The 72,089-nt window shown below is 41.2% G+C and overlaps 2 pseudogenes; one reads left to right on the top strand and one right to left on the bottom strand.

Moving 5' to 3' along the window:
* Positions 1 to 35,431: 35,431 nt before the first annotated feature.
* Positions 35,432 to 36,648, bottom strand: LOC100584404 (annotated as a pseudogene).
* Positions 36,649 to 42,287: 5,639 nt separating this feature from the next.
* Positions 42,288 to 54,365, top strand: LOC100587531 (annotated as a pseudogene).
* The last annotated feature ends 17,724 nt before the right edge of the window (positions 54,366 to 72,089 follow it).

Genomic DNA, 72,089 nt, shown 5'->3' with positions numbered 1-72,089 from the left:
CGTGGTGGCACGTGCCTGTAATTCCAGCTACTTGGGAGGCTGAGGCACAAGAATCACATGAACCTGGGAGGCAGAGGTTGCAGTGAGTCGATATTGTGCCATTGCACTCCAGCCTGGGCAACAGAGTAAGACTCTGTCTCAAAGAAAAAAAAAAAAAAAAAAAGACCAAACAATTAGCGCACAATAAAAGCTAACATATATAAAGTGTAATAGGACTTGGGCAGGGCGTGATTACTGTTGTAATCATAAAAAAAAAAAAAGAACTTCGTGGCTGGTAGACTATAACAGAATAGTATAGTATAGTATAGTATAGTATAGTATAGTATAGTATAGTATAGTATAGTTTAGTATAGTATAGTATAGTTTAGTATACAATAACAACATATTAGACAAGAAGGGAAGAAGGGTTGGCGAAGCACAGTGCTAGCCTTTATCCTCTTGTAAGGTTAAGAGGGCTGGTAGAAGGGGAGGAAATCAATATTGTGCAAGACTGTTAGATTTGGACAGTCATCCAAGCATACCCTAGCATCTGGACTGAATGTACTCTATTCTCTTTATTTTAGGGGCAGGGGCAGGGGCAGGGTCTTCCTCCATTGCCCAGGCTGTAGTTTTATTCTAGTCTCTAGTTTAGAGCAGTGGTTCTCAACCTTGGCTGCACATTAGAATCACTTGGTGAGTTTTAAAAAAAATCCAGATACCCAAGCTGAACCAGACTAACTGAATCAGAATCACTGGAAGCAAGACCCAGATATCATTATTTTTTAAAAAAACTCCCCAGATGATTCCACTGTGCAGCCAAGGTTGAGAACAAATGCCCTGGGGCAGTGCTTCTCAAATTTTAATGTGTATTTGAATCTTGTTTTAACAAGATTCAGACACAATAGGTCTGGAGTGAAGCCCAGAATTTAGAGTGTTAAATGTAGTTTAGGATGGTGGTGCTGGTGGTAGAAGGGTGTTCTTTCCAACTCATCCAGCCAGATTTCCCAGAAATAACCTTGGACAGCTAAGTGTGGTGAAAGATTGATGGACTGCATGATTATACCAGGTCTGACACAGGATATAGGGTGACAAACTGTCCTACTTTGCCTAGGACCCAGGGGTTTCCTGGGACACAGGGCTTTCTCTACTAAATCAGGAAAGTCCTGGGCAAACCAGCATAGTTGGTCACCCTATCCATCTCTGACCCTCAGTGAAGTTCTGATCACTGTTATAAAGCTTTTCCCACCAAACAGACACCATTGGTAAAGGGGGCAAATTGGACCTCAGAGGATGATTCTAGGAAAAGAGAAGGGAATCACTGGGTATAAAATTTTCCTTGAGGCCCTCAATAGATGGGCAAGAGAAGGAAAACAGGCTTTACCTGGCTCATAGGCACCTGTCAAAGAACAAAATTTCAGCAAATTGGGTTTTTAAAGATGAATTGGCTTTTATCAGTGATTCATGAACTGGGCAGCATCCAGTCTACAAAATAGAAAAAAGCTCTAATGAGCTGAGAAGAGTGGGTGGGCTTTATAGGCAGAAAAGTTTGAAGGAAACAGAAACAAGGGACAAAGAGAGTTGGTTATTTCAGTTACTTTCCTTATAGGGAATCATGTTGGCTTAGTGGGTTTGGGCTATCATCTTTCTCCTGATTCTTTGGAAGGTCAGATCTTACAAGTAAACAACTTAGGTTTCAGTTTGGTGATGTGGAACCTTAGCATGAGTGATTCCATTTTGAGTTGATATGTTGGAGCCTAGTGCAGGAGCTCAGTCCAAATCAATGGCCTCCCATAAATTTTATTTAACACACCTATGCAAAATAGGGCAGACCTGGGGACAGAATAGTCTTTGTTATGGACTAAATGTTTGTGTCCCCTCAGAATTCATATGTTGAAATCCTAACACCCAGTGTGATGGTATTAAGAGGTGGAACCTTTGGGAGATAATTAGGTTATGAGGACTCTGCCCCCATGAATGGGAATAGTACCCTTATAAAAGAGACCCCAGAGAGTTCACTTGCCACTCATGCCATGTGAGGACACAGCAAGCAGATAGCTGTCTAGGAACCAGAAAGCAGGCCCTCCCCAGACATTGATCTGCTGGCACTGTGATCTTGGACATCCACCCTCCAAAACTGTGAGAAATAAATTTCTGTTGATTATAAGTCACCTAGTCTGTGGTATTCTGTTATAACAACCCAAATGGACTATGAAAGTCTCTTGTCTTGGTTTTTTTTTTTTTTTAGATGGAGTCTTGCTCTGTTGCTCAGGCTGGAGTGCAGTGGCACAATCTCAGCTCACTGCAACCTCCACCTCCCGGGTTCAAGTGATTCTTGTGCCTCAGCCTCCCAAGTAGCTGGGATTACAGGCGCCCACCACCACGCCCAGATAATTTTTGTATTTTTAGTAGACACAGGGTTTCTCAATGTTGGCCAGGCTGGACTCCTGACCTCAAGTGATCTGGCTGCCTTGGCCTCCCAAAGTGCTGGGATTACAGGGGTGAGCCACCATGGCTGGCCAAGTTTTTTGTTTTAACATGGAGAAATTGAAGGCTTCTTACTAATAAGGAAGATTCAAACTAGAGTGTACAGGAGAATTACCTGGAGAGCACGTGAAAAATGAAAACTTGACCCCCCACCAAGAAATTATAATTTAAAAGGTTAAAGGGCTTTTTAAACTAGCATTCCAGGTGATTCCAGGCCACACTCTGAGAAACACTGAACTAAAGGGCATATCTGCTGGTGGTTTGGTCTGTTAAAAAAAGCTTTCCTGGTCAAGGCATGAGTTGACCCAAAGAGACTCAGCAGAACTGGTAGGTGATGGTAAAGTTTCACACAGCAGTTCCAGCAAACGTTTAAGGAATGGATAATTCTTTTTTTTTTTTTTGAGACGGAGTCTTGCTCTGTCCCCCAGGCTGGAGTGCAGTGGCGCGATCTCGGCTCACTGCAAGCTCCGCCTCCCGGGGTTCACGCCATTCTCCTGCCTCAGCCTCCCGAGTAGCTGGGACTACAGGCGCCCGCCAACACGCCCGGCTAATTTTTTGTATTTTTAGTAGAGACGGGGTTTCACTCTGTTAGCCAGGATGGTCTCGATCTCCTGACCTCGTGATCCGCCCGCCTCGGCCTCCCAAAGTGCTGGGATTACAGGCTTGAGCCACCGCGCCCGGCCTAAGGAATGGATAATTCTAATGCTTTTAGAGTTCCAGAGCATAGACAAAGAAGGAAATAGAATTCTATTAACCTATAATACTGAAATAAAATCTAGCAAAAATAACACAAAATAAAACTGCAAACAAATCTCACCCATTAATATCAATGTAAAAATCCTAAATAAAATATTTACAAACAAAATTCAGCAGCATATTAAAAAAAAATTATTTGGCCGGCCCCGGTGGCTCATGCCTGTAATCCCAGCATTTTGGGAGGCCAAGGCTGGCGGATCACCTGACATCAGGAGTTCGAGACCAGCCTGGCCAAACCCCGTCTCTACTGAAAACAAAAATTAGCCGGGCATGGTGGTGCGTGCCTGTAATCCTAGCTAGCTACTCAGGAGGCTGAGGCAGGAGAATCACTTGAACCAAGGAGGTAGAGGTTGCAGTGAGCCGAGATGGCACCACTGCACTCCAGCCTGGGTAACAGAGCAAAACTCTGTCTCAAAAATAAATAAATAAATAAATTGCTGTCGCCAAGTGGGGTTTATACTAAGAATGGAAGGATAGTTCAGTGTGCAGAAATTTATCACTATGATGTGATATTAATAAAGCAAAAAAATCACATGCTTATCTTTATAGATCATGTAACAGCATTCAATAAAATTTAGCATCTACTCTTACTGCTTTTGTAAAGGTCCGTTATGAGCTGGGTATTAAATGATCTACCAAGCCACAAGCTTGGACATACGTAGCATTTTCTCATTAAAAAACTGAAGTGGAATATATGAAACCAGGCAGAAGCATATTTATTGAGTTTTTCAATATTTAATTTTTGTGAGTACATAGTAGGTGTATATATTTATGGAGTACATAGATGTTTTGATACAGGCATGCAATGCATAATAGTCACATTATGGAAAATGAGATATCTATCCCTTCTAGCATTTATTCTTTGTGTTACAATCAAACTATATATTTTTATTTTTAAATGTACAATTAAATTATTATTGGCTATAGTCACTCCGTAGTGCTATCATATACTAGGACTTATTCATTCTTTCTATGTTTTATGTACCCATTAACCATCTCCACCTTCCCCCAACCCCTAACTACCCTTCTCAGCCTCTGGGAAGAGTATCTACTCTCTATCTACATGTGTTCAATTGTTCTGATTTGTAGCTCCCACTAATAAGTAAGAACATGTGATGTTTGTCTTTCTGTGCCTGGCTTATTTTACTTAGCATAATGACCTCCAGTTCCATCCATGTTGTTGCAAATGACAGGATCTCTTTTTTTTTTTTTTTTTGAGACGGAGTTTCACTCTTGTTGCCCAGGCTGGAGTGCAATGGCGCAATCTTGGCTCACCGCAACCTCTGCCTCCCGGATTCAAGCAATTCTCCTGCCTGAGTAGCTGGGATTACAGGCATGCGCCACCACACCTGGCCAATTTTTTTGTATTTTTTTTTAGTAGAGACGGGGTTTCTCCATGTTGGTCAGGCTGGTCTCAAACTCCCGACCTCAGGTGATCCACCAGCCTCGGCCTCCCAGAGTGCTGGGATTACAGGCATGAGCCACTGTGCCCAGTCAATCTCATTATTTTTTATGGCTGGATAATAGTCCACTGTGTATAAGTACCACATTTTCTTTATCCATTCATCTGTTGCTTCCAAATCTAAGTTATTGTGAAAAGTGCTGCAACAAGCATGGGAGTGCAGAGATATCACTTCAATGTACTGATTTCCTTTCTTTTAGGTATATAGCCAGCAGAGGGATTGCTGGATCATATGGTAGCTCTAGTTTTGGTTTTCTGAGGAGCCTTCAAACTGTTCTCTGTAGGGGTTGTACTAATTTATATTCTCACCAACAGTGTACAAGAGTTCCCTTTTCTCCACATCCTCATCAGCATTTGTTATTGCTTGTCTTTTGGATATAAATGATTTAAACTGGATATCCAGTTTTCCCAGCACCATTTATTGAAGACACTGTCTTTTCCTCCAGTATATGTTCTTGGTACCTTTGTCAAAAATTAGTTCCTTGTAGGTGTGTGGATTCGTTTCTGGGTTCTCTATTCTACTTCATCGGTCTATGTTTCTGTTTTAATGCCAGTATTGTACTGTTTTGGTTACTACAGCTCTGTAGTATAATTTGAAGTCAGGTAATATGATTCATCCAGTTTTGTTCTTTTTGCTTAGAATAGCTTTGGCTATTCTGGGTCTTTTGTTGTTCCATATAAGTTTTAGGATTGTTTTTCTATTTCTATGAAGAATGTCATTGGTATTTTGATGGGAATTGCTTTGAATCTGTAGATTGCTTTGGGTGGTATAAACATTTTAACAATATTGATTCTTCCAATCCGTGAACATGGAATATCTTTACTTTTTTGTGTGTCTTTAGTGTCTCTTTCAGTGATATGAAATTAAAACTATGAGGATTCACAGATACTGTGAGTGCTTATCTGATTTTTGGTTCATATGAAGGTGCTTTTTTTGTGTAGTTGTTAATTTGGTGTCCTTGCAAAGGGGGACAATTGATGCAGACTTCTATTCCACCATCTTGCTCCCTATGTGTATCCCAAGCATGTTTGGAAAGCAAGAGAAAACTACACTAGCAGGTGGCTCAGACTCCCATGGTATCTGCTCTTACCACTGTTGTGTCTCTCCTTCAGTCCACACTTCATGGCTTCCATTTCCTGTGACCTGTTATCAGAGGAGGAAAAGGCCTGGGTCTGTCTCCCCAGTGGATCTGTATATGTCTTAGTCTATTTTATGTTGCTTATAACAGAATACCTGAAACTGGGTAATTTATGAAAAAAGGGAATTTTTTTCTTACAGTTATGGGGCTGAGAAGTCCAAGGCCAAGGGGCCACATCTGGTGAAGACACTCCTGCTGGAGAAGACTCTCTGCAGGGTCCCAAGGCAGTGCAAGGTGTCATATGCTGAAGGGGCCAAGCATGCTAGTGAAGGTCTCTCTTTCTCTTCTTATAAAGCCATCAGTGCCCCCCACCAAAAGAAAAAGAAAAAGAAAAAAAAAAGCCAACAGTCCCACTCCTGTGATAATCCATTAATCCATTAATGGATTAATCCATTTATGAGGGCAGAGCCCTCATGACCTAATCACCTCTTAAAGTCCCCACTTCTCAATACTGCCACATTGGAGATTAAGTTTCAACATGAGCTTTAGAGGGGATAGTCATTCAAATCATAGCATTTTATTCCTGGCCCCCAAAACTCATGTCTTTCTCACATATAAATACATTTCTTCCATCCCCATGGCCCCAAAGTCTTAACTTATTCCAGCGCCAACTCAAAAATACAAAGGCTAGAGGCTCATCTATGAGCCTGTGAAATCAAAACAAGCTGACTACTTTCAAGACACATTGATGGTACAGACATAAAAGGGAGAATAGGCAAAAAGAAAGAAGTAACAGGCCCCAGGCAACTCTGAAACCCAGCAGGGCAGACATTAAATCTTAAAGCTGGGGAATAAACTCTTTTGATTCCACCTGTTACCTCCTGGACACACTGGGGCCTCAGGCAACCCCACCCCTATTGCTTTGCTAGGTACAGCCCCTGTGGCTGCTCCAGGTTGAGGTCTGGTGTCTGAAGCATTCCCAGGTGGACATTTTATGCTGCCAGTGACTCCACAGTTCTGGGGTCATCATGGGAGTCCTAGTCCCATGGCTTTACCAGACATGACCCTAGTGGGGACTCTCTGTGGTAGCCTCACTTCCACAGCTCCACTAGACATTGCCCTGATGAGGACTCTCTATTGGCAGCTCTGACCTCACACTTCTGCTCAGCATTGCTCTAGTGGGGGTTCTGTGCAGTGGCTCTGCCTCTGACAAGTAACTGCCTGGGCCCCCAGGCTTTCAGTGACATTCTTTCAAATCTGCATGGAGGCTGCCAAGCCTCCGCAGCTCTTGCTTTCTGAACGCCTGAAGAATTAGCACCTTGTGGATGCTGCCAAGGCTTAAAACTTGTATCTTTTTGGGTAGTGGGTCGATCTGCACCTGGGGCTGCTTGAGCCACGGCTGGGGGGGCCAAGAAGCACTGTGCCAGAGTGTGGGGAGCAGAGTCTTGAGGCAGCCCTGGGCGGCAAGCCCGTAGAGGGTGCCTCAGGCCCATCCCCTGAAGCCATTCTTCCTTCGCAGGCTTCTGGGCCTGTGATGGGAGGGGCAGCCTCAAAGTTCTCTGAAATGCCTCTGGGGGTCTTCCTTCCATTGTCTTGAGGAATAGCACCTGGCTCCCTTCTAGCTATGCTAATTTCTTTCGCAAACAGTCACTGGGCTACACTCTTGGTTTCCTCTGCTGAAAATGCTCTTCCATTCTCTACAACATGGCGAGGCTGAGAGTTTTCCAAATCTTTTCAATTTGCTTTCCTTTTTATTATAAATTCCATCTTTAAGTTATGTTTTCCCTCTTGTAGCTTAATGTAAGCAGTTAAAAGTAGCCATGCAGCAGCCTAAATGCTTTGCTGCTTCAATATTTCTTCTGCCAGATACCCTACGTCATTACTCTCCAGATCAGCCTTCCACAAAGCCCTTGGGGATAGATACAGTTCAGCCAACTTCTTTGTTCGTTTATAACAAAAACAGCCTTTACTCCAGGTTTCAATACCTTGTTTTTCAGTTCCATCTGAAACCTCATCAGAATGGCCTTTACTGACCATATCTTTATCAGTATTCTGGTCACGACCACTTAACCAATCCTAAGGAGTTCCCAACTTTCCCTAGTCTTCTTGTTTTCTAAGCCCTCACCAGAATTGCCCTTAATGCTCTGCTCACGGAAATACAGGCTTTTTCTAGCTTGCTCCTCCAAACTTTTCCAGCCTCTCCCCATTATCAGTTCCAAAGATGCTTCCCCATTTTTAGGTATCTATTAGCAACAACTCCACTTTCGGTACCAATTTTCTTAGTCCCTTTTTTCTGTTGCTTATAACAGAATGCCTGAAACTAGGTAAGTTATTTTTTAAATGAATGTATTTCTTACGGTTATGGAGGTGGAGAAGTTCAGGGTCAAGGGGCTGTATCTGGTGAGGGCCTTCTTGCTGGTGGAGACTCTCTGCAGAGTCCTGAGACAATGCAGGGCATTACGTGGTGAAGCAGCTGAGCGTGCCAGCTCAGGTCTCTTCTCCTCTTTTTATAAAGCCATCAGTCCTACTCTCATAACTCATAAATCCACTAACTCATTAATTTATTAATCCAGGGCAGAGCCCTCCTGATCCAATCACCTCCTAAAGGTCCCACCTCTCGATATTGCCACATTGGGAATTAAGTATCAAGATGAGTTTCAGAGAAGACAAACATTTAAAACATTGTAGCATTCTATGGTGGCATCAGCCAGAAGTGGACGTCTGTTGTACCACAGCCGTATTCTGAAGTGGCCCTGAAAGTGGTGATGAAGGAAAATCCTCCTAGGAGGCAGAACTTCCAGTGATTCATTTGGCTGTTCATTTTGTTGGGACTGAGAACAGCCAGATGACTGGATCCACACTGCCTCATAAGCAATGGCTGATGGGTTATCCAATTGGTCGGGGACTTGGAAAGAGCAAGACTGGAAAACTGGTGATAAGGAGGTATTGGGGCAGGTATATGGATGGACCTCTGGGACTAAGCCCAAAATATGAAAATATCCATGATCATGTAAATGCTGAGTAGAGGGCATCTACTGCAGAGGAGGCTGTCAAAAATTAGGTGGACTAGACAATCCATCCTTGGATGTCAGTCAGACTCTTCCCCCACTTATCCTGGTGTTTCCTTGATTATCTTATAAACTCAGTGTCAGAGCATCCACAATATAGGCTTCCCTTACAAAGCTCACTGCTGGATGCCTGACTGGCCAACAGCAGAGGCCAACTCTGAGTCTTTGATATAGTACCACTCCCAGAGGGGATCAGACACATGAAACAGACATGAATGGAACTTGAAGTCTGGAGTCAGCCTGGTCCAGCTGCACCCAGCCTAAATCAGCTGAATCACCACCAACCCACACACTTGTGGCCAAGAAATAAAATGTTTGCTCTATTAAGCCACTGAGGTTATGGTTCTGTTTGTTATGCAGCAGAAACCTAATATACTCCTTTTATTAATCCTAATTGAATTATCCTAATTTGATTGTACCATCTGTTTTCTTTTGAGATCCTGACTAAATCACTGCCTATTTGCAGATGTCTTAAGGGTATACAGTTGACCCTTGAACAATTCAGGCTTGAAATGAACAACGCAGGTCTATTTATACACAGATTTTCTTGTCTCTGTCACCCTTGAGACAGCAAGACCAACCTCTCCTCTTCCTCCTCTCCTCAGCCTACTCAATGTGAAGACAACAAAGACGGAGACTTTTATGATGATCCACTTCTACTTAATGAATAGTAAATATATTTCTCTTCCCTTTAATTTTTTAATATTTTCTTTTCTCTAGCTTACTTTATTGCAAGAATACCATATAATATATATAAAGATATATATATAAAGAGATATATATATATATCATACAAAATATGTGTTCATTGACTGTTTATGCTATTTGTGAGGCTTCAGGTCAACAGTAGGCTATGAGTAGCTGAGTTTTTCAGGAGTCATGGATTTTCTACTGTATAGGGGATTGATGTCCCTAACCTCCAAGTTGTTCAAGGGTCAAATGTATATAGATTTCCAGCTCAGACCTCTTCTCTCAGTCCCAGATCCAAATGTAGTCAGTGATCTGCTTGATATCACCTCTTGGATATCACAAAAGCACCCAAAACTCAACACTCAATCTTCTGTCACAAACCTGGTCCTATTTCACTTGATAGTACCAACAACTGAAGAAACCTGGGAACTCTCCTTGACTTCCACCTCCCTGTCACCCCTATATTTAAGCCATCACCAAGTCCTATTAATTTAACCTCCTAAATATCTCTCATATTTGTTATCTTCTTTTTTCCACCACTACCAGCCCCACCTCAGCCCAAGCCACCAGTATCTCTCACTTAAAATATCCTCCCAATTGGCCCCTTTCCAGTTTGTTCTCTACACAGAGGTCAAAGATATCTTTGTGAAAATTCAGTTTTGATTATGTCCCATCCCTCAGCTGAAGCTTCTCAATGGCTTCCCGTTACTTTTAGGATAAAGACCAGAATATTTAACATAGCCTTCAAGGTTCTAAGTGATATGGCCTCTGCTCCCCTGCTTCATCTCCCCATCTCTACTTTGGCCACGTGGCCTCTTTCTGCCCTTCAAATTTGCTGTGCTCCATCTTACCACTCACTGTTCCCTCTCCCCTAAAGCTCTTTCCCCCTTCTTTGCTGTGTTAATGCCTGCTCCTGCTTCACATGTCAGCCTAAGCCTTACCTCTTTGAGGTAGCCCTTCCTGACCTCCCTAAATCTGCCTCATAGCATTATGTATTTTACATTTGTTTGTGTGATTGCTTTTAATATTGGTCACCCCCTACTCCTACCCACTATAATATAATCTTCAAGAGGGCAGAGGCATGTCTGGTTTTGATCATCACTGTATTTGCAGTGCCCAGCCAAGAGTCTGGCACACTGTAGGCACTTGGCCCTTATTTGTTAAACTAATAACTTGATAAATCAGGTGTTGGGCTAGAACATCTCTAGGGTTCACGTTAGCGCTAACTTTCAGGGCTTCCTTTACAGATCCTTCCTGTAGATTAGAGGGGTGATGGGGAAAGCAGCCAACTGTGGTAAATTAACAGCTTCCACACAGTCAAAGCTGTTGGTTAGAACTCAAAGGAGCCCTTTTCCTACTTCAAAGATACTGCATGGCAGGCACCAGCACTGACCGGCCAGATAGTTTTCAAGGAATGCTTGATACAGGCCAGCAAACTAAGTGCCAGAAATCCTGGGACAGAGACTTTTGCCAGGAGATTCCCTGCTCTGGTGAGCTGAGCTGAGCTGAGAGATGGCTCTAAATGTCACTGATTAATCATGAAGGGTGGTTCTCAGCCATTCCAACACTCTGCTTTTGCTCCTTTTCAAGTCTTCACCCTTCGGCCCCTTCTAGAAAAACCCCAAGTAACTGCTGTCTAGAAATATCCTCAGATACTTGGCTTGGCCGATGCCCAGATGTCCCTTGCCTTATATGAAGGTGTTGGGGAAGGAGGCAGGGACAAGTTACTCTTCTAGCTCTTGCATTGTATGATTCTGTTATTCTATATTTTGAGAATTTTTTCCCTTTTAAAGAGTGAATTAATTATATTTTGACAGCATGACTTGGATCCCATCCAGGGAAAAGAGGTAGGAAGTTCCAGGGATGTGAGTCATCTATCCCCCGGGGCTGGAGGCAGTTCTTCTGTTCTTATCCCATGACAAGGACAAACTCTCTATCAAGGTCAGATCATGTTCTGAATCCATACTCACCAGGCAGCCTGCCATTTCCAATGGCAGCTTCTCCTGGGGCTCAGGAAGGAGGGCTTAGGTGAGGCACCTGGACAATTTGGTCCTTAGAAAAGGGTGTTCCTCTGATTGTGAGTTAAGAATCTAATATCCTGTATGAGGTGGGAAAAAGAAGTGAGTGCATGGCTGGGTCCTGAGTTTGGCTGGTAGAAAAGGTCTGTTTATAAGATGGAATATTATACAGCAGTATTGACATGGATGCCCTAGAGCCACATTAGCAACATGGACTAATTTTTTTAAGCTTTATTTTATTAATTGACACCAAAAACTCTACATATTTATGGGGTACAATGTGATATTTGAATACATACATACATTGTATAATGATCAAGTCAGGGCAATTAGCAAATCCATCACCTTAAACATTTATCATTTCTTTGTGGTGAGAACATTCAAAGTCCTCTTTTCTAGGAAATTTGAAATATACAAAATATTGTTAACTGTAGTCACCCTACTGTGCCGTAGAGCACCAGAACTTTTTCCTATCTAACTGTAACTTTGTCCCCATTGACCAACCTCTTTCCGTACCCCATCTCCCCACCCTCCCCAGCCTCTTGTAACCATCTACTTCTATGAGATCAACTTTTTTAGATTCTGCCTATGAATGAGATCATGCAGTATTTATCTTTCTGTGCCTGGCTCATTTAACATAATATCCTTTAGGTTCATCCATGTTGTTGCAAATGACAGAACTTTATTCTTTTTTACAGCTGAATAGTATTCCATTATGTACATATACAATATTTTCTTTATCCGTAGTATTCCATTGTATATATTTTATTTTTATTTATTTGAGACAAGAGTCTTGTTCTGTCATCCAGGTTGGAGTGCAGTGGTGCGATCTCAGCTCACTGCAACCTTTGCCTCCCAGGTTCAAGCAATTCTCCTGCCTCAGCCTACTGAGTAGCTGGGATTACAGATGCCCGCCACCATGCCCAGCTAATATATATATATATATTTTTTTTTTTGTAAAGACAGGGTTTCATCATGTTGGCCAAGCTGGTCTGGAACTCCTGACCTCAAGTGATCCACCCTCCTCAGCCTCCCAAAGTGCTAAGATTACAGGTCTGAGCCACTACACCTGGCCCCATCATGTATATATACAACATTTTCTTTATCCATTCATCCACTGATGAACACAGGTTGATTCCATATCTTGGGTATCATGAATACTGCTGCAATAAACATGGGAGTACAGATGACTCTTCAACATGCCGATTTCATGTCCTTTGGATATATAACCAGTGGGATTGCTGGATCATATGGTAGTTCTATTTTTAATTTTTTGAGGAACTCTCAATACCGTTTTCCATAATGACTGTACTAATTTACATTCTCACCAACAGTATGTAAGGGTTCCGATTTCTCCACATCCTTGCCAACACTTATTGTCTTCTGTCTTTTTAGTAACAGCCATTTTAACTAGGATGAGATGATATCTCACTGGTTTTAATTTGCATTTCCCTGATAATTAGTGATGCTGAGTATTTTTTCATATACCTGTTGGCTATTTGTATGTCTTCTTTTGAGAAATGTCTATCCAGGCCTTTTACCCACTTTTTAATCAGATGGGGTTTTTTTGGCTATTGAATTGAGTTCCTTCCATATTCTGGATATTAACCCCCTTGTCAGACGCATAGTTTGCAAATATTTTCTCCCATTTTGTAAGTCGTCTCTTCGTTCTGTTGTTTCCTTTGCTGTACAGAAACTTTTTAATTTGATATAATCTTACTTGTTTATTTTTGCTTTAGCTGCCTGTGCTTTTGAGATCTTATAAAAAAAAAATCCCTGCCCAGACCCACACCCTGAACCATTTCCCCTGCTTTCTTCTATCAGTTTCATAGTTTTGGGTCTTACATTTAAGTTTTTAATCAATTTTGAATTGATTTTTGTATATGGTGAGAGATAGGGTTCTAGTTTCATTCTTCTGCATGTGAATATCTAATTTTCCTAGCACTATTTATTGAGGAGACTGTCCTTTTCCCAATGTGTGTTATTAGCAACTTTGTTGAAAATCAGTTGGCTGTAGATGTGTGGATGATTGATTTCTGGGCTTTCTATTCTGTTTCAGTGGTCTATGTGTCTGTTCTTATGCCAGGACCATGCTGTATGCTGTTTTGGTTATTATAGCTTTGTAGTGTATTTCCAAGCAAGATAGACTAATTTTTAAAACATAATGTTAGAAAGGAAGAACAAGTGACAGGACACATAGAAAGTGCTACCATTAGGCTGGGCATAGTGGCTCATGCCTGTAATCCCAGCACTTTGGGAGGCTGAGGCAGGAGGATTGCTTGAACCCAGGAGTTTGAGACCAGCCTGGGCAACAAAGTGAGACCCTATCTCTATAAAAAGTTTTTAAAAAGTTAGCTGGGCATGGTGGTGTGCACTTGTAGTCCCAGCTACATGGGAGGTTGAGACAGGAGGATTGCTTGAGCTCAGGAGGTCAAGGCTGCAGTGAGTCATGTTTCTGCCACTGCACTCCAGCCTAGGTGACAGAATGAGACCCTGTCTCAAAAAAAAAAAAAAGTGCTACCACTTATAAAATGTTAAAATATGCAAAAATATCAAATCATTTAGGATAAACATATGTCCCTAATGATTTATAATAGGATATAATGTCTATAGATTTATAATATACATATATGTGATCTACATGTAATAAAAGAATAAAAATACACATGGAAATGATAATACCAAACTTGTAGCTGTTTTGGGGTAGAGAATGAAAGTGAGACTTGGTACAATAGAGGGCTCAACTCTATATCTGAAATGGGTTTTTTTTTTCTTTTTGGAGACGGAGTTTTGCCCTTGTTGCCCAGGCTGGAGTGCAATGGCGCGATCTCGGCTCACCACAACCTCCGCCTCCCGGGTTCAAGCGATTCTCCTGCCTCAGTCTCCTGAGTAGCTGGGATTACAGGCATGCGCCACTACGCCTGGCTAATTTTGTATTTTTAGTAGAGATGGGGTTTCTCCATGTTGGTCAGGCTGGTCTCAAACTCCCGACCTCAGGTGATCTGCCCGCCTCAGCCTCCCAAACTGTTGGGATTACAGGCGTGAGCCACGGCGGCCAGCCCTGAAATGTTTTTTTTTTTATTTTTATTTTTTTTTTGAGACGGAGTCTCACTCTGTCGCCCAGGCTGGAGTGCAGTGGCGCAATCTCGGCTCACTACAAGCTCCGTCTCCCGGGTTCACGCCATTCTCCTGCCTCAGCCTCTCCGAGTAGCTGGGACTACAGGCGCCCACCACCACGCCCGGCTAATTTTTTTTTGTATTTTAGTAGAGACGGGGTTTCATCGTGGTCTCGATCTCCTGACCTCGTGATCCGCCCGCCTCGGCCTCCCAAAGTGCTGGGATTACAAGCGTGAGCCACCGCGCCCGGCTGAAATGTTTTATATCTTCAGCTGGATGTTTGTTAGATTGTTCTGTATACTTTTTGTATATCTGAAGTATGGTTTTTAAAATAATTTCAACTTTTATTTTAGATTCAGGAGGTACATGTGCAGGTTTGTTACATGGGTATATTGTGTGACACCGAGGTTTGGGGTACTAAAGATCCTGTCACCCAGGTAGTGAGCATAGTACACAATAGGTAGCTTTTCAGCCCTTGCCCCCCTTTTCCCCTCCCCCTTCTAGTAGTCCCCAGTGTCTATTGTTCCCATCTTTATGTCCTTATGTACCCAATGTTTAGCTATCACTTGTAAGCGAGAACATGTGGTATCTGGTTTTCTGTTCCTGTGTTAATTTGCTTAGGATAATGGCCTCTAGCTCCATCCATGTTGCTGCAAAGGACATTATTTCATTATTTTTTATGGCTGTGTAGTATTCCATTGTGTATATGTACTACATTTTCTTTATCCAATCCACCATTGATGGGCATCTAGGTTGATTCTATACCTTTGCTATTGTGAATAGTGCTGCCATGAACATACAGGTCCATGTATCTTTTTTTTATAGAATGATTTATTTTCATGATTTTTTTTTAAGTGGAAAGAAAGGTTAAGTTTCAGTAGGCTTTTTTTTTTTTTTTTGAGACGGAGTCTCGCTCTGTCGCCCATGCTGGAGTGCAGTGGCACGATCTTGGCTCACTGCAAGCTCCGCCTCCCGGGTTCACGCCATTCTCCTGCCTCAGCCTCTTCGAGTAGCTGGGACTACAGGCGCCCGCCACCACGCCTGGCTAATTTTTTTGTATTTTTTAGTAGAGACGGGGTTTCACGGTGGTCTTGATCTCCTGACCTCATGATCCACCCGCCTCGGCCTCCCAAAGTGCTGGGATTACAAGCGTGAGCCACCGCGCCCGGCCTAAGTTTCAGTAGGCTTGAGTGAATGTTAAAGCATCAACTTGTGTATTCACTGGGACAGTCCCTCAATTATGACTGTACAAGTTGCCAGTGTCCCATGGCAAAATTACCTCTGTGTCCAGGGACTTTCCTCCTGATTGCAGCTGAAGCTATAAATATTCTCACCTCTACCCCTGCATCATTGCTGGGCCCACCCCTGCTCCTTTTCCCTTCCTCTTTCTGTCACTGCTGGGAAGCCCCTGCCTTTGCTTAGACTTCTGGATGCCTTCCAACTCCTTTTCCTGTCCTGCACACTCCAATCCCCCATGGTGTAGGAATCCCCACTTCTGACAGTAGAGCACAGTAGGGAGGAGAGAAGGTGAGCTGAGTTTCTGTTCTCTCAAGAAAACTTAGAGTGGATTTTCACCAGGAAATAACACTCTACCGAGTAACTGGTTCTTGACCATCATTAATACTAGAGTCTCATTTCCTGTGGGTGGCATGGGCTCTGGTGGTGTGCCTAGGAATCAGTCATTCATACAGAACTGAAGAAAATCTGTTCTGAATTCTAAGACAGATTTTCCAACAAACTTTTGGATCAATACCAAGTTTTAAGTTGTCAGTTCCCTATAAAGCCCTAGGAGTGCCTAGCTTAGCTAAAGGGAAAGAATTCAAGGTTTCTGTGGGTGAAGCAAGCCAGGGAACTTCAGGGGAACTCCAGAAAGAATTTCCTGAGAAATAAAATTGCATCACGGCTCACCTGCCTGAGCTGCTTAGAGTGTTCATGCTTCTACTAAAAAAGCCTTCTTCTCTCTGCAGCCCCACATTTTAAATGCAAACAGTATAATAACAAACTCCAGCAAGAAGAGCTGATCATTCACCACACAATGTGATTTCTAATTGCTCGAATAATACCGTATGATGGAATAATTTCCTACCCAGTAAAAATGATTTCTTTTTGCCAGAGTAATAATATCCTGTTAAAATATAATGCCATTCTAGACAGTGACTACATAATGTCTGGAGTCTTTTTTTTTTCCCTATATATAACCTTTAAATGCTAAGCATTAGGAACAAGGCAGTAGCAAGTGATAAAACAAGTTCCCAGATGAAGAGAAGAATTCTTTGGGTCTATGTTGGAATCTAATTACCCAACATCCTTGGGTAAAATAGTGAGTTGACAAATTTATGATACATAGATGGTCTTTGCTCTGTTTCTTCAGAGAAACTCCGTTGCACAAGAATGGAAATGGATTTTTCCATAAAGCTGGTGTGCAGTATAACGTCTATATTTGGACAGGCACACACACACACCCATGTTGTTAATTTTAATGTGCCAATTGGATCCTCATTTTGTGCATCACTGAACCCATAAAAGCAGATTTTTTTCTTTAGAAAATGAAATTGCAAGACATTTGTTGTCTAGTGACCTACTGTGCCAATAGGTGTGTAGAGCATGAGGTGCTCTCTAGGAATACAGAGGAAAGTGAAGATGTGCTTTCTGTTCGTGAGGCATTTAGAACACAGTCAATTACAAGTTCAGAGCAGAAAGCAGCCTCACATCAGAAAGATGAGAAAAGTGAGGCCTAGAGAGAAAGAATGGCCTTCCCAAAGTCACACAGCCAAGGAGTGAAGTTGGTCAGATGAAAACCAGCTGTCCAGAAATGGAGCTCAAAGGCTAGCCTCTCAACAGCAGCCCTTCACAATACCCATGTGGAGGCAGGGACAATGCTGCGCCAGATTAAAATGTTTCTGTAGGTTGGGCCATGTTCCTGGCATATAGATTCTTCTATGGGGCTCATGGGAGGCTCCTTCGCTGGGCCCCTTTCACTGCAGCTCTGGTGATGCTCACCATACAGTGTTTCTCTAAAATCCACACCCCTTTTGGCTTCTGGTTCTTGGGCTGATGTGAGAGAGTGGGAGTAGAGGCTCGAATCCACACTTTCTTTAAGAAATCCTCTTTGGAAACACTTAAAACTGTTGTAGCTTTTACAAACACCACCCCTATAACTCTGAAGTCCCACTCCTAGATGTACGTGCAAGAGAAATGTGTACATATGTTTACCAAAAGACATGTGCTAAAATATCCGTAGGTATTCATAATAGTCCCCAGTAGGAAACTACCCAGATGTCTATCAACGGTAGAATGGATAAATTGTGGAATGCTCACACAATGGGATGCTATACAGTAGTGAGAATAAACCATCTACAACTACATACAATACGGATGGATCTCATAAATAGAATGTTGAGCAATGAAGCGAGCCCCTAATGGGTACACACTGTATGATTCCATTTATATAAAGAACAAAAAGAGGCAAAAATAATCTGTGCTATTAGAGGTCAGGATAGTAGTTACCCTTGGGAGGTAGTAGTGGCTGAAAGGGGGGTACAGAGGCCTTATGGGATGCTAGTAATTAATGTTCTGGTTTCGTTGGGATATTCAGTTTGTGAAAATTCATCAAGCTATAAACCTGTTATTTGTGCACATTTTAATATGCATCTTATATTTCCAAAAAGATTAACAAAAGAAGACTCCAACCTTTTTTTTTTTTTTTCAAGAGTGGGTCTCACTCTGTCACCCAGGCTGGGGTGCAATGGTGCAATCTCATCTCACTGCAGCCTCCACCTCCTGGGCTCAAGCAATCCTCCCACGTCAGTCTCCCAAGTAGCTGGGACCACAGGCGTGTACCACCACGCCCAGATAATTTTTTTTACTTTTTTTCTCTTTTTTTTTTTTTTTTTTTTGAGGCAGAGTCTCGCTCTTGCCCAGGCTGGTATGTAGTGATGCAATCTCAGCTCACCAAAACCTCCGCCTCCCAGGTTCAAGCGATTCTCCTGCCTCAGCCTCCCAAGTAGCTGGGATTACAGGTGCCTGCCACCATGCCTGGCTAATTTTTGTATTTTTAGTAGAGATGGGGTTTCACTATGTTGGCCAGGCTGGTCTCAAACTCCTGATCTCGTGATCCACCCGCCTCAGCTTCCCAAAGTTCTGGGATTACAGGCGTGAGCCACTGCGCCCAGCCAATTTTTTTTTTACTTTTGTAGAGATAGGGTCTCACTATGTTGCCCAGGCTGGTCTCAAACAATCCTCCCATCTCAGTTTCCCAAAGTTCTGGGATTACAGGTGTGAGCTGCCATGCCTAGCCTCCAGCCTCTTTTTCCCCCATGGCTCCCACATGCAGAGGTGCAGCCCACTATCACAGGCTGTCTTAATTCAGGCTCTGATCCTAGCTCCCCAACCACAGAGAACACACAGTTACCTCTTCAAGGGTCCCTTTAATGTACCATTTCATGGGTTTAAGGTTAAAAGGTAGCTCCCCATCACCTCAGGGGTCGGAGAGGGATGCCCACAGCATGGCAGTAGCCTTATCTAAAGAACCTTCTTCACAAATCCTTCTTACTTCTACCCTCTCTTGATGCCTTTGTAGTCAAAATTGTTGAGGGCATTTGAGAGTCTTAGAGCATACCTTTTGTAAAGTCAGCCTCTATAGATCTGAGCACACTCCTTTTGGATGTCTCTTGTATTGGTGCAAAACAGCACTGGGAAGGTCCATTTTCATATCTTATTATGTAGGTAAATAAGAAATCCATCCATAATAATGGCTTGTCACATTCATATAGTGCTTGCCCTTTATAAAGAGAATGCAGATCTATTGCCTTAATATTCACAGCAACCCTACAAGGTAGGTGTTACTCTCGTGTTACAAGTGAGAACATTAAGACTTGTAAAGGAGAGGTGACCTGCCCTGCCTGAGCTTACACAGGCACTACATGAAGACAGGGATATCCCAAGCCAGGGCTTGTGACTCCAGATTTATTCTCCCTCTCCCCCACCTCCACCAAGGGTAGGCCAAGGTGGAGATGTACCAAAGCAGAGAAAGAAGAGCCTGGGAAACTTCTGCTTGCTGTTCTGGGATGTGAGCTTTGGAAGACACCAGAATGGGTTTGAATGGCAAATCTACTACCTACCAAGTGCATGATTTGGAGTTAGGTTATTTCACCTCTCTGGACCTTAAATGATAACATCTACTTCTTATGGCTCTTGTGAACATAAAATCAAATAGCCATGTGAAATGCCTTTTAAAGCATAAGGCTTTAAAAGGATATTGGTTTTCTTCTCCCTTTGAACAAAGCCTAAGGAAGTCTAAGGAAGAGTAGGTGGGGAAGGACAGTAAGCCCAGCGAAGGGTGGAGGGTTCTGAGTAGCTGATAAGGATCATGGTGGCACATTGGACAGAGTGAAACATGGACCTTCATCAAGTCAAGGCAGTTTATTCCTCCACTACACAGACTGTTTAGTCTGTTTAGTATTTGGAATGAACAATTTAACCTCAGCTGCAAGACTAGGCTAGAGTCCAAGTTCTAGTATCTAGTAGCTAGCTGTCTAGAAGTAAGGGAGGAAGGTAAATTGAAAGAACTTAAAACCACGGGTAGGGCTTTCCATGTAAAAAGTTGGAAATTATTCTATGAAAGAATCAGGAAAACTGGTCATGCCGAGGGATTCTTCCTACCTTTACCTCTTTTTAAGTGTTTCCAGCACGTTTTTGTGTGTGTATTTTCAGTAGTTCAAAATGATGAAGTCTAGCAGACGCTATTGGTTACCTCCCCAAATCATTTCACCTTGCAGAAACACCTTCTGGCCATGTGCTCAGGGAAGGTATTCCCCCAACACCCAATTCCCAGACACTTAGGGTGATTTCATTCCTCTAGTCTGTGATCAGTTTAAGCATGGGCATGTGATCTAAACTTCGTTAATGAATCTGATGGGGGAATCTTGGGAAAGTTTTGCTCACTCTTAGAAAGGGACACAAGACTGGAAACATTCTTCCCTCTTTTGCTCCCCCTCTCAATGCTATTTTGTGAGAATGTGATGCCTGGAGCTACTGAAGCCATCTTGTGATCATGAAGCACAAATGTGAAGACAAAACCCACCATACCAAAGATACCGAAACAGTAAGAGAAATATCACGTAAGTCCTTGATAATGTACCACTGAATTAGGCAACTCTGGTATCACCTACATCTAGACATATATGAGTTACTAAATGCCATGATTGTTAAGCCAATTTTAGAGAAGTATTCTGTTTACAGCCAAAAGCAAACATTTTGCCTAACCAAAATAGCAAACATTTTTGTACCATATTGTTCTTTTTTACACTATTAATGCTCATTTATTAGATGATGTAATTAAACCTACCAATAGAGGAGAGAGAACACAGGGTTCTACTGTAGGAAGAGACAAAGGAGGTCTTAGAAATGGAGTGAAAAGGTGGCCAAAAAAGGATGAGAAGATGGAAGGAATTCCCTTCACCAGATTGGAAGTAGAGCTAAAAGTAAGCTATAGCCCGGCGCGGTGGCTCACGCCTGTAATCCCAGCACTTTGGGAGGCCGAGGCGAGTGGATCGCTTGAGCCCAGAGTTTGAGATCAGCCTAGCCAACATGGTGAAACCCCGTCTCTACTAAAAATACAAACAATTAGCAGGGCGTGGTGGTGGGCACCTGTAATCCCAGCTACTCGGGAGGCTGAGACAGGAGAATTGCTTGAACCTGGGAGGTGGAGGTTGCAGTGAGCCGAAATTGCGCCACTGCAATCCAGCCTGGGCGACAGAGTGACACTGTCTCAAAAAAAAAAAAAGAAAAGAAAAACAAAAAACATAAAACATATCAGTTACCCATTTTCCATTGTAATAAATGTTTTAGTTCAAAAATAAAAAGAGAATCACTTGACAAATGCAGGCACAAACTTTGGTTTGGTCTCTTGTATTTGTTTGGTAGTTACCTTAGACAATTGATTTCTGTTGGCTCAGCCATGGCTAACTACAAACTAGCACTAAGGGCTTATCAGGATGATGGGTTTAAATCCTGCTTTGCCACCTTTAATGGTTTGACCTAGGGCAAGTTCTTTAGCTCTCTGTGCCTCTGTTTTCCCATCTAAAATGGGGATAATAATGATACTTATAGAGTTGTGACAAGACTAAAATGAGAAGATGTGTGTACAAAATGCCTGGCACATATAACATACAAAAGACAGCAATGTCAATTTATTTGAGGTCTACTTAATACTATAACTATGGGCCTTTATTTGCCTTCCACTCAATTCAACAAACTTTAGCGCTTAGATTTCTGCTTTTGTAAATAGTCACTGGCAAACTCATTTCTTATTGTTTTATTTATTTATTTATTTTTGAGATAGAGTCTTGCTCTGTTGCTCAGGCTGGAGTGCAGTGACACGGTCACAAGTCACATCTTACATTGTGGCAGGCAAGAGAGTTTGAACGGGGAACTCCCATTTATAAAACCATCAGATCTCGTGAGACTTACTGAGTAAATGTTAGCCCTTATTGTTGTAATTGTTATTACAGTTTCCATGCTATCTAATCCTTTTAATGCAAATATGCAAATAACTTAATATGCATATCATATTAAAGAGACCTTTAAAACAATGAGGCCAGGCGCAGTGGCTCACGCCTGTAATCCCAGCACTTTGGGAGGCCGAGGCAGGCAGATCACCTGAGGTCAGTTCAAGACCAGCCTGGCCAACTTAGTGAAATCCCATCTCTACTAAAAATACAAAAATTAGCCAGTATGATGGCATGCACCTATAGTCCCAGCTACTCGGGAGGCTGAGGCAGGAGAATCACTTCAACCTGGGAGGCGGAGGTCGCAGTGAGCGGAGACCGTGTCACTGCACTCCAGCCTGAGCAACAGAGCAAGACTCTATCTCAGAAATAAATAAATAAATAAAACAATAAGAAATGAGTTTGCCAGTGACTATTTACAAAAGCAGAAATCTAAGAGCTAAAGTTCGTTGAATTGAGTGGAAGGCAAATAAAGGCCCATAGTTATAGTATTAAGTAGACCTCAAATAAATTGATATTGCTGTCTTTTGTATGTTATAACCACGATTCAAATACTGGGGGAAGAATTATATTTCATGTAAAAAGCTTTTACAGATGTTAAGATGTAGAGTCTATCCTCTAGGCTTAAAATAGCTTCTTTCATAATTTTTTAAACATATGCATTTTCATTCAGGACAGCAGGGGGCAGCTTTATTAGCAACGTTGATCCGTTAAACAGTAAGTTATCGCAAACATCTTGTACTGCACGTTTTACCCTAATCGGGTGGAGTCAACAAATATGTAAGTGATATCTCTGTTTATATATTGTCAATAGTATTTATTTGCTTAATAAAGCTCCCGATGTGGCTGGTAATTGGAAACACTGACTGAATCAGTTTTCTTTGTACAAAATGCAAGACTTGATGCAATTTTATCATAACCGTGAATCACAAAACCCCTTTTAAGCAAATTAATGGCCACCGATGGAAATAATCAAAGAGTGCCAACAAAAATTTCCATTAGTCATTTCACTAATATTCCCCCATCTTACACTTAGTCCTTTATCTTGCTATATCATCACAGTTTTTACAATTCAAAACGGGGTCTTTTATTTGACATTATTGGTGTTGATTGGTGGTATAACACATTTTTAAAATTGCGAAATGGCAGAAGTTTCATTAAATTTTAATTAGCATAATCAGCACAATATAAAACACAGTGCTAGGATTTCTACTCTCCAGTGTTCAGAAAAGCAGCTTAGTAAGTTAAGAGAGTGTATGTGGAAAGACAATTTAAAATACATTTTTGTCTTTATTATGTTCTCTGAACATATAATTTATAAAATCTAATTTTCTAGTTAGCTCAGATTTGCAACTGGCAAGAATTAGGATCCCTTTAAAATCAGGTAACAGATGTGTCTGAGTTTGAGTGCAGATGACTCAGAAAGGCAAAGCTGAGCTCTTCTTAAGCTAATATTTTTTAGGTAGACATTTGGAGGGTTTTTTTCTCTCTTGAGTAAAAGGGAGGAAAAAGGCTTTGATGCCTGGTAAAGTTGAGAAATCTCTGAGTGGTCTTTATGATCCTGGAAGTGCTTTGCTTCTGTTAAAAGATTTAGTGTGAGTTCAAATAGGCATTCTTGTCAAGCCTGGAGAGCTGGTGATTAGTAACCATTACAACTCAGTGACTCTTTCTATTTACATGTAGATGTTTCTATTCTTCGAATCATTCTCAGATTTTCTGTGGTCTTCATTTAAATCTTAGTTTGGATTCCTCCAGAAGCTGACTGTGAGACAAGGGCTCGAGTACAAATAGTTTATTTGGGAGGCGTATTAGTCTGTTCTCACGCTGCTAATAAAGACATACCCAAGACTGGGTAATTTATAAAGGAAAGGGGTTTAATTGACCCACTGTTCCACATGGCTGGGGGGGGGCCTCACAATTGTGACGGAAGGCGAATGAGGAGCAAAGTCACATCTTACATTGTGGCAGGCAACAGAGTTTGAACGGGGAACTCCCATTTATAAAACCATCAGATCTCGTGAGACTTACTGCCATGAGAACAGTATGGGGAAAACTGCCCCCATGATTCCATTATCTCCACCTGGCCCCACCTTTGACAAGTGGGGTTTATTACAGTTCAAGGTGAGAGTTGGGTGGGGACACAGCCAAGCCATATCAGGAGGTGAAGGAAAACACCAGTAGAGGAGTCAGGAAATAAGTCCACGAAGAGAAAGAGTTAAAGGATGGGTTATCCAGCAAGATAGAAGAGTGGACCACTCTGGGCCTAATCCCACTAAGGAACTATGGGTTATGGTATAGAACATGAGCCTCAGAGTCATCCCACATTAGGAGTGAGGGAGCTGGAGTATTTATACACTAACAAGCCATAGTCTTTGGTTGAGGGCTACTCCTTGGGTTGTCAAATCCTTGACACTTCCAGCTTGCCAGCTCTGGGCCAAGCCCTCAAGCAGATACAACAAATGGGGAACACTGAAGTGGTAAAGCCTGAGGGTGTATGGATAGGACACCAAGAGCATCTGCTATAGGTTACCTCAGAGGATTTCTTTCTTTCTTTTTTTTTTTTTTTTTTTTTGAGACGGAGTCTTGCTGTGTTGCCTGGGCTGGAGTGCAGTGGTGCAATCTCGGCTCACTGCAACCTCTGCCTCCCGGGTTCAAGTGATTTCTCCTGCCTCAGCCTCCTGAGTAGCTGGGATTACAGGCAACTGCCACTACGTCCAGCTAATTTTTTGTATTTTTAGTAGAGACGGGGTTTCAGCAGGTTGGCCAGGCTGGTCTTGAACTCCTGACCTCGTGATTCACCCGCCTTGGCCTCCCAAAGTGCTGGGATTACAGACGTGAGCCACTGCACCCGGCCACCTCAGAGGATTTCTATAAAAAGTTAATTATTGCATATAATTTAGAATAATGCATGGCACAGAATAAGGATTAAATGTTAATTCCATTGTTTTGATAACATTGGCCTTCTTTTTTTTTTTTTCATGGCCAAAACCTGTGTCTACAAAAAATAAGAAAAGTTAACCGGGCATGGTGGCACCAGGAGTCTCAGCCACTCAGGAGACTGAGGTGGGAGGATTTCTTGAACCCAGGAATTGGAGGCTGCAGTGAGCTATGATCACACCACTGCATTCCAGCCTAGGCTGCACTCCAGCAAGACCCTGTCTCAAAAAAATAAAATGACAAAACAAAAAAACTTTTCCCAGAACAGCGGGGACCAGTAGTACTATACTACACAGGGAAGGGAGACTAGTCAAGCAATCCTTCAGAATTTTTGTTTTGTTTGAAATCTCTTAGGAGATTTTTCTAGCCCTCTCTAGAGCTAGAAGGGACAAATTTTGATTTAAAAAAAAAGAGGGAAAAAACCCCACATATTTCATCCCCTAATGAGCTCCCCTCTGCAGGGCACTCTGTCTGGGTAGATATTTTTATCAGATGCCAGGTAATTCTCGTGCAGCCTGGCCTAGACCCACATTCAGGAAACAATGGCCCCAGGATAAGGGTCCAACCCTCAGGGCAGCGTTCAAAGCCCTCTAATACTCAGCCCCTCCCCACCTCTTTGGCCCCCTCTCCTGGCCCCCCTTGCCTAAAAACATCAGCCCCAGCAACACAACAACCTGCAATGTCTTTTTACCCCTCCCTCTACCTAGCTCATTTCACCTGGCTGACTCCTATTAATTCTTATTCAATGTTTTCCTCCATTTCAGCTCCAAGTTGGGTTAGATACCACTCCTCTGGACCCTGCCAATGCCCCATGCATACCTCTGTCATTGCACTTATCTCACTGTGTTAGAATTATCTCTAGGTCTGTGTCTTTAATAGACTGTGAGAACCTTGAGAATGGGAACCATATATTAATAGTATTAATCCATGCACCTCCAGTATGGTTGACAGGGTACAGAAAGAAGGAAGCTTGGGAGGGAGGAAAAAAGAGAGGGATGGTGTTAGTTTGGGTCTTCAGAGAAGCAGACACAAAGATGAGATAAAACACACAAGAGATTTATTAAAGAAAACGCCTGTGAGAGAAAATGTGGGAGGGAGATGGAAAAGACTGGAAGATCTATCAGACTTCGTTGCAGGTCTGACTTGTGAAGGAGAGAGAAAAGGAAGGAAGGAAGTTTGCATGGAAGCATCTTACACTGCAGTTCAGTCTCAGAAAGGTTTGGCGGCCAGGCGCGGTGGCTCACGCCTGTAATCCCAGCACTTTGGGAGGCTGAGGCGGGCAGATCACTTGAGGCCAGGAGTTCGAAACCAGCCTGGCTAACATGGTGAAACCCTGTCTCTACTAAAAATACAAAAATTAGCCAGGTGTGGTGGTACACGCCTGTAACCCTAGCTACCTGGGAGGCTGAGGCAGGAGAATCGCTTGAACCCAGGAGGCTCAGTGAAACCCAGGAGGTTGCAGTGAGCCAACATTGTGCCACTGCACTCCAGCCTGGGCGACAGCAAGACTCTGTCTCAAACAACAACAACAACAACAACAACAAAAAGATTTGGCAGGGCCAGTGGGGAGTCCCTGGGCTAAAGTTGTTGGTCAAAGGAGTTTCCATGTCTCTCAAGAACAGGCCTGCCTCAGTATCCCTGCTGCACTCAATCATTGCCCGGGGGCAGGCTGTAGGAAGCACGGTCTCGGCACCAATGTGATGATGGATTTCAGAGGCTGAAGCTGGGGCCCAAGGTCAGTGGCACTTCCAGTGGTTAGAGATTTGAGAGGTGAATTCTCATGGATGCTAAAAAAGGAGGAAAGGAAGGAAGGAGGGTGGGACTAATAAACCCATTTATGGAAAGTCTGACAGTTTGTATGGTAACATGCTCACAGGAAATCTGGCTGTTTGGATGCAGGGTAGGGAAATGCAAAAAGCACAGGAGTCGAGGGGCATCTTGAGTTGGTGACCTGGTTTCATCACTGACTAGCTGTGTGACCTGGGCAACGCCATCACTCTATGTGTCTGTTTCCTGATCTCTAAATTAAGAATATTAATACTTGCCCCATCTATCTCACAGGATTGATGTCCCAACTTGCGGGTCCTGACTTCATCTCATTCACCACCATATGTAGAAATACAGCTCTGGGGGCTCGCTAACATCACCCCATGGATAGCCAGGGTTGCCCCTTGGCTTGTTAGCGTTTTGGGTCTTTGTGGGGAAGTATCCACACAGAGTGGGCTGGGCAAAGGAGGACACAGCAAGGTTTCCTGGTCTAACTGGCATCACCCCTGCCAGACTTTCAGTAAGCAAGCTTCACGTACAGATGGGGAAAGGTAGCCATCCGCCCGGCAATTGTCTACTGGCATGCAGACTGTGGGTCAAATGGGGTGGCCCTGGGTGACGGTGTTAGAGGATTCCCCTGGAGAGGCAACTCGGCAGGCCAGTGATGAACCAGAATTCAAACCCAGCAAGATCTCTGAACTCTGGAGCAGTGACCCCTCAGTAGTTCTTCTCCTGGGCCCTTCACCACAGCTTTTCCAAATGATACCCACCTTTCCCTGCCCTCCAGGGTCACCATTCATTTCCTGCTACGTATGGGAAAAGCTGCCTATTACACAATGGGATCAACACGAGATAAAAATCTAAACCCAGGCTGACCTTCCCTCCAAGGCTCCCCCTGGTCTTTAACCAGAGGTGTGTATCAGAATCACCTGTGAAGCTTTTCAAATATGAAAATTTCTAGCCCTGACCCTTGACCTACTGAATCAGAATCTCCAGGGAAGGGACCTGGGGATTTTATTTTTAAAAGGCCCCGGATGATTCTAAAATATAACTATGCAGCAGGAAATCACAGCCTCTTGAGGGCTGACCTTATTAACCCAGACCTAAAATGCACCAAAAAAACCCATCCCAGCTGGTCATCCCGAGGCTGAATTTTAGTTCCACACTCGTGATTTACTTAATGGTTTGTTTTGTATGCTTCCTAATCTCCGTCCCCAGTGTTCACATTAGGAAATGAATTCAAAAGAGATCCTCAAATAGAAAACGCATCTGACCCCCAACCTCGGTCCCTCCATCTGGTTTGATTAACTAGGAGAAACTCAATGAATTTCCTTCAAAGCATGGCTTTCTACTATTATTGTTCTACTCCTATATTTACATTGGCACAATTAGCTGGCCTGTAAGGACCACCCAAGATGCTGGATGACAGTTTCAGAGATAGTTAGAGCAAAGAAGATTGAATTCATTTAGTACATAGTAAAATAGTCAACACATGCAGACATTTCGATTGTACCGGTTGTTGTGAATTTCTGAGCTCTCCAAGGACAGAGATTCTGTTTCGTTGACCTTTTTGTTTCCAGTCTTGTTCAGTCCTTGACACACAATTGGTACTTAATGTTAGTTAATAAATGAGAATTTAGGACCTGTGACCCAATTCAACGTTGCCTTCTATGATACAACATAATCAACATGGCCTGTGAGAATTTTTCTCGCTCTTTTGCTTTTATTTAGTTGCAGAGGTACTTCATGCACCTTGTAACCAGTTGTATTAGTCATGGTTCTCTAGAGGGACAGAATGAATGGAATAGGTATATATCTAATGGGGAGTTTATTAAGTATTAACTCACACGATCAAAAGGTCCCACAATAGGCCATCTGCAGGCTGAGGAGCAAGGAGAGCCAGTCCGAATTCCAAAACTGAAGATCTTGGAGTCTGATTTTCGAGGGCAGGAAGCACCCAGCACGGGAGAAAGATGTAGGCTGGGAGGCTAGGCCAGTCTCTCTTTTCACATTTTTCTGCCTGCTTATCTTCTAGCCACGCTGGCAGCTGATTAGATTGTGCCCGCCCAGATTAAGTGTGGGTTTGCCTTTCCCAGCCCACCGACTCAACGTTAATCTCCTTTGGCAACACCCTCACAGACACACCCAGGATCAATATCCTTCAATCCAATCAAGTTGACACTTATATTAGCCATCACACCAGTTAAACAAAGAATAGAAGGTTTAGAAAAACCTGGCCAAGTGCAGTGGCTCACGCCTGTAATCTCAGCACTTTGGGAGGCCAAGGCGGGTGGATCACCTGAGGTCAGGAGTTCAATACCAGCCTGGGCAACATGGGGAAGCCCCATCTCTACTAAAAATATAAAAATTAGCTGGGCGCGGTGGTGCGTGCCTGTAATCACAGCTACTTGGGAAGCTGAGGCAGGAGAATTGCTTGAGACCGTGAGGCGGAGCTTGCAGTGAGTCGATATTGTGCCATTGCACTCCAGCCTGGGTGACAGAGTGAGACTCTGTTTCAAAAAAAAAAAAAAGAAAAGAAAAGAAAAGAAAAAGCTTTACCTCCCCAATCTAATCCCATGCCCTGGGATCACCAGCGTTAGGTTTGGTTAATTCTTCTTCTACATCATTCTTTATGTTCATACAAAAATATACAAATGCATGTGTATTAATTAGTCAGGGTTCTTGGAATCAGCTTTGTTTGGGGCACAATGGCAGACACCAAGATGAAGTTGTACATAAGACATTTAAAATGTAGTAATAGCAATTCCCTCTTTTGAAAAAGCATAAAAACCAATACATGTTTTTAAATGTCCAGCAGAACAGAACTAACAAACATGAGAAATAACATCACCAGAAAAAAGAATGATCATCCTCAACTAATACACATCATTGTGATGCCACTGAACGGAAAGGAAAATGTAATCATGCTGAGCAGGTAGGGAAGCGGCACTAAGCTTCAATTCCCCTTCATTTGAGGGTAGCAAGGGGTGACGGAACAGGAAGAAAAAGCTGCCTTCTCAGAGTATTCATCAGACACCCTGGTTTTCAGTCCTTTAAAAATCTAATTAAGGCCAGGTGCAGTGGCTCACACTTGTAATTCTAACACGTTGGGAGGACCAGGTGGGCAGATTTCGAGCCTAGGAGTTTGAGACCAGCCTGGGCAACATGGTGAAACTCCATCTCTACTAAAAATACAAAAATTAGCCAGGTGTGGTGGTGCACACCTGTGGCCCCAGCTACTCAGGAGGCTGAAGTGGGAGATCACCTGAGCCTAGGGAGGTTGAGGCTGCAGTGAGCTGTGATCGTGCCGCTGTACACCAGCCTGGGTGACAGAGTGAGGCTCCTTCTCAAATAAATAAATAAATAAATTAATTAATTAATTTAAAAATCTAATTAAAGGACCCTGCATTACGAAGCCCATATATTTGGCCAGCTTTTTTCAGGCTGGCAGATACTTTATCCAGGGATTTAGGAAGAAAAGCAATGCAACAACACATTGTTTTTCTTTTTCCTTTCTTTCTTTCTTTTTTTTTTTTTGAGACAGAGTCTTACTCTGTTGCCTAAGCTAGAGTGCCGTGGCACAATCTTGGCTCTCTGCAACCTCCATCTCCCAGGTACAAGTGATTCTCCTACCTCAGCCTCCCAAGTAGCTGGGACTACAGGCGTGCGCCATCACACCTGGCTAATTTTTGTATTTTTAGTAGAGACGGGGCTTCACCGTGTTGGCCAGGTTGGCCTCGAACTCCTGACCTCAGGTGAGCTGCCCACCTTGGCCTCCCATGGTGCTGGAATTACAGGCATGAGCCACTGCGCCTGGCCCAAAACGTTGTTTTTCAATGCCTACTATCAACGGTGTTACTCCAAAGGAAAATTATAGAATAAACTTAGATAGCATCTTATGTAGCTTAATGACTTTAACCATGGTCCAGGGTAGATCTAAATGAAGAATGATCCAGGTGTCTTCTGGAAGCCCCTTTCTGATCTGCATACTATTTCATGCGGAAGTTACACTCTAGAATCCGATGAATTCATCCATGGGTATATGGAAATATTGCTAGGCTGCAACCATGGTCACCTGTCAGCCTCAAGCTATCTGGCTACATGGCCCCAGGAGAGTGGTAACAACTCTGTGACTCAAATCTGTAAAAGCAGGAACTTTGGACCACATAACTAAGATTACTTTCAGCAATAAGAGTCTATGGAAAATTACTAAGCTTGTCATTATTTTTGTTCAAAAGTAACTTATTTACCGACCTACCTCAGAAATATTATAAGTGTGGTTCCAGACCACTGCAATAAAGTAAATATCACAATAAAAAGAGTCACACAGATTTTTCGGTTCCCCAGTGTATATAAAAGTTATGTTTATGCTATACTGTAGTCTATTAAGTGTGCAATAGCATTATGTCTAAAAAAATGTACACACCTTAATTTAAAAAATATTTTACTATTAAAAAATGCTAACGATGGCTGGGAGCTGTGGCTCACGCCTGTAATCCAGCATTTGGGAGGCCGAGGCAGGAAGATGGCTTGAGGCTAGGAGTTCAAGACTAGCCTGGGCAATATGGCGAGACTCTGTCTCTTAAAAAAAAAAAAAAAAGACAAAAAGAAAAGAAAATACTAACAATCATCTGAGCCTTTAGTGAGTTGCAATCGTTTCGCTGATGGAGGGTCTTGTTTCTACGTTGATGGCTGCTGACTGATCAGGGTGGTGGTTGCTGAAGGTTGGGTGGCTGTGGGAATTTCTTTTTTTATTTTTATAATTTCAACTTTTATTTTAGATTCAGGGGATACATGTGCAGGTTTGTTACATGAATATATTGTGTGACATTGAGGATTGGGGTACAAATGATCCTATCACCCAGGTAATGAGCATAGTACCCAATAGGTATTTTTCAACCCTTGCTCCCTTCTCCCCTCCTCCCTCTAGTAGTCCTCAGTTCTGTTGGTCCCCTCTTTGTGTTCATGTGTACTCAATATTTACCTTCCAATTATAAGTGAGAATGTGCAGTATTTGGTTTTCTGTTCCTATGTTAATTCGCTTAGGACAATGGCCTCCAGCTCCAATCATGTTGCTGCAAAGGACATGATCTTGTTCTTCTTTATGGTTGCATAGTATTCCATTGTGTATATGTACTACATTTTCTTTGTCAAATCCACGGCTGATGGGCATCTAGTTTGATTCTGTGAATAGTGCTGTGATGAACATTCAAGTACACGTGTCTTTTTTGTAGAACAATTTCTTTTCCCTTGGGTATATATCCAGTAATGGGATTTCTGGGTTGAACAGTGGTTCTGTTTTTAGCTCTTTGAAAATTCTCCAAACTGCTTTCCACAGTGGCTGAACTAATTCGCATTCCCGTCAACAGTATATAAGCATTCCCTTTTCTCTGCAGCTTTGCCAGCATCTGCTATTTTTTGTCTTTTTAATAATCATCATCCTGACTAGTGTGAGATGGTATCTCATTTTGGTTTTGGTTTGCATTTCTCTGATGATGAGTGATGTTGAGCATTTTTTTATATGTTTCTTGGCCACATGCACGTTGTCTTTTGAGAAGTGTCTGTTAATGTCCTTTGCCCAATTTTTAATAGAGTTATTTGGTTTTTGCTTGTTGAGTTGTTTAAGATCCGTACAAACTCTGGGTATTTGGCCTTTGTTGGATGCAGAGTTTGCAAATATTTTCTCCCATTCTGTGAGTTGTCTGTTTACTCTGCTGATAGTTTCTCTTGCTTTCCAAGCCTCTTTAGTTTAATTAGGTCCCACTTGTCAATTTTTGTTTTGGTTGCAATTGGAGGATTTAGTCATAAATTCTTTGCCAAGGCTGATATCCAGAATAACATTTCCTAGGTTTTCATCTAGGATTTTTATAATTTGAGGTCTTAGATTTAAATCTTTAATCTGGATTTTGGCGATTCTAATACATATGTACTAGTATCTTGTTTTAATTTGCATTTCCCTGATGACATACAATACAAGCATCTTTAAAACAATTTTTTTCGTTTTCTTAATTTTTTTGGCTCCCCACAGGAAACGAAACCATCTTTTCATATGCTTATTTGTCACCTATCTTTGGTGAGGTGTCTGTTAAAGTCTTTGACTTATTTTTTGATCTGGTTCTTTTCTTATTGTTGAGTTTTACCTTGTATATTTTCAATAACAACCCCTTATCAGATATGCCTTTTGCAAATATTTTCTCCCAGTCTGTGGTTTGTCTTTTTATTGTTTTGATAGTGTCTTTTGCAGAGCAGGAATTTTTAATTTTAATGAAGTCCATGAAGTTATTTCATGGGTCATGCCTTTGGTGTTGTATCTAAAAAGTCATCACCAAATCCAAGGTTATTTAGATTTTCTCCAAAGTTATCTTCTAGGAGCTTTATAGTTTTGTATTTTACAGTTAGGTTTGTGATCCAGTTTGAGTGGAAGAGTGTAAGGTCTGTGTCTAGAGTCATTTTTTTGCATGTGGATATCTAGTTGTTTCAGCACCATTTGTTGAAATATTTACCTTTTCTCCACTGTAGTGCTTTTGCTCCCTCAAAAATCAGTTGTATTTATGTGGGTCTATTTTTGGACTCTCTCTTCTGTTCCATTGATCTATTTGCCTATTCTTTCATCCATACCACATGCTTACTGTAGCTTTATAGTAAGTCTTTAAGTTGGGTAGTGTCAGTATTTCAACTTTGTTTTTCTCCTTCAACACTGTGTTGGCTATCCTCGGTATTTTGTTTCTCTGTATAAACTTTAGAATTAGTTTGTCAGTCTCTACAAAATAAATTGCTGGGATTTTGATTGTGATTGCATTAAATCTATAGATCAAGTTGGGAAGAACGGCCATCTTGATAATATTGAGTCTTACTACCCATGAACATGGAACAGCTCCCCATTTGTTTAGTTTTTCCTTGATACTCATACCTTTGTCAGAGTTTTATGGCTTTCCTCATATGTATCTTATACATATTTTGTTAAATTTATCCTGAAGTATTTCATTTTTGGGGGTGCTAATGTAAATGTATATTTTAAGTTTCAAATTCCACTTGTTCATTTTTGATATATTAGGAAAGCAATTGACTTTTGTATATTAACTTTATATCCTGCAACCTTGATGTGATGACTTTTTTTAACTTTATGTATACATATTTAATTAGAATAGACATAAACCAAAAAGAAGAAAAAAATCAGAATAAAGTGTCACTATCATTTTGTTTGCAAGGAGGAGTCAGGAAATGGAACAAATTACCAGAAAAATATCCTATGACCATCCTGAAGTAGCTAGGTTACACAGTCTTAAGAGTCAAATGCCAAAATTAAGTCTTATACCACTTAATCCACAAATGAACAAAAGAGGAGTCAAAAGTTTATCCTTTTTAGTGTAATAATTTTTACATTAAATATATAGTGATTTGCTTCTCACAAAGCGGTACTGGCAACTTTTAGTAGAAAGAAGTTTCCATTATGCATTGACTAAAAAATCTCAAAAACAACTAAGCAGCTATGCTATAGCTCAATAAGTACCATTAAACTGTTCTGTGTACATTTCAGGTTAATACATTTAATGGCTAGTGTACATTTCAGGTTAATAGAGAACTACATTTTGGGTTTTAAAAAGGCAGCAATAATTATATTTTGGCTTTTAGTCTAGATGCTTAACATAGTTAAGGCAACAGTTCAAGCTGTTGCCTTTTAAGTGAAAGTAGTTAAAATTTAAGAACAATCATCATAATCTCTTGAAACCTACATACACTGTTTAATGCTTACATGGAATGAAACCAGTGTTCTTAACTGGCATGTCACACACACACACACACAAACAGAATTTTTTAAAAAATTAAAGGCAATCATTCTAAAGGTACTATGGTAGCATGTTAAAAATGCAAATATGCTATAGAACTAAAGTAATATGAACAGCACTACTCATTACCTAGGAGAAAGGTGACTGGTTTTCACACAAAGCTAAACCTGTATCAGTCATCCTAATCACAATGGCTTAAAAAAGCATCAGGTTTCCCGTAGAGGAACTATTCTAGGAAAGTCAGTAAATCTCTTGAAAGTTTCACCTCTGTAAAACCAGGATAAGGCTACAACAATTTTGAAATCTGAACAAGGTATCAGATGAAATAGTAAGATTCCCAATCATAATGTAAGATAGAAGGCCATGCGTGGTGGCTCATGCCTGTAATCCCAGCGCTTTGGGAGGCCGAGGCGGGCGGATCATGAAGTCAGGAGTTTGAGACCAGCCTGACCAACATGGTGAAACCCCATCCCTACTAAAAATACAGAAATTAGCTGGGTGTGGTGGCGCACGCCTGTAATCCCAGCTACTAGGGAGGCTGAGGCAGGAGAATTGTTTGAACCCCAGAGGCAGAGGTTGCAGTGAGCCGAGATCGTGCCACTGGCACTCCAGCCTGGGCGACAGAGCGAAACTCCATCTCAAAAAAGAAAAAAAAAGATAAAAAGGTCCTCATGCAGCATATGCTCGCTGGCTCTGGGAAAGCTACATGTGCATAATACCGAAGTTGCCAAAGAAGGAAACTGGAGACGTTCAGTTACATTTCCATGGTGCCGTGAATTTTAAACCTCAGAAATGGTGTGGTCCATTAGGCTTTTCATAATGCTTGGTGCTATCCGCTTAATAATATGTTCAAAGATAAAAGCAGGCATGACTGTAATAGTAACTACAGTCCCAGATGTTGACAGTATGTCTGCAATTTGAGAGTCCTTCAATTCAATGACATTCTGTCCATTGATTTCACAGATGTTATGTTCTGTGAGAAGACCGTTTCTGGCTGCAGTGCTATCTTTCACTATGGATGTTATTTTTCCCTTTTTAAAGATAAAACCGGCCGGGCGCAGTGGCTCACGCTTGTAATCCCAGCACTTTGGGAGGCCGAGGTGGGCGGATCACGAGGTCAGGAGATCGAGACCACGGTGAAACCCCGTCTCTACTAAAAATACAAAAAAATTAGCCGGGCGTGGTGGCGGGCGCTTGTATTCCCAGCTACTCGGAGAGGCTGAGGCAGGAGAATGGTGTGAACCCGGGAGGCGGAGCTTGCAGTGAGCCGAGATTGCGCCACTGCACTCCAGCCTGGGCGACAGAGCGAGACTCCGTCTCAAAAAAAAAAAAAAAAAAGATAAAACCAACATGTCCAGTGCTATCCTTATGCATGGTAATCGTCCGTTCAAAGGGCCTGTCATGAATGGTCATGGTAATCTCTCCAAAATCCTGTTTGAGCACCTTGTGCGCTTTATCAGAGCTCTACCCTGCACAGTTTTCACTATTAATCTGGAGTACTTGGTCCTCAATTCTCAGACCAACCAATGAGGCTGGAGAATTAGCCTGGACTAGCTGAACAAACATACCATTATCTATTGATTTAAGCCTGAGTCCAATTTTTCCATCTTGATCCTTACACAAAATGACTTCACGAATCCCTTGCTTAATTTCTGCTCTGTGAATTCCAACCTCATTACCAGTTACAGGAGCCACCATATAGTTCATACTGGAAGGTCTTGCTACCAACTGCCCCGTGAATTGGTGCACCAGAAACCATGGCCACATTTGCACATATTTCTTCTTCATTTAAACTCAGGCCCATGTATTGAGAGAGCTCTGGATATAATTTGGGATAGAGATTTCCATTTTGAGAGATGGGAGCAGAAGCTTCTGACAAAATTGCTGGATTGGCAGAGTTTGCAGAAAAAGTAGTTTGAGCCCCAATTACTTTGTCTACCTTCAAGTCTTCAAGAGATGGATAGAGAGACATTTTTGCAGGGTTCTTCTAGCCCACAAGGACCCACTCGTCGCTGCTGCCTCCAGTCACTGGCACCAACTTCTCTATGATGACTTCTTAATTCCAAGAGTGTTTGTCAACTCTCTTGAATTTTCTATGTAGATGACCATGCCATCTGTGAACAAAGACAGCTTTATTTCTTCCTTCTCAATCTGTATATCTTTTACTTTTTTTTCTTGTCTTATTGCATTAGCTAGGACCTCCATTACAACATTGAAAAGCAGTGGTAAGAGGGGACATTCTTGCCTTCTTCCCAATCTTACTGGGAAAGCTTTGAGTTTCTCACCAGAGGTGGTTTATTCTAAGGGATTGGCTCATGAGATTGTGGGGGCTGGCAAGTCTGAAATCTGAATTCAGGTAAGAGTTGATGTTGCAGCCTTGAGAATTCCTCCGCCTTCAGTGAACCCCAGTCATTGTTTTTAAGGCTTTCAACTGATTAGATGAGGCCCATCTACATTATAGAGGTAGTCTGCTTTATTCAAACTCTATCAATTTAAATGTTAGTCACATCTAAAAACATATCTTTACAATAACATCTAGACTGGTGTTTGAGCGAACGACTTGGCACCATAACCTGGCCGAGTTGATACACAAAATTAACCATCACAATATATAAACAGATTATAGGGATCTTTAAATTTGCTTTTCACACAAGCAAAATCATACTATATGCTTTTCTGTGGAACTTGTTTATTACCTTACAGTAATATGTCATATTATTATTAATAAAATAATATCTCATACTTATCTCTCCAGGTCAATCCTTATAGCTATTACTCTTTCTTTTAAATAGTTGGGTAATAAAAAGGAATGAGATCATGTCCTTTGCAGGGACATGGATGGAGCTGGAAGCCGTTATTCTCAGCAAACTAATACAGGAACAGGAAACCAAACATCATATGTTCTCACTTATAAGTGGGAGCTGAACAATGAGAACACACGGACACAGGGAGGGAAACAACACACACTGGGGCCTGTCATGGGGGCGAGGGGAGGGAGATCATCAGGAGAAACAGCTAATGCATGTGGGGCTTAATACCTAGGTAATGGGCTGATAGGTGCAGCAAACCACCATGCACATGTTTACCTATGTAACAAACCTGCACGTCCTACACATGTATCCCGGAACTTAAAATAAAATAAAATAAAATTTAAAAAGAAATAAATAAATAGTTGTGTAATATCCAACCATTTGCCTGTTTTTGGTGGGGAGATTATTTCCAGTTATGATCAATGCAAAAAACATCTTTACACATATATACTTATGTATTGGTACAAGTATTTCTATAGGCTAGAGTCCCAAAAGTGGGATTACTGTGTCAAAGAACATGTGCATCTTTGATTTTGATAGATCCTACCAAATTACTTTCTTAAAACACTATAGCAATTCTCCAACAGAAATTAAAGAAAGTACAAACTTTCCCACATCACTGTCAAAATTAGTTCTAAATTTTGCCTTATGGATGAAAAATGTTATCCTATTATTTGTGTGTGTGCTTTTTAAAATTTTTTAATTGTCATAACATAAAATTAACCATCTTAACCATTTTTAAGTGTACAGTTCAGCAGTGTTAAGTACATTAACAGTGTTATGCAACCAATCTCCAGAACTCTTTTTAATCTTGCAAAGTTGAAACTCTCCACTCATTAAATAATAACTCTCCATTCCCCACCCGCCTTGGCCCTTGGCAACCACCATTCTACTTCCTGTCTCTATGAATTTGACTACTCTAGGTACCCCATATAAATGGAACCATACAATATTTATCTTTTTGTGACTAGCTTCTTTCACGTAGCATGTCTTCAATGTTCATCCATGTCATAGCATGAGTCAGACTTTACTTTCTTTTTAAGGCTGAATAATATTCCAATGTGTATCTATATCATATTTTGTTTACTCATTCATTTGTCAGTGGACATTTGGGTTGCTTCCACCTTTTGGCTATCATGACTAATGCTGCTATAAACATGGGTGTACAAATATATTTTTGAGACTCTGCTTTCAATTGTTTTGAGTATATACCCAGAAGTAGAATTGCTGGATCATATGTAATTCTATTTTTTATTTTTTGAGGAACCTCCATACTGTTTTCCATAGCAGCTGCACCATTTTACATTCCCACCAACAGTGCACAAGGGATTTCTACATATCCTTGCCAACACTTGTTATCTTCTGTTTTTTTTTTTGATAGTAGCCATCTGTTGTGTTCTTTTCTGTTTTTTTTTTTAGTAGTAGTCATCCTTCTGTTATTATTTTAACATATATATTCACATGTTTATAATCACATGTTTTATATATCAGCTATCTGCATTTTCTGTTCTAAGAATTACCTGTTTATAATTTATAGTCTTCACCTTTTTTCTATTGGGTTGCCTTTTTCTTATCAATATATAGAAGCACTATGTGTTGGGTTGGCATGAAAATTGCCATTTCTTTTGGTCAAAAACAGTTGGCTATCAGCAATTTTATACAGTTCAACTTAATATTATGAATATTGATATTAATTCTAATATTATAGATATTAATCCTTTATCTGTCATTAATTGCGACTATTTTCTCACAGCTTCTTAGTTGTCCTTTAACTTTTCATGGTGTCTTGTGCAACTGAAAAATTTTAGTTGTCTATATTATCAATCTGTTTTTTTTCTTTTATGCTTTCTGAGTTTCTTGTGTTATTTAAGAAGGTCTCCCTAGCTAAATATTACATAAATATTCTCCTAAATTTTTTTACTTTTCCTTTGTATCTTCTGTAATTAAAGATGAATTAAATAGGAGTTTGTATTTTTCATGTGCTAGGCAATTATTCTAGCACCATTTATTAAATAAGCCATTACTGAATTGAAATGCCACCTTTATTATACGCTGTATTAAGTTCTGATAAAATCAGTTTCTTTCTTCTCTATTCTATTTCACTGATCTATTCTCCAATGTCCTACTTTTTTGATTACACTAGCTTTATAGAGAGTTCTAATATCCATTAGGGCAAGATACTAGTAAGTTATTACTGGTCTTGTTTTTCAAAGCTTTATTGGAGATTATTATAGAGTTGAGTTATTGTTCCTCACACAAATCTACGGAGATCCCTAGTTAACAGTTAAATATCTTACACATCTTAATATCTCCCTCAGCTCAGGAAGCCAGCTGTGTTCAAGTTTCAACCAACACTTGAGAGCCTCTTTCTTATGTCCACCTTGGGAGGCCAGTACCCAGAGCTTCAGCCAGCTGATGAAGAGGAGAGGGAGGAAGAGGTGAGTTTCTCCAGAGGCCCTCAGCATAGGCCTATGGTTGCTCATAATTGTACCCCACTGTCCAGGATGGACCTCCCAGGTAGGTGGGATAGTCAAGGAAGGTGGAAGGACAGCAGAAACAAACTACGTGCTTCAGAGTTTTGGTTAGGAATGGCCTCATTCTTTTTTTTTTAGACAGAGTCTTGCTCTGTCCCCCAGGCTGGAGTGCAGTGGCACAATCTCTGCTCACTGCAACCTTCACCTCCCAGGTTCAAGCGATTCTCCTGCCTCAGCCTCCCAAGTAACTGGGACTACAAGCACATGCCACCACACCCAGCTAGTTTTTGTATCTTTAGTAGAGATGGGGTTTCCACCATGTTGGCCAGGCTGGTCTCAAACCGCTGACCTCAAGTGATCTGCCTGCCTTGGCCTCCCAAAGTGCTGGGATTACAGGCGTGAGCCACTATGCCTGGCCCTCATTCTCAACAAATATCTAAATGACACCAAAGTATAAATACCAACTCATCTACCCGTCAGTCCTCAACATCAATTACCAAATGAAACACATGGAAGCTCCAATGCAGCCATGGGATCTCCCAGCAAGTGGTAAAGACACAGTGAGAGCCAGGTAGGGGCAAGGCAACTGGACAGCATCCCAGAAAACCTACCTCTGCAGGATGCCAGACCATCATGGAGATAAATCAGACATGCCATAGTAGTTAACTCAGGTTTCCACACAAACTCCTCACATAACTAGGGAAACGTACATGGTTCTACTCTCACTGATGCAGGGGCTACCTTGAGCAGAAATTTCAAATCCATCTTCAGCGGCCTTGCCCTTCTCATCGTTTTTGTGATTTGTGTCTACAATGTGTACTGTGCTTCTATTATTCGTACCACTCAGAGTTACTGGTTATAATTAGTTCCAATTCTTCTTAAAAATAGTGTTATAAAAATTTTAAAGTAGAGCGGGTGTGGGGGCTCATGCCTGTAATCCCAGTGCTTTGAAAAGCCAAGGCAGGCGGATCACCTGAGGTCAGGTTTGAGACCAGACTAGCCAACATGGTAAAATCCCGTCTCAACTAAAAATACAAAAAAATTAGCCGGGCGTGGTGGCACAAGCCTATAATCCCAGCTACTCGGGAGGCTAGGGCAGGAAAATCGCTTGAACCTGGGAGGTGGAGATTGCAGTGAGCTGAGGTCACACCACTGCACTCCAGCCTGGGCAACAAGAGTGAAACTCCGTCTCAAAAAACAAAAACAAAAACATTAAAGTAAAATATAAACTTGGTTGTAAAAGCAACCTTTAAACACTAAAACTGAATACGGAGTAAAAAGAAAGTCTCTCATCCGCTCCAGCCCCCAACCTTCCTTTATTTGTATTTATTTATTTTTTTGTAGAGACAGGGTCTCACTATATTGTCCAGGCTTGTCTTGAACTCCTTGCCTCAAGTGATGATCCTGCTTCAGCCTCCCAAAGTGCGGGGATTACAGGTATGAGCCACCGCGCCCAGCCTCCCAATCTTCCTTTAACCTCCCTCATGTCTTACATGGAGAGAGAGTTCCAGTAAAGCAGCTACAAGAACCCAGTGTCTTTAGGTTTCTGATTATAAATTAACATCCTGGTTTATTAAATTGCACATTGGTTAACTTTTATCTTTAAAGGAAAGGCCTTCTACTGTAGCAGATCCTACATTGCAGGCTAGGAATAAAGAGGAACTGAGCTGGCCAGTGGGAGAGGGACCAAAGGCCAGCTGGAGCATGGAGGTGGAGTGAGCACAGGGACCCCAGGTAGGTCAATGGCCTAGGTGAAGTCCTCACAGACACAGGGGTTGTGTGTCCTCACTTCTGGTAGCCACGGGGAACCTGAGGGAACCAGGTGGGGCTGTGAATGATCCAGGGGACCGGCAATGCTGAGGGTGTGTAGCAGCCCACTTGTAGAGGCAACTAGCCATTCAAGGCATGGCAGGGGACAAGAAATAAGGCTGGCATGGCCAGGCACGGTGGTTCACACCTGTAATCCCAACATTTTGGGAGGCCAAGGTGGGCGGATCACTTGAGGCCAGGAATTTGAGACCAGCCTAGCCAACATACTAAAACTCCATCTCTACTAAAAATACAAAAATTAGCCAGGCGTGGTGGCACGCACCTGTAGCCCCAGCTACTCAGGAGGCTGAGGCAGGAGAATCGCTTGAAACCAGGAGGCAGAGGTTGCAGTGAACAGAAATCGTGCCACTGCATTCCAGCCTGGGTGACATAATGAGACTCCACCCAAAAAAAAAAAAAAAGAAAGAAAAAAGAAAAGAAGAGAAGAAAAAGAAAAAGAAAAAGAAGACTGGCAGGACAGGTATGGGAAGGTAGACCCCTGCCTAGAGGCTGGGGCTCAGAGCAGGCATCCTCTTTCGTGGATGGCACTGCCTTTTGTGGGCACTGGAGATGAACAGAGAGCCTACAACCCAGGCAGAACAGGACCAGGTAAGTTGCTCTACCTCCTGCTAGAAATACTCAGGAAGAGGCCACCCCAACCCTCCACCTCCACCCCCAACCCCCCCAGAAGTGCTGACAGCAACCAACCTGGACAAAGAACTGCAGCAGAGTATTTCCAAAATCACATGGTGGACCACATGGCTTCCTTTGACCCCTCCAGACCCACCCCACCCTTCTCCACCCACTCTCTGCTCCTAGAGGCGGGCCTGGATGAACTCCATCAAACGGTTCCTATGCCCTCTGCCTTCCAGTTGACCTTGGCTACCAGCAGGAGGTGGGAAACCGAAAGGAGAGAGGTCAGAGTATTTATTTCCCCCAAATACCTCTTTGAGAGCTGGCTGGCTGTGTCCCTGGACCAAAAGCCACAGCTCCTGTCAAGAGGCCCTCTTCACAGGATTTTCTCTCTCCAGTTTCCAGTGATTGCTTTCTCCTTCTGCTCCTTCTGGCCTGTGGTTTCCTTGTATCCTGATATTCCTTTGTAAATAGTCTCTTTATTAAACTCTTCTCAATTTACTCAATCTGAGGGTGCCATCTGTTTCCCGCCAGGACCTGGAATGATACAGATGGCTTGTCTGACAGGACCTATTGATGGAGAGTCCAAGAACCCCTTATTATTCTAGGCAGAGGTGGGGCAGCCTGCGTTTAGCTGGAGGTTACTAAAGGTGCATGAAATGAAACCAGGAACTTGAGCTCTTTGGGGGTGGGGACTGTCTTACTGGCTTTGCAACACCAGCACTATGGCAAAGTCTGTCTTTTAGTAGAGGGCCTTCTAAGAGCAGATTTCCTCTCTCCAGTTCAGGAACACTTTTCTGTCTTAAAAGGGTCTCCTTCTCAAATGTTGATGTCCCTGAGAGGTTTTGCTTTGAATGGTTTTCCGCTAGGATCAAAACAATCAGTGAGTGGCCGGGCGCAGTGGCTCATGACTGTAATCCCAGCACTTTGGTAGAGGTGGGAGGATCACTTGAGGCCAGGAATTCGAGACCAGCCTGCTCAACATGGCGAGACCCTGTCCCTACAAAAACATAAGAAATTAACCAGGCTTGATGGTATTTATATATAAGCATATAAATATAGATAAATAGATAACTTGACAAAGACTGGAAGACACATGAAAATATGTTGGGGCATTGGGGTTAGAGAATAATTTTTTTCATTAAATTGTTAATTTCATGAAGTTATTCTTTTTTTTTTTTTTTTTTGAGATGGAGTCTCGCTCTGTCTCCCAGGCTGGAGTGCAGTGGCGCAATCTTGGCTCACTGCAAGCTCTGCCTCTCGGGTTCACGCCATTCTCCTGCCTCAGCCTCTCCGAGTAGCTGGGACTACAGGCGCCCGCCACCACGCACGGCTAATTTTTTTGTATTTTTAGTAGAGACAGGGTTTCACCGTGGTCTTGATCTCCTGACCTCGTGATCCGCCCGCCTCGGCCTCCCAAAGTGCTGGGATTACAAGCGTGAGCCACCACGCCCGGCCTCATGAAGTTATTCTTATGATACATGAAAGTGGAGGAAAAAACATAAAACAAGTATGTATATGAAATTGGGCAAAATACTATCTTATCAGCCTCCTTTCCCTCATCTATATACTAAGAGGATAAAGAGTCTCTTCCATTCCAATCCATTCCAGGTAATACAAAATGTGATTCTAAACTCTTAAAATGAGTCGTATGTGGATACAGAGAATGAGGCAGAAAAAAAGACACAGGAGTTTTGATTATTTTAACATGTCCATAAAAATCAACAACTAGGAATAATTGTTTTTGTTCCCACTAGGGGCTGTGGTAAGTGAAGTTTTGTCTGTCTAGCTTGCTTTCTCAATCCCTCCTCTGGGTCACTTGAAGATCCCCTCCCTGACTCCACATGACTATGATGGGTAGGTCAATCAGTGTCGTTTCCCACCCTTGACATTTAGTGGTCAGAAGACTAAACCAGAGCCAATCAGATTCTTCTCTGAAATTGATGCATGGACAGGTGGACAAAGAAGGTCCCTTTCTTCCGGGGCTGCCAAATCTTTCTGCCTGTTACTTGGGTGACCTTAGACAAATCGTTTAACTTCTTTGAGCCTAAATTTTCTCACCTTAAATGAGGTTAATAATACAATCTATTTCATAGGCATTTGTAAGAATCAAATGATATGAAGCATGAGAAAGGTTATTATAACTTTAATGTGTTTTATAATGTTATTAATAAATGTATTGTTATCAAATGTAAATAGAATTATATGATAAATTAATTCATTGTAAGGTGTTGGTCAATGACATCTTAAGACATTAAATCTCCCAGGGGTATTTACATGTTTTAAAGGGGCCCATTATGTAAAGCACACAGAGAGCACTAATCTATACTGTCAGGAATTAGGATAGTGGTTAACTTTGCAGGGGTGGGGGGCTTGTGATCAGAGGGAACATAAGGAAGCTTCTGAAAGGTATTGGTTGTGTTCTGTTTCTTGATCTGCGTTCTAGTTACGTGGGTGTATTATTGGTAAAGTTTCATTGTCCTGTATGCTTAAGATATGTGCCCTTTTCCATAAGTATTGTATGATTTAATAACAAGCCTTTAAAACTTGGAAATTTCAGCTTCCAAGAAGAAGTAGGCATACTTTTCCTTACTCCTCCTGCTAAGTACAATGAAAAACTCTGGACATTATATATGAAATAAACATAAAAAGACTTTGAAAGGAGGCACTCTCTTTGAAAGGAGGAGACTTTGAAGAAGATGGCACTTGGAAATATCAATAAGTGTAGACTAAAAAAGGCCTAACAAAAACTGCTCTATCTGGCCAAAGGGCCAAGAAAGGAACAGCACAAGAAAAGAGAAAACTTTTAGACAGAAACTGCTCTGCTCTGACTAAACATCACAGAAAAAAAAAAATGTAGCCCCATCCTCATTCATACCAGCAGAGGCCAAGTAGGGAGCCTAGAATTCCACTTGCCAGGCTATAGCAATGTGCCCTAACCCACCCACTGGGATATCTTCAGAGAAGGCCAACTATGGCGCCAGTACGTTTATCCCTGCTGGGTAGTGATGAGGAAACCACATAGGCAACCTGTACTTCCAGCCTGCATCCTTCCTGCTTGGGCAGTATCAGAAGAAGCATAGTAGAAAGTCAGGACTTTCACCATTGCTCAGCAGTATTGATGCCATCCTCTCCCTGAGGTGTCAGTGGAGGCCTAGTGAGGAGCCTGAACTCCCACCCCACCCAGCAATAATAAAGAACACCCCCCGAGATGTCAACAGAGGCTGAATAGACTTTCTATGCTTACCTGGCAGTAATGAGGGGACACCCCACCCCCTTCCCTTGCCAATGTACTGTCCAAAAAGCCAGCTAAAACATCAGGTTTAAATAAGATACAGAGTCATAACATAATACCCAAAATTTCCAAGTTTCAATCAAAAATCACTCATTACACTAGAAACAAGGAAAATCTCAAACTGAATGAACAAAGATAATCTTTAGATGCCAACACTGAGATGAAACATGAGATAAAATTTTCTGACACAAATTTTAAAGCAGCCATCATAAAAATAATGCAATAAGCAATTACAAGCACACTTGACACAAATAAAATATAGAATAAATAAATAAATAGGCCGGGCGCAGTGGCTCACGCCTGTAATCCTAGCACTTTGGGAGGCCGAGGTGGGTGGATCATGAGGTCAGGAGATTGAGACCATCCTGGCTAACACGGTGAAACCCCGTCTCTACTAAAAGTACAACAAATTAGCCGGGCATGGTGGTGGGCGCCTGTTGTCCCAGCTACTCGGGAGGCTAGGGCAGGAGAATGGCATGAACCCGGGAGGCGGAGCTTGCAGTGAGCTGAGATCGCACCACTGCACTCTAGCCTGGGCGACAGAGCAAGACTCCATCTCAAAAAAAAAATAAATAAATAAAAAAATAAACAAACAGCACCTCAGGAACATGTAGGACTTTAACAAAAGATCTAGCATTGGTATTACTGAAGACCCAAAAGGAGAGGATAAAAAGGGTAGGGCTGAGAAAGTATTCAAAAAAATAATGGCTAAAAACACCCCAAATTTGGCAAAAGACATAAACCTATAGATTCAAGAGGCTGAGTGAACTCTAAACAGAATAAACCCAAAGAAATTCAAACTAAGACACATATAATCAAACTTCTATAAACTAAAGACAAAGAAAAAATTATGAAGGCATCAAAAGAGAAATGACATCTTATGGCAGGAGAAAAACAACCGAATAACAAGATTTCACATTAGGAAACAGAGTAGAAGGAAGTGGCACAATATCTTTCAAGTACTAAAAGAAAAGAATTGTTAACCTGCATTTCTTTTCTTTTCTTTTTTTTTTTTTTTTTGAGATGGAATCTTGCTCTGCCACCCAGGCTGGAGTGCAGTGGTGCAAACTTGGCTTACTGCAACCTCCGCCTCCCGGGTTCAAATGATTTTCCTGCCTCAGCCTCCTGAGTAGCTGGGACTACAGGTGCCCGCCACCACACCTGGATAATTTTTGTATTTTTAGTAGAGATGGGGTTTCACCATGTTGGCCAGGCTGGTCTCAAACTCCTGACCTCAAGTGATCCGCCCACCTCGGCCTCCCAAAGTGCTGGGATTACAGGTGTGAGCCACCGTGCCCAGCCTCAACCTGCGTTTCTACATCCGGTGAAAATATCCTTCAGGAATGAAGGGGAAATAAAGACATTCTCAAATATACGGAAACTAAGATAATTTGTTACCAGCGGATCTACTGTAAATAATGGCTAAAGGAAGTTCATTAAACAAAAAGGAAATGATAAAAGAAGTAACCTTGGAACATGAGAAAGGAAGAGAGAACATGACAAGCAAAAGATCTGGGTAAATACAATAGACTTTCCTTCTCCTCCTGGGTTTTATAAATCATATTTGACAGTTTAAGCAAAAAATATAACAGTGATATAGTTTTAAATGGCTCTGGAAGAAATTTCAAGACAATTATATAAATGGGGGAGAATAAATAGACATAGAGGTAAGATTTCTACGCTTCACTCAAACTGGCGAAGTGATGACCCAAGTAGACCGTGATAGATATGTATGTATAATGTAATTCCTAGAGAAATCAATAAGAAAACAATATAAAGAGATACACTAAAGAACACTATAAATAAATCAATATGGAAAGCAGGAGAAAGAAAATAGAAAATGAAAAGGAGAAATAACAAACAGAAAACAAGAAATAAAGTAGCAAATATAATTATATTTAATGTAGATTGTCTAAATATACTACTTTGGCGGAGTGGATCAAAAAGCATGACCCAGCTATATACTGTCTATAAGAAACTTATTTACAATATAATGATAAAGGCAGATTGAAAGTAAAAGGATGGAAAAAGATATATAATACAAGCATTAATCACGACAAAATAGGAATAGCTCTATTAAATCAGATAAAGTAGACTGCAAAGAAAAGAAAGTTACCACAGACAGAAAAGGACATTATATAATGATAAATGGGTCAGTACACCAAAAGGACATAGCACTCCTAAAATGTGTTTGCACTAAGTAACAGAGCAGCAAAGTATGTGAATCAAGATCTGATAGAACTGAAAGGAGAAATATGCAAATTCACAATTAGAGACATCAACATCCCTCTCTCAACAACTGATTAGTACAACTAGCCAGAAAATCAGCAAGGATATAGAAAAGCTCAACAATATCATCAACCAACAGGGTCTAATCAACATGTACAGAATACTCTACTCAACAAGAGCAGAATATACCTCAAGAATTTAGAAAAATGGGTCCTGGTAGTGGCTATAAGAAAAAAAAATTAGAAAAAGAAAAGCAAAATAAACCCAAACCAAGCAGAAGGAGATGCATAATAAAAATAAGAGCAGAAATCAATGAAATTGAAAATGGCAAAACAATAGAGAAAATCGATGAAACACAGAGCTTGCTCTTTGAAATCATCAATAAAATTGACAAATCTCTATCAAGATTGACAAAGAAAGAAAGAAAAAGATAAAATTACTAATATCAGAAATGAAATAGGGGCTATCACTATAGACCCTGCAGACATCAAAAGTAAAATAAGGGAATACTATGAACAACTCTACACATAAATTTGACAACTTAGAGGAAATAGACCAATTAATCAAAAATAACAAACTAAAACAACTCACCCAATATGAAACATATAGTTTGAATCCCTATATATTAAGGAAATTGAATTTGTAATTTAACTTCTCCCAAAAAAGAAATATCAGATGATTCCACTGGAAAATTCTACCAAATTTAAAAGAATTAAACTAATTCTAAACAATCTACTTTAGAAAATAGAAGAGGATGGAACACGTCTCAATTCATTTTATGAAGCTATTATCCCTGTAAGAAAACTAGACAAAGACAGTACAAAAAAAAGATATTACAGACCAATTTTCCTCATGAATATACATGCAGAAGTTCTTAACTAAATATTAGCAAATACAATTCAACAATATATAAAAAGAATTATACAACTTGATAAAGTAGACTTTATTCCTGGGGTGCAAGGCTGGTTCAATTTGCTAAAACTACTTAATAGAATTCACCATATTACTAAGCTAAAGAAGAAAACTGATGTGACCATATCAATTGATAAAGAAAAACATTTGACAAAATTCAATACCCACTTATGATAATCAGAAAACTCTTAGCAAATTAGGAATAGAGGGGAACTTTTTCAACTTGATAAAGAGCATCTACAAAAACCCTACAGTTAATATAATACTTAATGATAAAAGACTGAATGCTGGCCAGGCGTGGTGGCTCACGCCTGTAATCCCAGCACTTTGGGAAGGCGAGGTGGGCAGATCATGAGGCCAGGAGTTCAAGACCAGTCTGGCCAATATGGTGAAACCCTGTCTCTATTAAAAATACAAAAATTAGCTGGGCATGGTGGCACATGCCTGTAATCCCAGCTGCTCAGGAGGCTGAGGCAGAAGAATCACTTGAACCCAGGAGGTGGAGGTTGCAGTGAGCCGAGATTGTGCCACTGCACTTCAGCCTGGGCAACAGAGCGAGACTCCATCTAAAAACCAACAAAACAACAAAAGACTGAATGCTTTCCCCTTAGGATAGGGAAGAGGCCGAAAATGGCCACTCTCACTACTCATATTCAACATAGTACTGGAAGTTCTAGCCAGCACAATAAGGCAAGAAAAAGGAATATAAGGCATACAGATTGGAAATAATTCTTTCAAACTGTCCCTATTTGTTGATGGCATGGTAGTATATGTAGAAAATTCTAAGGGATTTACAAACAAAACAAAACGAAACAAAAACCTACTAGAACTGATAAGTGATTTCAGCAAAGACAGTGCTCAAGAATAACATTAAAAATCAATTGTATTTTTATATACTGGCAATGAACATGTGAACATTTTCACAATTGAAAATAAAATATCATTTAAAATAATTCAGAACAAAACATAACATTCTTCAAAGAAGACATATAGATGGCCAATAAGCACATGAAAAGATGCTCAATGTCATTAATCATTTGGGAAATGCAAATCAAAATTACAATGATATAACACCTCACACCTATTAGGGTGGCTACTATTTAAAAAAACAGAAAGTAGGGCTGGGTGCGGTGGCTCATGCCTGTAATCCCAGCACTTTTGGAGGCCAAAGCAGGTGGATCACCTGAGGTCAGGAGTTCAAGACCAGCCTGGCAAAACCCCGTCTCTACTAAAAATACAAAAATTAGCCGGGCGTGGTGGCGTGCACCTATGGTCCCAGCTACACAGGAGGCAGAGGCAGGAGAATCACTTGAACCTGGGAGACGGAGGTTGCAGTGAGCCGAGATCACACCACTGCACTCCAGCCTGGGCAACAGAGGGAGACTCTGTCTCAAAAAAACAAAAACAAACAAACAAACAAACAGAAAGTAAAAGGTGTTGGTAAGGATGTGGAGAAATTGGAACCCTTATACACTGTTGGTGGGAATATAAAATGATACAGTCACTGTGGAAAACAGCATGGCAGTTCCTTTAAAAATTACAAATAGGATTGTCATGTGATTCAACAATTCCATTTCTGGGTATATACCCCAAAGAATTGAAAGCAGGGTCCTGAAGAGATATTTATATACCCATGTTTATAGCAGCATTATTCACAAATGCTAAAATGTGGAAGCAATCCATATGTCCATCATCAGATAGATGGGTAAGCAAAATGTGGTCTATCCACTACAGTGGAATATTATTCAGCCTTAAAAAGGAAGGAAATTCTGGCACATGCTACAACATGGATAAACATTGAAGACATTATGCTAAGTGAAATAAACCAGTCATAAAAAGACAAATACTATATGATTCCACTTATATGAGGTACTTAGAATAGTCAAAATCATAGAAAAACATAGTAGAATGGTAGCTGCCAGGGGCTGGGGGAATTGGGAAGTGGGGAGTTATGTTTAATAGGTATAGAGTTTCAGTTTTACATGATGAAAAGAATTACGGAGATGGAAAGTAATGATGGTTGCACAACATTATGAATATATTTAATGCTACTGAACTATACACTTAAAAATGTTTAAGGCCAGGCGCAGTGGCTCACGCCTGTTATCCCAGCACTTTGGGAGGCTGAGGCAAGTAGATCACTTGAGTCCAGGAGTTTGAGACCAACCTGGGCAACATGACAAAACCCTGTCTCTACAAAAAAAAAAAAATACAAAAATTAGCCAGGCATGGTGGTGTGTGCCTGTGGTCCCAGCTACTAGGTAGGCTGAGGTGGGAGGATAGCTTGAACCCAAGAGGTGGAGGTTGTATTGAGCTGTGATCGCACCACTGCACTCCAGCCTGGGCAACAGAGCAAGATCTTGTCTCGAAAAAAAAAAAAAGGTTAAAATGTTACATTTTATGTATATTTAAACATGATAAAAATGAAAAAAACATATATAGGACTTATATGGTAAAAACTACAAAAATGTTGATGAAAGAAATAAAATATTTAAATATCTGGAGAAATATACTACGTTCACGGATTGGAAGATTCAACATATACAGATTTAATTGATATACAGGTTTAATGCAAATACTATCAAATTCCCAGCAAGAATTTTTACAGATATACACAAGATTATTCTAAAATTTATATGGAAAGGTAAGGAACTAGACTAGTGAAAACAATTTTTTTTTTTTTTTGAGATGGAGTTTCTCTCTTGTTGCTCAGGCTGGAGTGCAATGGCGTGATCTCAGCTCATTGCAACCTCTGCCTCCCAGGTTCAAGCAATTCTCCTACCTTAGCCTCCCAAGAAGCTGGGATTACAGGCATGTGCCACCACCTCTGGCTAAATTTTTGTATTTAGTAAAGACGGGGTTCCACCATGTTGGTCAGGCTGGTCTCGAACTCCTGACCTCAGGTGATCCACCCGCCTCAGCCTCCCAAAGTGCTGGGATTACAGACGTGAGCCACCACCCCCGGCCTCAATAAAAACAAAATTTAAAGAAGAATAAAGTGGGAGGAATTACTATACCCAATTTCAAGACTTATCATATAGCTACAGTAATTAGGACTGTGTGTTATTGGTGGAGGGAAAGACACATAGATCAATAGAATAGGACACAGAACCCATAAATAGACCCACACAAGTTTGGTGAAATGATCTTTGACAAAGGTGCACAACAGCTAAATGGAGAAAATAAAGATTTCTCAACAAATGATGTTGGAGCAATTGGACATCCATAGGCAAAAAAATGAACCTTGACCTAAATCTTACTCTTTATGAACAACAATTAACTCAAGTGGATCACCAACTTAAATGTAATACATGAAATTAGAAAACCTTTAGAAAATAATGTAGGTGAAAATTGTTGGGGTTTAGGCAGAGGCAAAGGGATCTTAGACTTAACATCGAAAGCACAAGCCATAAGTGAAAAATTGGTAAGTTGGACTTCATCAAAATTTAAAAATTTTCCTCTAGGAAAGATTCTGCTAAGAAGATGAGAAGACAAGCTACAAACTGGGAGAAAATACTTGTAAACCAATTATCCAACAAAGGACTGATATATGGAATCTATAAAGAACTCTGAAAACTCAATAGTTACAAAAAACAAACAAACAAAAAAACAAACAAAAATCCTGACTGGACACGGTGGCTCATACCTGTAATCCTAGCACTTTGGGAGGCTGAGGTGGGAAAATCACTTAAGGCCAGGAGTTCAAGGAGTTCAAGACCAGTCTGGGCAACATAGGGAGACCTGGCCGGGCACGGTGGCTCACGCCTGTAATCCCAGCACTTTGGGAGGCCGAGGCAGCCGGATCACGAGGTCAGAAGATCGAGACCATCCTGGTTAACACAGTGAAACCCCATCTCTAGTAAAAATACAAAAAGATTAGCTGGGCGTGGTGGCGGGTGCCTGTAGTCCCCGCTACTCGGGAGGCTGAGGCAGGAGAATGGCGTGAACCTGGGAGGTGGAGCTTGCAGTGTGCCAAGATCGCGCCATTGCACTCCTGCCTGGGCGACAGAGAGAGACTCCATCTCCAAAAAAAAAAAAAAAAAGCAAAAAACATAGGGAGACCCTATCTCTACAAAAAATTTTTAAAAAATCAGGTATGCTGGTGCGCACTGTAGTCCACATACTCAGGAGGCAACGACAGGAGGATTGCTTGAGCCCAGAAGGTCAACGCTCCTGCACTCCAGCCCGGGTGACAGAATGAGACCCTGTTTCTAAAAAAAAAAAAAAAAAAAAAAGAAAAGAAAAAGAAAATGAAAGAAAGAAAAGGCTATATACTGTATGATTCCATTTCTGTAACTTTCTTGACAAAATCGTCGAAGTGGATAACAGATTAGTGGTTGCCAGGGATCAAGGTGAGATAGGCGAGGAGTATAGCCATAAAAGGGCAACATGAGGGAATCCTTGTGATGACGGAAATGTTCTGTACCTGTACTGACAATGTAATAGTGTCAATATCCTGCTTGTGTTATTGTACTAAAGTTTTGCAAGATATTACCATTGGGGAAATTGGGTAAAGGATAGATGGAAATGTCTCTATACTTTTTCTTACAGCTGCATGTGAAATCTATAATTATCTCAAAATAAAATGCTTAATTAATTTATTATTTTATTTATTTATTTAGAGACAGAGTTTTGCTCTTGTTGCCCAGGCTGGAGTGCAGTGGTGCAATCTCAGCTCACTGCAACCTCTGCCTCCTGGGTTCAAGCATTTCTCCTGCCTCAGCCTCCCGAGTAGCTGGGATTACAGGTGTTTGGCCACCATGCCCGGCCTAATTTTTTTTTTTTTTTTGTATTTTCAGTAAAGACGGGATTTCACCATGTTGGCCAGGCTGGTCTCAAACTCCTGATCTCAGGTGATCAGCCTGCCTTAGCCTCCCAAAGTGCTGGGATTACAGGCGTGATAAAATGCTTAATTTAAAAAGTAATGGGCCTGGCATGGTGGCTCACACATATAATCCCAGGAGGATCATTCGAGCCTAGGAGGTCGAGGCTGTAGTGAGCCATGATCGTGCCACCGCACTGCAGCCTGGGCAATGGAGCAAGACTCTGTCTCAAAAAATAAAACCATAAAATAAAATAGTAGAGGATATTCTCTCTTCCTCAGCGCTGCCTACAGAGGTGGCAGCCATCTCCTCCTTGGCATCACAGCTGCCCTCAGACCCCTTGTGAAACTCAAGATTGTCAAAAAGAGAACCAAGAAGTTCATCCTGTACCAGTCAGACTGATATGTCAAAATCAAGCCTAACTGGCAGAAATCCAGAGGTATTGACAATAGGGTTTGTAGAAGGTTCAAGAGCCAGATCTTGATGCCCAACATTGGTTATGGGAGCAACAAAAAACAAAGCACATGCTGCCCAGTGTTTTCCGGAAATTCCTGGTCCATGACATCAAGGAACTGGAAGTGCTGATGATGTGCAACAAATCTTACTGTGCTAAGATCGCTCACAATATTTCCTCCAAAAACTGCAAGGCCATCGTGGAAAGGGCAGCCCAGCTGGCCATCAGAGTCACCAACCTCAATGCCATACTGCGCAGCAAAGAAAATGAATAGGCGGCTCATGTGCATGTTTTGTGTTTAAAGAAAACCATAAAAAGTGCCAAAAAAAAAAAAAATAGTAGAGGGGGCCTGGCGTGGCAGCTCACGCCTGTAATCCCAGTAATTTGGGAGGCCGAGGCAGGCGGATCACCTGAGGTCAGGAGTTTGAGATCAGTCTGGCCAACATGGCGAAACCTCGTCTCTACTAAAAACACAGAAATTAGCCAGGCGTGGTGGTGCACACCTGTAATCCCAGCTATTCGGGAGACTGAGGCAGGAGAATCTCTTGAACTCAGGAGGCAGAGGTTGCAGTGAGCCAAGATCGCACCACTGCACTCCAGCCTGGGTGACAAAGTGAGACTCTGTCTCGAAAAAAAAAAAAAATAAAAAGAATAGTAGAGGGGCTCCTAAAGAGCAAAAAACCTGTAAGACTAAGAGGAAAAGCATCTAATGGTGTGACTTCAGGCATGGTGACAAGTCACTAGAAGAGGGAGAGAGATACACCCTTTGCCACTTTCTTCAAAGCCAATCCTGGCACCTAATATAGAGAGATGTTAGTATTTACCTATGATTGATTTAAGGAAGATTCTTCCCCTATTACCCTCCGTAAAATTTGCAGTCATCATTGATAAAGACAAGACAAGAGTTTGACTCTTAGCCTCAAACATAAAGGACTTCAAAATCTTATTTGGTGCACTATTTGTGTGTTTATGTAATTTAACTATAAGTGACTTACATATTTAAAAAATTACCACAATTTTGATCTGCACCAGAAAGGAATTTGCAGCTGAAAATAATCTGTTCCTATCTAGGTAAATTTTGAAAATATCTAAATTTTCTTAGTGAGAAAACATCCGTGGTCTCAGATGTGGTTATGGGATAATGGTCTCCCAATGACTCATAAAATACCTCTCTTGGGAAAATACCTCTAGCATTACAAATAGGGTTGCAAATCTAAAAAGACAAATTTCATTAAGGCAGGAGATTTTTCTGGGCATGCTATGTAACTCCTGTTGTGGTGATCTGGTGGAAAGGTTGGTGGAAAAGTGGGGGCTGGAGGGAAGGGGATGGACAGGAGAGACCCTTAAAGAGAGACGCTTGAAACCAGTATCTGTTGAGAGACTCTTGAAACCAGTATCTGTTGAGAGACCCTTGAAACCAGTATCTGTTGAGAGACTCTTGAAACTAGTATCTGTTGTTGGTATCTCTAAGAAGTTTAGGAAATATACCTTAAGATGAGAAGGAATTGTACTAAAATGTAGTCATTCAGATTCTAAAAAGGATGGTGTGAGGACAAAAAAATCCAGAGAAAATACACTTTAAAGACATGATCATAAAGAGAGTGGCATTAATGGATCATTGTGGGCCCCCTTCAAGATTATGTATTCAGAGGCAGAAGAGAGGGAGGAGGGGCCAGGAAGTGACTGGTGTGGTTGGCGCTCATGGGTTATTGTTGTCTACAGGTTCTGAATCCTACCCTAGCAATGCTGACCACTCTTCATAGGATGGCTAAGACAGGAACAGCCAGTGCCTGGGGTAGGCAGCTGACAGCCACCTGGTAAAATGATTTGGTCTTTAGAAGAGTATGGATATGCAGCCAGGTGCAGTGGCTCACACCTGTAATCCCAGCACTTTGGGAGGCCGAGATGGGCTGATCTCTTGAGGCCAGGAGTTTGAGACTAGCCTGACCAACACGGCGAAACCACATCTCTACTAAAAATATAAAAATTAGCCAGGCATGGTGGCACACGCCTGTGATTCCAGCTACTCGGGAGGCAGAGGTTGCAGTGCAGTGAGCCAAGATCATGCCACTGCATTCCAGCCTGAAGCACAAAGCAGGACTCCGTCTCAAAAAAAAAAAGTATGGATATGCAACCAGCAACCAGGAAACTGAGGCAGAGTCTAGCCAAGAACCAAATAGGGGAGGTGCTGGTGCACACAAGGATGGGGAATGGCTTTTGTGGGGCCCTGAACTAGGGACAATAGCCAGGTCATCTGGACTCCAGGCTGAAGCCAAGGGCTGAGCAAAGCTGGGCTCAGGAACAAATGAAGGTGTGGTAGGCAAAATTCTCCTGCGTTAGTCTGTTTTGTGTTGTTATAAAGGAATACCTGAGGCTGGGTAATTTACAAAGAAAAGAGATTTATTTTGGCTCACAGTTCTGTAGGCTATATAAGAAGCATGGTGCCAGCATCTGCATCTGGTGAGGCCTCAGGAAGCTTCCGCTCATGGCAGAAGGGGAAGAGGCAGCAGGTGTATCAAAAAGCAAGAGACAGAGCAAGAGAAAGGGAAAGAGGTGCCAGACTCTCTAAACAACCAGCTCTTATGTGAACTCATAGCTTGAGAACTCACTCATTACTGTGTAGAGGGCATCAAGCCATTTCATGAGGGATCCTGTCCCCATGACCCGAACACCTCCCACTAGGCCCCACCTCCAACACTGGGGGGTCACTTTTTTTTTTTTTTTGAGACAGAGTCTCACTCTGTCACCTAGGCTGGAGTGCAGTAGCACAATCTCAGCACTCACTGCAACCTCTGCCTCCCGGGTTCAAGCAATTCTCCTGCCTCAGCCTCCTGAGTAGCTGGGATTACAGGTGCCCACCACCACACATGGCTAATTTTTGTATTTTTAGTAGAGATGGGGTTTTGCCATGTTGGTCAGGCTGGTCTCAAACTCCAAAACTCAGGTGATCCTCCTGCCTTGGCCTCCAAAAGTGCTGAGATTACAGGCGTGAGCCACTGTGCCTGGCCTGGGGGTCACATTTCAACATGAGATGTGGAGGGGACAAATATACAAACTATATCAACCCCAAAATTCCTGCCCCCTAGCATACACACTCTGTATCATTCCCTCCTTTTGAGTATGGGTAGGATCTGTGGATATGATGGGATAATTTTGCAGTATCTATCAAAATTACAGGAGCGTATGATCTCGATCTTTGACCCAGTAAGTTCACTTCTAGGAATTTACTCCACAGATATATTAGCAGACATGGGAAATTATTTATGCACAATGTTTCCCATTTGAACATTCACCTACCTATTCATTCATTCAATACATGTATATTGTTAGTAATTTTAAAAGGTTGGAAACAACCTAAATATCAGTCAATAAGGACGATTAAATACATTACTGCACAATGGAATACCACATAGCTAGAACAAAATAAAGAACAAGGAAACTCTGTATGTATCAATTTGGAAAGATCTCCAATACATTTTTAAGGGAAAAAAGCATGATGCGGAATAGAGCATATATTGCATTAAAAGGAGGGGATTGGCGATGTATATTTATATTTGTTCATACCAGCATTAAAAAATCTCTGGGCTGGGTGTGCTGGCTCATGCCTATAATCCCAGTACTTTGGGAGGCCGAGGCTGGTGGATTGCTTGAGTCCAGGGGTTCAAGACCAGCCTGGGCAATATGGTGAAACCCAGTCTCTACTAAAAATACAAAAATATTAGCCAGGTGTGGTGGTGCGCACTTGTAGTCCCAGCTACTCAGAAGGCTGAAGTGGGAGAATCACCTGAGCCAAGGAATTTGAGGCTACAGTGAGCCAAGATCATGCCACTGCATTCCAGTCTGGGCAACCAGAGTGAGACTCTGAAAGATTATACTCACTGGCTACTTGGGGAAGATGGGGACTGGGCAGATGGGGCAGGCCTTAGAGGGAGATGTTTCACTGTATATCTGGTTATACTCTTTATGTATGGATCATTTTGAACTATCAGCTAAATAAAATGTTAAATGCATGTATTTTAAAATTAAAACATTTTAAAAGAGGTTTTGTCCCAATAGAGTTAGGGAGCCACATGATCTTTGTAGCATTACCTTCTCAGTTTTTGTTTTGTTTTGTTTTGGTTTGTTTGCTGTGTGAGACCAGGATGTCAGCAAAAGAAAGAGGCCCTTTCTCCCCTCACCGCCCACCTCCATTTGGATTTTGCAGCCTGAGCACTGTCCTCTAATGGAGCCACTACTTACCTTTCCCACTTCAGCTCCCTAGGGAGAACTGAAGGGCTGCTTTCCCAGAAGCCACCAAGGCTCTCTAGCTGCACCCCCAGAGCCACTGCTGGCAGCTGAGATTCCCCTGGGAGGTGAGAATCTGTGCGTCTTACTAACCACCAGGCCCCAACCATCTGGGAACACTTGAGTTCAAATAACCCAACCAGTCCTGTCCTGCAGGTCTGGATGCCCTTAAGCAGAGCTAAGATCCACCTGGAATGTATCAGCGCTAGTATCAGTACTAGTTGTTGACACATGGAGTCCATTCTGATGGGCTGGTGCCTGTCCTCTACCAGTTGTTAAGTATTTTGGCTATCACTTCTGTCCTCTGTTGCCATGCCTCGCACTTCAACCCCTCCTACGTTCCTCCCCTGGGCTTCCTCCCCTAGTCCTGCCTTTCGCTGCTGATTGCCTTTGGTATCAGACAGGGGCCCAGTAAGCAACAGATGGCACACCCAAATTGGGTAATTTGAGAAGAATGTAATAAGGGACTGTTTAGGAAAGTGTGGGCAGGGTATAGGGAAACCACTAGGGATAGGGCAGTACCCCGGGGCAAGGGGAGGGACCAGTAATAGAGAGGGATGGGTGAAGAAAGTTCTGGTGTGAGCTGAGACCCCTGGCTGGTTGCTGGAGGCAGACAGTTCACTATTATTCACCAGTGAGAAAACCTGGGAAATTAAAAACCCCCAATCTCCCTCTCTTTCCTCCCTTCCATCTCCTGTAGGTATCCCATTTTCCAAACCCAACAGAGGGCACAGGAGCCCATTGAACCATTCTATCCATAGAGGTCAGCCTCCCAGGCACAGAACATGGTGGGGAGGGGTGGAGAGTGGATCTGGAGGGGCAAATGAAATGTATTTAGCCCCCCTCCCATAATATTTTAGAAAAACTTTATCATGAAAAAAATTCAAACATATTTTAAAAACAGAATAGTATAATGAACCCCAAATACCCGCCATCCAGCTTCAACAATGATTATTTGAGAGCCAATCATCTCATTTTATCTATATTCTCACTCACTCTTACCTCTTTATTATTTTGCAGCAAATGCTGGGCTTCACATCATTTCATGTCAATAATTCATATGCGTCTCTAAAAGATAAGGATTCTTTTTAAGCCATAACACCATTAGCACAGCAAAAAAGCAAAAAATAATAATGATAAAATAAAAATAATTCCTTAATATTATCAAATGTCTAATCAATGTTAAATTTCCAATTGTCCAATAAACATTACGTATGGCTTTTTAAAAAACAATGTGTTTGCTTAAATCAAAACCCAAATAAGGGCACATCCTTGCAATTGGTTCATATATCTTTTGAATCTCTTTTAAATCCACAGGGTCCCCCTCTATCTTTTTCTTGCAATTTATTTATTTTTATTTATTTTTTTATTTTTGAGACGGAGTCTCACTCTGTCGCCCAGACTGGAGTGCAGTGGTGCAATCTCGGCTCACTGCAAGCTCCACCTCCCGGGTTCACGCCATTCTCCTGCCTCAGCCTCCAGAGTAGCTGGGACTACAGGCGCCTGCCACCATGCCCAGCTAATTTTTTTGTATTTTTTTTTTTTAGTAGGGACGGGGTTTCACCGTGTTAGCCAGGATGGTCTTGATCTCCTGACCTCATGATCCGTCCGCCTTGGCCTCCCAAAGTGCTGGGATTACAGGCGTGAGCCACTGCGCCCGGCCTCTCTTGCAATTTATTGTCGAAGAAAACAAAACATTTGTCCTATAGCGTTTCCCATGGTCTAGATTTTGTTGATTGTATTCCCATAGTCTAGGACAAGCTGGTCCAACCCGCACCCCATGGGCTGCATGCAACCCAGGATGGCTTTGAATGTGGCCCCATACAAATTCGTAAACTTTCTTAAAACATTATAAGATTTTTTGGCAATTTTTTTTTTTAGCTCATCAGCTATCGTTAGTGTTAGTGTATTTTATGTATGGCCCAAAACAATTCTTCTTCTTCCAATGTGGCCCAGGGAAGCCAAAACATTGGAACATGCTCTTTCCTGGTAGTATAACATGCTCTTTCCTCTGTATTTCCTGTAGTTTATATTTGGCTCTGGAGGTGGTATCAGATTCAGGTCCAATTTTTATGATTACTTCATAGATGATGGTGTGTTCTTCCTTCAGGATGCACCAAAAGTCTGGTTGACAATTTTTTTGTGAAGTTAGCAGTCATGATGGTTGAGCCGTAGATTCATTAATTCATTTGAGGTTGCAAAGTGATGACATTCAGATTTATTATTTCTTCTTCATGTATTAACAACTATTTTGCATCTTGGTGTTTGCTTTTTCAATTCCCAATACCTCATGGAACTCCCTCATGTCACCTAGTATTATCCTAATTCATCCTTTTTAATGGCTGTGTAATATTCACGTTGTGGATATACCTTCATTTATTTAACCATTCTCCTATTGACAGCCTTTCACTTGGCATCCAGTTTTTTGCAACTACGAACAATACTGCAATAAAACGTCCTTTTATATATGTCCTTACTAGCACTTTCATTCCTATGGAATAGATTCCCAGGAGTGAGTTTGCTGGGTAAGCAGAATATTTTATTCATGTATCTATCTATCTATCTATCTATCTATCTATCTATCTATCTACCTATCTATCTATCTATCTATCTACCTATCTATCTATCTATCTATCTAGTAGAGAAGATGTCTTTTCATATTTCCCAGGCTGGTCTTGAACTCCTGGGCTCAAGCCATCCTCCCACCTCAGCATCCTAAAGTGTTGAGATTACAAGCATGAGCCACTGTGCTTGGCCCAGGATATTTTATTTGTTTATTTATTAATTTATTTATTTTTATTTATTTTTGAGACGGAGTCTTGCTCTGTCACCCAGGCTGGAGTGCAGTGGTGTGATCTCAGCTCACTGCAACCTCCGTCTCCAGGGTTCACGTGATTCTCCTGCCTCAGCCTCCCAGGTAGCTGGGATTACAGGCGCCTGCCACCACGCCCAACTAATTTTTGTATTTTTAGTAGAGACAGGGTTTCATCATGTTGGCCAGGCTGGTCTCAAACTCCTGACCTCAAGTGATCCACCCTCCTTGGCCTCCCAAAGTGCTGAGATTACAGGCTTGAGCCACTGCGCCCGGCCGGCCCAGTATATTTTAATATTAACAGATATTACCAGATTACTTTCTTTTTAATTTTTTTTTTTTTTTTTTTGGAGACGGAGTCCCGCTGCAACACCCAGGCTGGAGTGCAATGGCATGATCTTGGCTCACTGCAACCTCCGCCTCCCAGGTTCAAGCGATTCTCCTGCCTCAGCCTCCCAAGTAGCTGGGATTACAGACGCTGCGCCTGGTATTTTTAGTAGAGATGGGGTTTCACCATATTGGTCAGGCTGGTCTTGAACTCCTGACCTCAAGTGATCCACCTGCCTCGGCCTCCCGAAGTGCTGGGATTACAGGCATGAGCCACCACACCTGGCCAGATTTCTAAAATGGCTATAATACTCCAATTTCCACAGGCAGTGTACAAGGATACTCTTTATATCTCTTCTCACTGTACGTATTATAGTGTTGTTTTTTTGTGGTTTTTTTTGCCAGGTTTTAAGTACAAAATGATGTCTCATTGCTTCAGTCTCTGGAGCCAAACTGTCTGGATTTAAACTCTGGCTCTGCCACAAGCTGTGTACCTTGGACAAATTAACCTCTCAGCATCTCAGTTTCCTTATCTGTAAAACGGAGGTAATGATAATACCTGCCTCAACATTGTTGTAAGGGTTGAGTGAATTAACAGATATAAAGTGCTTAAGACAATGCCTGGCTCATTGTAGTGTTCATCATTATTTTTCCATCTAACGTCCTTTCTTTTGAAGTCTAGAGCTCATACTATATCACATCAATTCCTCCATTACCAGCACCGCAGCATCCTGTGTCCCCTGTTCTTTTACTACTCCCACCATTGCAAAGGCCACTCTCCTCTTAGCTTGGCAATTAGATGCAGTCATGCAGACAATGCCATTAGGAATGTAAGCCTTCTCTCCTCAGATAGGTCCTGAGCACTAATCAGAAACCAATCTGTGTCCTTGAGTCCATTTCCCCTCACCTCCCTAAAGCAGATATTCTAAGCAGTCATCACATTTCCTGATCCCCTACCCCATTAGCCTTTTGGCAAACAACCTAGAATCCCTTACCTATAACCTGATAGGGATAGACTCAGCAGACTGATTTGTTCAACATGAATTTCAGTATGTAGAGTCTGAAAAGATAAAAAGCCCTTTTGCAGCCAGGGTTTGGATTGGGATTTGGGTTCAGTCAATTAGAGGCACTCATACATTACAGTGCATGATACATGACCTCATAGCGAAAAACAAAATTATTTCAGATTGCTTTAAAATACAGTGTTTTGACTACACAAACCAAGTGGAAGATACCATAAAGACAAAACACTCTAAAAAAAATCTTTTTTTTTTTTTTTTTTTGAGACGAAGTTTCGCTCTGTGGCCCAGGCTGGAGTGCAGTAGCGCGATCTCGGCTCACCGCAAGCTCCGCCTCCCGGGTTCACGCCATTCTCCTGCCTCAGCCTCCCGAGTAGCTGGGACTACAGGCGCCCGCCACCACGCCCGGCTAATTTTTTGTATTTTTAGTAGAGACGGGGTTTCACTGTGTTAGCCAGGATGGTCTCAATCTCCTGACCTCGTGATCCGCCCGCCTCGGCCTCCCAAAGTGCTGGGATTACAGGCGTGAGCGACCGCGCCCGGTCTTAAAAAAATCTTAACCTGCTATCAGTAGTCTTAGTAATACTAGTATTGCTATTTACGCACACGGCATAAGGCAAATTCATAAGTATGTTAATGTTGTCAGGGATCAGAGTTTTCCACAGAACATTAAAAAGTTGCCAGTATAAAATTAAATAAATTAAGCATAAACCCTTTAATCGCACATTTGAATTGGAAATATCAGTATGAATTCATGATTTAGTTTTTTTTTTTTCAAAAAAAATTGGCATTTCTTAGCTTTCTACACTGAAAAGCCTTAGGTAAAATAGTGACTCAGTATCTAGTGAGCACACTAGTATCAAAATGTTGGCAAATAAATACCATTTTCCACCTAAAGGAAACACCTTTTTGGAGAAATAGTTGATACTAGTCAAAGATGGAAAATGTACAAAATAAGTGAAGAAGCTACTAGTGACTACTGGGGTTGTGTCACAAGGACATAGCCACCAACTTATAAGTGCTCCCGTTGGTTTAAGATGAGATAATTTAAGCATCAGAATAAATAATTATTGCAACTGATTGATAAACATTATTTTTTTTTTTTTTTCTGAGACGGAGTTTCACTCTTGTTGCCCAGGCTGGAGTGCAATGGCATGATCTTGGCTCACTGCAACCTCGGCCTCCCGAGTTCAAGTGATTCTCCTGCCTCAGTCTCCCAAGTAGCTGGGATTACAGGCTCATGCCACCACACCCAGCTAATTTTTGTGTTTTTAGTAGAGATGGGGTTTCAACACGTTGGCCAGGCTGGTCTCACACTCCTGACCTGGTGATTTGCCCACCTCGGCCTCCCAAAGTGCTGGGATTACAGGCGTGAGCCACCACACCAGCCAATAAACATTAGTTCTCTTAACTTCACGAGTTCCTAATGATCCTTTAAAAATGAAATAAAAAGCCAGAAAGCTCATTGGTCATCACTGGAGGTTGCTAGAGCACCAATTTATTGTTCTGCAAATTGGTTTTTAAAAAAGAGCTAGAATCAAGCATTCTGCCTTTTTCTAGGTAACTAAATAGTTGATAAAGAGCATTCTTCTTTTAGAAGAATTCCAGCTAACAGGTGGAATAAATGATACAATAAGAATATCGCCATTTATCGGGTTCTAATAAAGACTATCCGTGATGATCATCAATGATGGTTAAAACCACTAGGTAAAAGCTTAACAACAACTTTATAATAGATGAATCAGGCTGATACCACCTGATCCCACTAATCAATTTTAGCATCCCTACAAGTGAGTCAACGCACATGATATACCCCTTGATGTGATGGGATGGGAAGTACACAGTGTCACCTATTCAATATTTTTGCCTACAAAAAAACCCTTAACCTAATAAAGCCTCTATATCTAACTATCCATTCTCAGGAAACACAGAGAATAGAGAATGAGTTAAATGACACCCTGCAGAAGCAAGGGACCAAATCCAAAATGTAAGAAATTCTATAGGACAAATGATCTAGTTTTTTCAATAAATCAGTGGTACCGGGTGGGGGTCTGGGTTATCTAACAAAAGAAACTTAAGAGCTAAAATAATCAAATACAGTATATGAACCTTGCTCTGATCCTGATGCAAACAAACTAAGTGAAAATGATATATTTGTGAGAATTGGGGAACTTTGGATATGGCATGAGATGAGATTATATTAAAGAATTATTTTTCGGCCGGGTGTGGTGGCTCATGCCTGTAATCCCAGCATTTCGGGAGGCCAAGGCGGGCAGATCACGAGGTCAGGAGTTCAAGACAAGTCTGGCCAATATGGTGAAATCCTGTCTCTACTAAAAATACAAAAATTAGCCGGGTGTGGTGGCACGTGCCTATAGACCCAGATACTCGGGAGGCTGAGGCAGAAGAATCACTTGAACCTGGGATGCAGAGGTTGCAGTGAGCCAAGATTGTGCCACTGCACTCCAGCCTGGGCGACAGAGCAAGACTTCATCTAAAAAAAAAAAAAGATTCATTTTTCATTTTTAACATATGATAGTGGCATGGTATTTATATTATCTTAATGTCTTTGTTATGTAGAAATGTTTACTGAAACATTTATGGATGAAATGATATGGCCTGGGTTTTGTTTTAAAATACTTCAACAACAAAATATTGAGGCGGTGGATGAATGAAACAAGACTGGCAAAATGTTAATTGTTGAAGCTGAGTGATGAGTACATGGAGCTCATAATATTAATCTCATTTCTACTGTTGCATATGTTTAAATTTTTCTATAATAAAAAGGTTTTAAAAGTAAAGATTCCTTAAAGACCAAGAAACTATCACAGATTGAAGGAGACTAAGCAGATGATGACTAAATCCTATGTGGTATCCTGGTTCAGATCTGGAAAGAAAAAAGGGGAAAACCCAAATAAAGTCTGTAGTTTAGTTACAAGTACTATATCAATGTTAATTTCTTGTTTTGAAAAATGTACAATGGTTAAGTGAGATGTTAACATTAGAAGAACCTGGGTGAAGGGTATACAGGAATGATCTGTACTATCCTGGCATCTCTTCTGTAAATCTAAAGTTATTTAAAAATAAAATGTTAAACATAAATAAATAAATACTCTTTAATCCTGACACATAAATGTTAAAGTGAATTTTTACCTACCTTCAAAGAAAAATACTTCTGTCTCTATTATTGAGCTATAGGCTTTAAATAATTCTCAGAAGATGAGAACATTGGCATACTTGCACCACCTCCATGTTTTCCCCCCTCTAGAATCTCCAGAAATATATGATAATTTTTATTTATACAATTAAAGTATATAATGTTTATATTATATTCTCTTTCTGTAGTTGCTTTAGCTTTTAACAGGCCCATTGATCACTATCATCATTTTTACTATTACATCTGTTTGTAGAAATTTATCGGACAATTGTATCTCCAAGAAGAAAGGCTCTCGGGAAGTATAAAGGCATCTGTTTGTGACATTATACTTGGATAACAGTCTGGCTTGGCACACATACTCTTTCCCTGAAGATTTGGTAGGCATTGCGCCTCCATCTTCTGATGTTGGATGCTATTATGGTGAGGTTGGAAGCCAGACAATTTTTTCCCAGTCACAAATGATGTGGTTTATTTGCAAGGATTCCCATAGGATTCTTTCCTAATCTCCAAAGTCCAGTAACTCCATCAGTATATGAACTGAACTTACTTGTTCTGTGGCAATTTTACCTGGGATAAGTTTGTTTTTTCAAGCTATGAATTCAAGTCTCATTACTAGAAGCACTTTTGAATGATATATTTGAACATTTTTGTTGATGTTGTGGTTCCATTTAATCTATTCTCTTATTCAGAAACACCAATCATGCATATGGTGGATAACCTTTGTTCTCTATATATGTCACTTTCTTTACAATCCTTTTAAACTTTTAAAACTATTTATTATATTTTCATTCATTTTGCTCACTTTTTCCAAGCCTTCCTTCCATGCCCATAGCTGTTTTTTGAACAGTATCTGTTTTCCTTTTTGCTGCTCCTATTATGGCCTTCATTTCTCTTTTATTTCTGTTTTCTCTATTTCTTTCTTGAGCACTGTCAGCTCGCTTTTTAATCTCCTTTATCTTATTTCTTTCTTGAGGTATTGTATCTCTGCCTAAGCCCATGATTGATTCACAGATTTTCTTGTTGTTACTTTTTTTTTGGGTGTCTTTGGTCAGGATTTTTATTTTTTTTCCATGGCAAACTATTTCTGGTGTGTGCTTTTTGGTCCTGTCTTGGCCATGCCCATTTATACTTGAGGATATTTTTGTATAGTTCCTATATTGCCTTCTTTTTGTTATTACTAATATTTCAATGATGATTGATTTTGCTAGACCAGCTCTGTGGAAAGCAGAAGGGACAGTGCTGAGTTCTGAACAACAAAACATTTCCTTAGTTCAGAGTTCCTTGGAGCCTCTCAAGGTACAAGATAGTGTGTGAGAGTTATTGGTTTAGTCTTTTCTTCTCCCCAACCAATAATGGTAGACAGGTGCCAGTCTGGTCATCAATCTCAGTGTCCTTCCCACCCTACCACAGCAACAGACTGCTTCATGCAAAGATGGCTTATCATCAATTCCTGGCCTGGCCCCACTTCAGCTACCACTTCTGCAGCCAGCCTATGTACCTGTATCACGCTGGGGCAAGTCAGGTGTTAGTGATTTTGTCCACAATTGTGTGCCACATACCCTAGGGAACTCTACCCTACTACATGTGCCTGGCATCAGAAGAGCCAGGGACTCTTTCCTGACCCCCATTTTTCCTCACTGCACAAAGCAGCTCTTCCATACTCATTGTAATTTCAGGTGATAGCTGCCTCTTACTCTCCTACTCTCACTGAAGGTGTGGTTTCTGTTCCTGTTTCTTTCTTTTCTTTTTTTTTTTTTTTTTTTTGAGACAGGGTCTCACTGTGTTGCCCAGGCTGGAGTGCAGTGGTACAATCTTGGCTCACTGCCACCTCCGCCTCCCGGCTTCAAGTGATTCTCATGCCTCAGCCTCCCAAGTAGCTGGGACTACAGGCACGTGCCACCAAGCCCTGGTAATTTTTGTATTTCACCATGTTGGCCAGGCTGGTCTCGAACTCCTGACTTCAGGTGATCCTCCCGCCTCGGCCTCTCAAAGTGCTGGAATTACAGGCATGAGCTACTGGACCCAGACTCTATTCCTGTTTCTCATTCTCCTTGTTGTATCTGGTTGTTTACAGAGAGGAGGGCACAAAGATAATAATTAGGAATATATTCTCTGGAGTAAGACAGGCCTGTGTTTGAATCCAGGCTCTGCTATTCATTAGCTATGTAATCTTAGACAAGTTATGAAACCACTTTAGTTCTCAGTAACGGGATAATAATACTTACCCCAAAATGTTGCCAGGAGGATTAAAGGATATAAATTTCAGTTCTAGGTTCTGTACCAGTCACATAACAAGCTTTCACTGAATGTTAGCTTTTTAAAAATTATTATTAGTACAATAACTATTAAAGAAACTAAATTTGTAACTAAATATCTTTTAGAAAAGAAAGCTCCAGGTCCGGATAGTCCAAAATTCTACCAAACATTTAAAGAATAAATAATGCTAATTCTGCAAATCTCTTCCAGAAAGTAGAAGAGAATACTTCCCAACTTATTTTATGAAGGCACTATTACCATGATGCCAACACCAGATATAGACATTACACGAAAAGAAAATGGCATATTAAGATCCCTTTTGACCATAGATACAAACATTAGTAAATCAAACCAGCAATATATAAAGAGAATAATATCCTGTAACCAAGTGGGGTTTAATCCTATGACTGAAAGTCTCACTCAATATGCAAAAATCAATGCAATCCATCATATCAACAAGCTAATGAAGAAGAACCATATGATCAAATCAAATGATGCAGAAACAGCATTTGTCAAAAGTTAACATCCATTCATGAAAAAACAAAAAACTCTCAGCAAACTAAGAAGAGAAAGAGACTTTCTCAACCTAATGAAAGGCATCTATTTAAAAATCTACAGCAAACATCATTGTTAATACTGAAAGATGGAATACTTTGCTTCTAAGATTGGGAAGAAGGCAAGGAAATACACTCTCACTACTCCTATTCAATTTCATACTGGAAGTCCTAGCCAGTGCAATAAGGCAAGAAAAATAAATAAAATGTGTACATATTGAAAAGGAAGAAATAAAACTGTCCTTATTCACAGGTAAGATAATCATCTATAAAGAAAAGTCAAAGAAATCCACACACACAAAATTCTAGAACTTATAAGGAAGTTCAGCAAGGTTGCAGGATATAAGGTCAACACACAATATTTCTGTACACTAATAATTTGGCAACCAAGTTTCTGTATAATAACAATTTGGAAACAAAATTTTTAAATGCAATTTACGTAGCTCCAAAAAATCTAGGCATAAATCTAACATAAATCTAAAAGTTTAATGACATTGATCTTAGCAACGATTTCTTGGATATGACACCAAAAGCACAGGCAGAAAAACTAAAAATAGACAAGTTAGGGCTATATCAGGGCTAATAAGACAAGTTAGGGCTAAAAAGCTTCTGCACAAAAAAGGAAATAATCAACAGAGTGAAAAGGCAACCTATGGAATGGGAGAAATATTTTCAAACTATATATCTGATAAGAGGTTTGTCCAAAATGTTAACATGGCATTTGAGGTTGGGGCATGGAAAAATACTGAGGCACTGTGTGTATGTTATTTGTGCATGGGAATGTAACTCCTTGACCCTGAAAACAGGACAAGGAGTGGAGTATGTGATAAGGAATGCTGAAAACAGCCTCCTGAGAATGCGGTTTGAGTGCTTTTACAAGGCCATAGGTGTCTAATGACCCGCCGTCAAAAGGCCATCTAGTGGATGTTTGTAGTTTAACAAGCCCTTTCAATAAATACTTGGCGGACAGATTCTGGGGTGACACTCTTTCTCAGAAGAGTGATCCCCCGCCCCGCTCAGCTAGAATTGTCTGAGAACTCATTCTTGGTGTTCACTGCAAGCTATAAGCTCTGCAGAAATAACCTAAATGTCCATCAACACATGAATGGATAAAGAAAATGTGGTACAGTATATATGCCATTGATGGAATATTATTCATCCCTAAAAAGGAAGGAAATCCTGTCACATGCCACAACATGGATGAACCTGGAAGACATTATGCTAAATGGAATAATCCATTCACAAGAAGGACAAATACTGCATGATTCCATCTATATGAAGCATCTAAAGAAGTCAAACTCATTGAAACAGAAAGTAGAATGGTAGCTGCCAAGGACTGGGGGTAGTGGGAAGTGGGAGAGTTGCCATTCAGTAAGTATAAAGTTTCACTCATGCAAGATTAAAAGGTCCTAGAGATCTACTGTATAGCATTGTGCTTATAGTTAACAATACTGTATTGCACACTTAAAAATTGTTAAGAGAGTAGATATTGGATTATGTGGGTTTTTTTTTTTTTAACTACAATTTTTTTTAAAGCTGAGGCTAAGCCTGAAGCCATTAACAGCTAAAGGCTATTAGCTAACTTAACTCCTGGCAGTTGAATGGTAAATTCTTTCTTAAAGATCACAGCAGAACACCTCCATGGCTACTGAACCTTGTGCTGCTCAACATTTTCAATAGCAGTGAGTGAGATGAAGGCACAGAATGATAGACTCTGACGTATCTGCAGCGGACTCACCATATGAAGATAGTCTTTTGGTATGGTTTGGATGTTTTGTCTCCTCCAAATCTCATGTTGAAATGTGACCTCCAATGTTGGAGGTGGGCCTGGTTGGGGGTGTTTGGGGCATGGGAGTGGATCCCTCATGAATGTCTTGGTGCAATCCCCACAATAATGAGTGAGTTCTCACTCTATTAGTTCACATGAGATCTGGTTGTTTAAAAGAGCCTGGGACCTTGTCCCTTTCTCTCTCTCTCTCTTGCCATGTGACACACTGGATCCCCTTTGCCTTCTGCCATGATTGTAAGCTTCCTGAGGCCCTCACCAGAAGCAGATGCTGGCACTATGCTTCATGTATAGCCTGCAGAACCATGAGCCAAATAAACCTCTTTTCTTTTCAGGTTACCCTGTCTCAGGTATTCCTTTATAGCAACACAAGTGGACCAACACATCCTATTATAGACAACTAAATCAAGTTTGAAAGCTTTCTTGATGGCTGGGACAGAGCTGGACTGAATTCAACAAGATGAAATCCCATGAAGGTTAATGAAAGATCTTCCATTTAGGTTTGTGATAACCAATTATATATGTACTAATTGTGAAATTTTTTTCCATCTATATGCCAGGATCTGAAAGTTTTATTTGACTACAAGACTAAAAATGATGCAAGAATGTGTGCTATGGCTACTTAAAGAGCAAACGAAGACTGGTCACATTAATAAAAGTATTGTGTCTAGAACCAGGGAAATGATATTCTGTCTGAAGCAGGATGTTCCCTTCTGGGCATCACTATTTAAGAAGGACACTGACAATTTAGATACCATTCAGAAAAGGGTAACCAGGTTCTTGGAAGGTCAACAACAGATGAAGAAATAGGGTCCACTTGTTATGTTATCATAGCACCCTATAGTTTTCCTGTGAGGAATTTATATAACATTGTAAAATAAATAATGTTTTAGTTGTACAAATGTTTTCAAATTTCTTTAACTTTTTATTTTGAGATTATTATAGATTTACAGGAAGTTGCAAGGATGGCACAAGAGGTCCCATGAGCCCTTTGCCTAGTTTATCCTAATGATACATCTTATATATTTATAGCAAAATATCCAAACCAGAAAGGAAATTGACATTGGCACAATGTTTGTGTATAGTTCTGTGCCATTTTGTCACAAGTGTAGATTTGTGTAACCACCACCACCGGTTTTATTGATCTTTTTAAAGAACCAACTCTTTGTTTCAATGATTTTCTCTGTTTTTCTTGTCGATTTTCAGCTTCATTGATTTCTGCTCTTGTCTTTATTCTCTCCTTCCTTCTGCTTGCTTTGGGTTTATTTTGCTCTTATTTTTCTAGGTTCTTGAAGTTGGAGCTTAAATTATTTATTTGAGATTTTTCTTCTTTTCTAATGTAAGCATTTAGTGCTTTAAATTTCCCCCTCAGCACTGCTGTGTACCACAGATTTTTATAGGATCCTTTTTCATTTTCACTCAGTTCAGTGTATTTTTTAATTTCACCTGTGACTTCCCCTTTGACACATGGATTATTTGGAAGCATTTTGTTTAATTTCCTAGTGTTTGGAGATTTTCCTGTTATCTTTCTACTATTAATTTCTAGTTAGTTTACATTGTGGTCAGAGAACACACTGTATGATTTCAATTCTTTTACATCTGTTAAGGTTTGTTTTATGGCCCAGGCTATGACCAATCTTGGTATACATTCCATGGGCACTTGAAAAGTATGTGTATTCTGTTTGTTGGATGGAGTGTTCTATAAACATTGATTCCATCCTGTTGGTTGATGTTGGTTTTGTTCTTCTGTATCTTTGCTGATTTTCTGTCTAGCTATTTACTAAATGTTGAGAGAAGAGTTCA

The sequence above is a fragment of the Nomascus leucogenys genome, chromosome X (genome assembly GCF_006542625.1).
Source record: "Nomascus leucogenys isolate Asia chromosome X, Asia_NLE_v1, whole genome shotgun sequence".
In the NCBI taxonomy this organism is placed as follows: domain Eukaryota; kingdom Metazoa; phylum Chordata; class Mammalia; order Primates; family Hylobatidae; genus Nomascus; species Nomascus leucogenys.
The sequence above is the reverse complement of the archived record's forward strand: the minus strand, read 5'-3'. Positions and strand labels throughout refer to the sequence as shown.